Source organism: Arachis ipaensis, chromosome B3, assembly GCF_059453495.1.
Source record: "Arachis ipaensis isolate K30076 ecotype BB chromosome B3, ASM5945349v1, whole genome shotgun sequence".
Classification (NCBI taxonomy): Eukaryota; Viridiplantae; Streptophyta; class Magnoliopsida; order Fabales; family Fabaceae; genus Arachis; species Arachis ipaensis.
Genome location: NC_142438.1, coordinates 99,498,698 through 99,570,786, shown reverse-complemented (window position 1 = coordinate 99,570,786; position 72,089 = coordinate 99,498,698). Strand labels below are relative to the sequence as shown.

Sequence of the window (72,089 nt, the reverse complement as noted above, 5' to 3'; positions counted from 1 at the left end):
AGGGGGCTAACGTTGGCGCAAACGTTGGCCCTTCTCCCTTTGTAATTCATGTGCCAACGTTAGCCTCCAAGTTAGGGGGCTAACGTTGGCGCAAACGTTGGTGCCCAGGGGAGATCTTCTCAAGTTCCAACGTTAGCCTCCAAGTTAGGGGGCTAACGTTGGGGCTAACGTTGGCCCTTCTCCCTTTATAATTCATGTGCCAACGTTAGCCTCCAAGTTAGGGGGCTAACGTTGGCGCAAACGTGGGATGGCCAGGGAGGAAATTTCAAGTTCCAACGTTAGCCTCCAAGTTAGGGGGCTAACGTTAGGGCTAACTTCTTGCTTCCTGGTTCAATTTCACTTATTCCATTATCCTCTCTTCACTCCTAGCCATTCCTCTTTGCTTCAACCTTTCTCCAAGCTTTCTTCACCTATCATTAATCAACCAAACTCATCAAAGCTATGCTCAAAATCATGAGATATTCAATCTTTCATAATATGCAACAAATATAGCATAAAACCTCATGAAATGGCATGAATTCATATATGGTTGGTTCAATCAAGGGAAACATGAAAATCTACTCAATTAGCTTGCTTGTAGCTCAAGAAAGTGCATAATTCTAATGAAAACAAAAGAAAAAGACTAGTTAAAATAGGCTAGGATGACTTGTCATCACAACACCAAACTTAAAGCTTGCTTGTCCCCAAGCAAGAAAAGATTTATTAAGAAGAAAGAATGAAATGGAAGAGGATGTTCATGCTAGCAGAGTATTATTGATAGTTCATGGGGTTTTGTGTGGATATGCAAATACTCACTTCTTATTGACTCTTAGGCCTAGAAAGTCTCTTTCAAGTTTCAAGTGACATACTGTTATGACCTCTCATTATTCCTTTATCCTTGGCTATTACTTTGTTCATAAGCTTTATTTGAGTGTCATGTGTAGCAAGTTCATTTTCTTTTCTTTATACTTGACACATTATTCACCATAGACACTTGGCTCACATTCCTTCTTAAAACATTGATGCCCAGCACCTCTTTGGGCTACTAAATGCCTTGTAGTTAGGTTGCTCTTGATAGTGGACTTTCAGCTGATGATCCCGGGTTAGTTAACCCAAGTCACCAAGTGTTGAGGCACTCCTAAGAGCTTACTAATCCAAGCAGATCCTAGTACAAAGACATCACAGGCATATATTTTAAGGTTCAAGCTATTGGTGTCCAGCTTTGTTTCTTTTTGTTTTTCTTTTGTTTTGCCACTTTTTGGCTATCTTTGTTCTTTCCTTCTTTTTGTTTTTCTTTCTAACCAAGGAATTTAATTCAATTGAGATTCATAGACAGTAGGCCACTCTTTACTTAGAAGGAGATATCCTAGCTCTTTATTCACTAAAAGTGAGCTATTATACAATCACACACATACCACCACTTACTTTTATTCTACTTCTATCTAGCAGAAACCATTTTACTTCACATTCAAACTGTTCTTTTATTGAATTTTAAAGATGCAGGGGACAACACATGCTTCTTGTCAAGTGAAAGTGAATACACAAGCATACACATAGACTAGTTTACTTGTTCTAAGGGAAGTTTGAATCTGTTTGAACTAAATGAACACTTTATCAAGACATCAATCAAAAATATTTCCCAACAGTAAAGGTTAAGTATAGATACAACCTATTGGTTTTCATTTCTTTTGTTCTCCTTTCTGTTGTGCCCCTTTTTGAGTCTTTATACATGGGACCTTCAATTGGTGGTTAGTTCCCACTTAATTCCTTGCTACTTCTTCTGATTCAACAGATTAACTCTGGGCAAACTTTTGTGTCCTTGCTAAAGGTTAAGATATTGGGACTAAACAAAAATAGTTAAGTTGTTGAATAATCTGTTTGATTGCTTGGAACTAGCAATGTGCAGGAAGTTAGAATGAAGTTTTGGTGGAACACCAAACTTAGCATCTTGCATTCTCCCTTCAATTGTTTTTGGTGTGCAACACCAAACTTAGCTTCTTGCAATACATAGCAATTATCCAACACTCTTATTGAAAAAGTTATGAAAAGAAAACTACCTCCGATTGGGTTGCCTCCCAACAAGCGCTCTTTTATTGTCACTAGCTTGACATCTTTCAATTCTTTTTAAGAGGGCTGGAGGTGTTGAACCTCTTTTTCCTTATCCAATTGTCCTCCCAAATACAGCTTTGCTCTGTGACCATTTGTTGTGAATTGATTCTTTGTTGCCTCATCTAGCAGTTCAATACTCCCATAGGGAAAAACCTTTGTCACCAAGTATGGGCCAGTCCATTTAGACTTCAGTTTGCCAGGGAAAATTTTAAGCCTCGAATTATACAGGAGCACTTGCTGTCCTGGCTTGAATTCCTTCTTTGTGATCTTTTTGTCATGCCACTTCTTAGCTTTCTCCTTGTATATCTTTGCACTTTCATAAGCCTCTAGTCTAAATTCATCCAACTCATTTAGTTGTAACAACCTTTTTTCTCCTGCAGCTTGGGGATCAAGGTTGAGGAGTTTAGTGGCCCAAAAAGCTCTGTGTTCAAGCTCTACAGGGAGGTGGCAGGATTTGCCATACAATAGCTGAAAGGGTGACTTGCCAATAGGAGTTTTAAAAGCTGTCCTATAAGCCCACAATGCATCCTCTAGCTTTCTAGCCCAATCTTTTCTTGTGATTCCCACTGTTTTCTCTAGGATCTTCTTTAATTCTCTATTTGCAAGTTCAGCTTGGCCGTTAGTCTGAGGATGGTAAGGTGTGGCTACTTTGTGAATTACTCCATATTTGTGAACGAGTTTCTCCATTTGTTTGTTGCAAAAGTGACTACCACCATCACTAATAAGACCCTTGGGCACTCCATACCTAGTGAAGATGTGCTTTTTAAGGAATTGGAGGACGATCTGTGCATCACAGGTGGTTGTGGCTATGGCTTCCACCCACTTTGAGACATATTCCACTGCTACCAGGATGTATCTAAAAGAATAGGAAGGAGGAAAAGGCCCCATGAAATCAATTCCCCATAGATCGAACAATTCTAATTCTAAGATAAAGTTTTGAGGCATCTCATTCCTTCTTGTTAATCCTCCTGCTTTCTGGCATTCATTACATTGGTGTACATATTCTCTGGCATCCTTGAAGATAGTCGGCCAATAGAAGCCACTCTGCAGTATTTTTGCGGCTGTTTTTTCTGGGCCAAAGTGTCCTGATCACTCCATCAGAGCATCTCTTGAATAAGAAGGGTTCATCCCATGAAAATTTCCTTGCTTCATTGATCAACTTCTTCACTTGTTGCTTAGAGAATTCTTGCGGTATCTTCCTTCCCACTTTGTAATTTGCTATGTCAGCAAACCAAGGTGCTTGCTGGATCTGCAGAAGGTGCTCATCTGGGAAGCTTTCATTTATGGGCTGGGATGCTTTTTGACTTGTTTCATGTGGTAGCCTTGACAGATGATCAGCGACCTGATTTTCAGTGCCCTTCCTATCTCTTATCTCAATGTCAAATTCTTGTAGGAGCAGTATCCACCTGATGAGTCTTGGTTTAGCATCCTGCTTTGACATCAAATACTTAAGTGCAGCATGATCAGTGTAAACCACAACTTTTGATCCTATCAGATATGATCTAAACTTATCAAATGCATAGACTACAGCTAGCAACTCTTTTTCTGTTGTAGTGTAATTTCTTTGGGCCTCATTCAACACTTTACTTGCATAATATATGACATGATGCAAATTCCCCTTCTTTTGCCCAAGTACAGCACCAATTGCAATGTCACTTGCATCACACATGAGTTCAAAAGGTAATTCCCAATCTGGAGGTGTGATGATTGGTGCTGTTGTGAGTTTATTTTTTAAAGTTTCAAATGCATGCTGACAGTCTTCATCAAAAACAAAAGGGTTATCAAGCATTAACAGATTACTTAAAGGTTTGGCTATTTTTGAAAAGTCCTTGATAAACCTTCTGTAAAATCCCGCATGCCCCAAGAAACTTCTAACAGATTTCACATTAATTGGTGGAGGGAGTTTTTCTATAATCTCAACCTTTGCCTTATCAACCTCTATCCCTTTTCTTGAAACTTTATGGCCAAGAACAATCCCTTCGGGTACCATGAAATGGCATTTCTCCCAGTTTAAAACCAAATTAGTTTCTTGGCACCGTTTCAAGACAAGAGTTAAATGGTTTAGGCAAGCATTGAAATTATCACCAAAAACAGAGAAGTCATCCATGAAAACTTCTAAAAATTTTTCGACCATATCAGAAAAAATGGAGAGCATACACCTTTGAAATGTGGCAGGGGCGTTGCAGAGCCCAAAAGGCATCCTCCTATATGCAAAAATTCCAAATGGACATGTAAAGGCAGTTTTCTCTTGGTCCTTGGGGTCCACTACGATTTGATTATACCCAGAATATCCGTCCAAAAAGCAGTAATAGGCATGACCGGCTAACCTTTCCAGCATCTGATCAATGAATGGGAGAGGAAAATAATCCTTCCTGGTGGCATCATTCAATCTTCTATAGTCTATGCACATCCTCCACCCAGTCACTGTTCTAGTAGGGATCAACTCATTCTTCTCATTAGTGATGACCGTCATCCCTCCCTTCTTTGGCACAACTTGAACCGGACTTACCCATGGGCTGTCAGATATTGGGAAGATTATCCCTGCATTCCACAACTTCATTACTTCCTTCTGGACAACTTCCTTCATTGTAGGATTTAGCCTTCTTTGCGGTTGAACCACTGGTTTGGAATTATCTTCCAAGAGGATCTTATGCATACATACTGCAGGGCTGATTCCCTTCAGGTCATCAATGGTCCATCCTAAAGCATCCTTATGAGCTTTGAGTACGTCAAGAAGTTCTCCTTCTTCCTTCTTTGTCAGGGATGAATTAATGATTACTGGGAAGCTCTCTGATGTGCCAAGGAATGCATATTTGAGATGGGTGGGTAAAGGTTTTAGTTCTTGTTTTCGCACATCTTTATTGCTATCTTGTCTTTCATCTTGCTCAGTGAAGGTCTCAGCCACTTGTTCCTCTGTTGCCCCTTGATTTCCTTCTTGCTCTTGAAAATTTTCTTTCACTGTTTCTTCCACCAAACTGTCTATCATATCCACTCTTACGTAATCCTCTTGCTCAGGAGCGTTTTGCATTGATTTGAACACATTTATGATCATTTGTTCATTATGGACCCTGAAGGTCATTTCTCCTTTTTCTACATCAATGATGGCCCTTGCTGTGTGTAGAAATGGCCTTCCCAGAATGATTGAGTAGTTTCCTTCTTCTTCAGTGTCCAAAATTACAAAGTCTGCTGGGAAAATAAACTCCCCAACCTTCACCAACAGATTCTCCACAATTCCATTGGGTGTCTTGATTGATCTGTCAGCCATGACTAGTGACATCCTGGTGGGTTTAAGTTCTTCTATGGCAAGTTTTCTCATCATTGAGAGAGGCATTAAATTGATGCTGGCACCCAGGTCACAGAGAGCCTTGTTGAGAATTATCTTGCCAATAGTGCATGAGACTACAAAGCTTCCCGGATCCTTAAGTTTTGGTGGAATACCCCGTTGAATCACAGCACTGCATTCCTCGGTGAGTAATATGGTTTCCCTTTCAAGCCAACTTCTTTTCTTGTTGATAAGATCCTTCAGAAATTTGGAATATAGAGGCATTTGCTCAAGTGCTTCAGCCAAGGGAATATTGATTTCCAACTTCTTAAAAATCTCGAGGAATTTGTGAAAATGCTGGTCTTTAACCTCTTTGTTAAACCTCTGGGGATATGGCAGTGGAGGTGTGATGCTTTTTCCTATTTGCTGCTGCCCCTGAGCTACTTCCTTTGAGCTATGTGGCTGGTTGTCCTTCTCTTTGAGTTTCTCAGTGTCTTTGTTTGGCATCACAACTTGCTCTTTAGCCTCATCTACCTTTGTTTGGTGCTCATCCTCCATTGGTTCTTTGGTGTTCTCTGCTTGCTTCCTTGTAGTGTCATTGTTTCTTATCAATATTCTCCCGCTCCTTAATTGTATTGCCTTGCATTCTTCCTTGGGATTTGGAATTGTGTCACTGGGCAGTGAGTTTGAGGGTCTCTCAATAGATACTTGCTTGGAGAGTTGCCCCATCTGTCTCTCTATGCTCTTCAGGGAGGCTTCCTGATTCTTGGCTACCATTTCCTGGTGTTTCAGCATTTTGTCTATCATGGCCTCCAAGTGAGTGATTCTTTGGGCTTCAGGTGATATTTGAGGTGGGTTATGAGATGTGGGTGGTGGATGGTAGGCATTTTAGTTGGTGGGTTGGTTATTAGATTGGTATTGGTTGAGGTTGGGGTAGTTGTTTTGAGGTTTCTTGTAGGGGTTTTGGTTAGCCTGCTGCTGGTTGTGATTTTGGTTGCTTCTTGGGTTGTGTTGGTTTGAGTTCCTCTGCCATGATTGTTGGTTTTGGGTATGGTTATCTCCCCATCTGAGGTTTGGGTGGTTCTTCCAGGATGGATTGTATGTATCACTATACACTTCATTTGGTCCTTGGTTGTGCATATACTGTACTTGCTCTTGTTGTTGTTCTTCTTGAGTTTCTTCACTCTCTCCCCATGTGGTTGATGATTGGCTAGTGTTGACTGCTGCAACTTGGAGACTATCAATTCTCTTGGCCATTTGCTCAAATTGTTGCTGAATTTGCTGCTGCATCATCTTGTTTTGAGCTAGGATTGAATCCACTCCTTCTAGCTCCATTACTCCTCTCCTTTGTGATGGTTGGCGGCTTCTTTGATGAGCAAAGAAATATTGGTTGTTGGACACCATATCAATGAGTTCTTGAGCCTCTTCTGCAGTTTTCATGAGTTGCAAGGAACCTCCAACTGAATGATCCAAAGCTTCCTGAGATTTCAGTGTTAAGCCTTCATAGAAGTTTTGAAGCTTCTCCCACTCATTAAACATAGCAGGGGGACATTTCCTGATCAGAGCCTTGTACCTCTCCCATGCCTCATAGATGGGTTCGGCCTCCATTTGTGTAAATGTTTGTACCTCAGCCTTTAACCTTATAATCCTCTGAGGTGGATAGAATTTTGCAAGGAACTTAGTTACCAAATCATCCCAGTTGTTAATGCTGTCCCTTGGAAACGATTCCAACCATTGAGTGGCCTTGTCCCTGAGAGAAAATGGGAATAGCATCAGTTTGTAACTGTCAGGGGGCACTCCATTAGTTTTGACAGTGTTGCATATCCTCAAGAAAGTGGATAAATGTTGATGTGGGTCCTCAAGTGGTCCTCCACCAAAAGAGCAATTGTTCTGAACCAAAGTGATGAGTTGTGGCTTGAGTTCAAAATTGTTAGCATTGACATTTGGAGCCAAGATGCTGCTCCCACAATGTCTAGGATTTGCAAAGGTGTAGGAAGCCAAAACTCTCCTCTGGGGTGGGTTGCCATTGTTGTTGTCTTCTCCACCTGGTGGATTGGTTAAATGTTCCTCCATCTCTTGGAATTCTTCGTCTGATTCCTCTTTTCCAACAATGTTTTTCCCTCTTTCAGCTCTTCTTAACCTCCTGAGAGTTCTTTCGTCTTGTTCATGAAAATGGGGTATGGTTCTTCTTGTACCTGACATACAAGCAGAACATGAGAAATGCACAGAATCAGTGGCACTTCAGTCTATTGCTAGAATGAAGTTCCAGTTAGCTTAAGCAAAAATTCAAACAGTTAGTGGGTTAGTCAAAATTAGAGAAAAATAAAGAAAAAGTGCTTGATCTAGATCACCACCTCACTTAATCATTGTCAATCTAATCAATCCCCGGAAACGGCGCCAAAAACTTGATGAGATATTTTGGAGGAAAAATAAATCTCTCCCAAAACACACAAATCTAACCGGCAAGTGTACCGGGTCGTATCAAGTAATAAAAACTCACGGGAGTGAGGTCGATCCCATAGGGATTGAAGGATTGAGCAATTTTAGCTTAGTAGTTGATTTAGTCAAGCGAATCAAGATTTGGTTGATGGTTTTGTGACTTGCAGAATTAAATTGCATTGAAGTAAAGAGAACAAGAAATAAATTGCTGAAACTTAAAGAACAAGAAATTAAATGGCCGAAACTTAAAGTGCAAGAAATGTAAATTGAGGAATCTTAAAGTGCAAGGAATGTAAATTGCTTGAAATGTAAAGGGGATTGGGATGTGGATTTGCAGAAATTAAACAAGGAAAAATTAAATTGCATCAAACAGAAGAAGGAAAGGGAATTGGGATTGGATCGGATCTTATAACAGAAAAGTAAATGATCATAGAAAGGAAAGAAACAGAATGTAAATTGGGGATTTGGATCTCAGGATCCAGAGACTAGAAAACCAAGTCTAGATCTCAATGCCTTCCTAGATCCAACAAGAACAATTGCAGAGAAAATGTAAATTGCAGAGAAGAGAGATGAAGAGCAATTAACCGGAAATGAAATTCAATTAACAGTAAAGAAACAGAGAGATCCAAGATTGAGATTGAAACAGAATTTCTTCAATTCTCCAATCCAAGATCCAAGACAAATGTAAAATGAAATTGAAAGCAATGGAAACAAAGAAATTAAAGTTCAAAAGCTTCTCCGAAAACTATTATGAAAATTCCAAAAGGAAAACTCCCCGAAGAACTTGAATTCTATCCTATTTATACACTTTCTTCAAATGATCTTCAAGCCTTGAGTTGGGCCTTTGCTCTTGGTGGAATTGGGTTGAAAGAGGCCTTGGTTGATTGCTCTTGAAGTTTGAAGAAGAACCAAAGTGAACCAATTGAACCGGTTTTGAGGTTAGCCAAAGTTGGACCAAAAGTTTGAGCCAAAGTTAGGGGTCTAACTTTGGCTCCAACTTTTCATAGCAGCAAACATAATTTACTGGTATGCACGTTGGTGCCAACGTTAGGGGTCTAACTTTGACCCTAACGTTGGCCTTGTTTAGTGCTAGTGGCGCCAACGTTAGCCTCCAAGTTAGGGGGCTAACGTTGGCGCAAACGTTGGTGCCCAGGGGAGATCTTCTCAAGTTCCAACGTTAGCCTCCAAGTTAGGGGGATAACGTTGGGGCTAACGTTGGCCCTTCTCCCTTTGTAATTCATGTGCCAACGTTAGCCTCCAAGTTAGGGGGCTAACGTTGGCGCAAACGTGGGATGGCCAGGGAGGAAATTTCAAGTTCCAACGTTAGCCTCCAAGTTAGGGGGCTAACGTTGGGGCTAACTTCTTGCTTCCTGGTTCAATTTCACTTATTCCATTATCCTCTCTTCACTCCTAGCCATTCCTCTTTGCTTCAACCTTTCTCCAAGCTTTCTTCACCTATCATTAATCAACCAAACTCATCAAAGCTATGCTCAAAATCATGAGATATTCAATCTTTCATAATATGCAACAAATATAGCATAAAACCTCATGAAATGGCATGAATTCATATATGGTTGGTTCAATCAAGGGAAACATGAAAATCTACTCAATTAGCTTGCTTGTAGCTCAAGAAAGTGCATAATTCTAATGAAAACAAAAGAAAAAGACTAGTTAAAATAGGCTAGGATGACTTGTCATCACCAGGGGAACGCTCAGTTGAAACAATGAGCACAGCGTTCACTCCCTCAGCGTGCATCTCTCGTGCACTCATTCTTCACTAGCGGTCCCTTAGTGAGCGCCACGTTGGTTCTTCAAGCGCTGCCCCTTTGGTGCGCATTTTTCTCTTCCTAGCGCTCTCTTAGTGAGCACCGAGTTACAATATTGAGCGCTCCTAGTATGTACGGATGGCACAAGGCTTGCCTCCCAAGCTGAAATTCCCGAGCGTGGCACTCACTTTCCAAGCTTCCCTTTCAATTAACGTTTCCATGCTTTAACGTAGTGCTCTCTTGCTTAATGAACGCTTGCTCTCTTGCTTGGTTCATGAATTTGATGGCGTTACTAATGTATTGCATGCTTTAATTAGCAATTCATGGTAATGCATGCATAAGATATTAATACTAATGTATCATGTTACTAATGCCAAGGCTTCATAGTCATAGGCCACGCTTTTAAAAGCGTGGCCTAAGGTTCCAAAGCGTGCTCAAATTTTAAAAATGTGCCCCAAAATTCTTCTTTTCTTTTTTGAGCTGATTTATTGCTATTTTGCTTCTTTTTCCACTTATTTCCTTCAAAATTTATAAAATTAAAAGATCAAAGAAATATACCATTTTAAGCACAAAAGCATTCAATATTTAAGCGCTAATCATCAATTTCTTGTATGAAAAAGCATAGAAAAACATGACATGATGACATGTCATCAGGCATAATGCAATTAATCAAAGTAAACAAACACATAGAAAATGCATATGATAAATGCCTATTCTATTGGCTGTGATATCACTTGTCGGTTCAACTACCAACCCGACACATCCACTTGGGATGTCACCTTTCTGCCACGCCCCTGGGATATAGTGCCTGATTCACTTTTGTACACCCCTGGAATATAGTGCCCGACTCACTTTTATGCGCTCCCTGAGATATAGTGCGCGGCTCACTTTTCTGCGCTCTCTGGGATATAGTGCACGACCCACTCTTTCAGGGTATAATGTCCAAGCTCACACTTATGACATGAAAGGTTATGTGAGTGGGAGACTGTCTTAGTCCTCACATTTGAACGTAGGCGGGAGACTGCCATAGCCCTTACACCAGCACCGCAACCTTGACAAGCAGGATCCAACCATCATCCTTGCCCGAGGTGCATAGCGACTTACCAATCATGATATATCAATAATGAATTGCTCAATCTCAACGATCACTTTTTATCTTTAACAGATTCATCAATCTCAATCTTTCATAATTCATCATTTGTATTTATTTCTCAATTACCATCAATATCACACTCTGTCAATCCACTCTAGTTAACCCATCCAAAGAACTTTCTAAACTTAGGTCACCGTCTTTAAACTTATAACAAAATAAAATTCATTTTTATTTACTCACTACTCTATCGCTCATCCCAAAGCCTAAACACTAGTTAGGGGACCTTCAACAAGTGTTACGGGAGTTTGGAAGACTAGAGAAATAGTTGAAAACACTAAAATACAATTTTAGCAAAACAGGGTGGTCATGCATACGCATTCCACCCTTTGCGTACGCATGATGTAAAATTTTCACGTCGCGTACGCGAGCCACCTCCGCATACGCGACCATTTAGGGCAGAAAGGTATGCTCGCGTACGCGTGCCACCTGCCGTGTATCCGAGATTTCAAAAATCGTCATTTTCACGTACACATGCCCTCCGTGTACCCGAGAGTATTGGGCAGAGCCATGGACTTGTGTACGCATGACATCCCCCGCGTACGCACGAATGCGAATTTTTCCAAAAAGCTTATAAGTGCAGGAAATTCAATTTTTACACAAAACTTCAAATGCGCATAACTTTTTCATTAAAAAATATTTTCCATTCGTTGTTCAAACGTTATAAACTACACGGATCCAATTTTCATTTAAGAAGTTTCACAAAATTTGGGGGTTTGAAAATCAAGTTATGACCCATCAAAGTTAGTTAAAAATAAGTTTTTACCAAAATTTACCAAAGCCTCTAGTTTTTAAAACTTTCAACCAATTTCAGTATGTACCATACCAATCTCAATACTAACACTCCTACAAATATCAAAACCTCAATCATTCCAACACTTAAATAATTCAATTTATCTATCTATCAATCCATTAAGTCCACAATTTCCAAATCCAACAACATTTTCCTATATTAAATGCCACACTCATAAATATCATCAATCATCATCAAAATTCCTAGTCATCATCATTTCATAGCATCATACTAAAGTTCAATCATACAACTCATATCCACTCTCCAATCAATCCAACACACACATACATTTCACAACAACACTTAATAATTTTCAATCATCAATTTACATCATTCAAACTTCATTCAATTACTCACATATCACATTCAATCATTCCATTTCATCAACTTACCCGGTCATGGCCTCCGGCTCAATCTTTCTTATCAATCAAATTCATACAATTCGACCTCAAATCTTCATTCACCATGCTCATACCACATCCTCATACAATTAATCACATATTCAATCATTCAATCCTATCTTAAGCCAACTAACCTAAGTTTCACATAACATTACATATTACCTAAAGAAAATCGAAACCATACCTTGGCCGATTTCTTCCAAGCTTCCAATTAAGCCACCAAACCAAATCAACAATTTCAAGCACCAAAGCTCACTTCCAAGAAATCCAATTAGCCAAATCAACTCCAATCAACATGAATTTCAAGCTAGTTTCACACAATTACCTAAAATCAACACTAGAGTTCATAGAATTAGACAAACCACAAGGGTTTAGAGTTACCTTACCTTTTCCACTGAAACTTGAGTTGAAACCTACTATTCTCCCAAGCTAGATTACACCTAAACAACCAAACCATGAAAATTTCAATACCCAAAAGCCAATTTTGAATTTGACATAGGACAAAAAGCTGGAGCAAGAAATTTGAGTTTCTTACCACTTTGTTTGGATAGACTTAAAGAACTCAGTGAGACGAACGCATGATCACAAACAGTGTGGCGATCAGAATTTCGGATCAAAAGTTATGATCCAAGGAAGAAGATGATGAATAGTGATAATAAGGTTTCTCTTCCTCTCTTCCAATCTCAGTGTCTCTCACTCTCTTTTCTGAATAAGGAGGCTGAATGCCTCTTATTTGGGTATATATATATATATGGTGGGTTTGGGCCCAACTTTGTCCCGGTTGGATTTTCGTTCGTTTGGCTCAACTTCGGGCCAAAACCTTTAAAATAAGTGCCCGATTTTCTATTCCAAATATTTTTATCTTCACAAAATATGAAATTCAATTTTTCTAAATTTATTTACTCATAATTTAATTTTTCTCACTCACAGTGCCGGACAATTTAAGCCAGTACGTGCCCTTTCGCGATAAAAATAAGATTTTTACGCTAAATTTTATTTTCTTCTTTAAATTTTCTAATTTAACATTTCTTATCATTTTCAACTTATTTCAGACAATTTAATTATTTTTTATTCTATTTTAATTAAATAGTTTATTAAATTTTTGGTTCTTACAAGGACTAAAAGGAGATTTAGGTGACAAGAGAGATGGTGTTATATTGGAGATGTTGCAAAGATGGTAGAAAAAACCTGAAAGAAAAGAATAGTAAAGTCCCCTATGTTTGTGCTTCACTCAAAACTTAAAAAATATAGACACCGAATAGTGGAGTGGCAAAAACAGGGAGTCAATAATACAAAAATCAAAATGAAAGACCTTAGAGGTAAGTTCAAAGAAGAGAAGAATAAAAATAATGAGGTAGATTGGATCTTAATTCGAACATTAGAAAAGGAATTGGAGCAGGCATATTTAGGTGAGGAGAGATATTGAAAAGAGAAGTCACGATCACAATGGCTAAAATGGGGAGGGATAGGAATTCAAGATATTTTCACTCAAGAACCCAAGCCAGAAATAGACAGAACAAGCTGCAGAAGTTAGAGAATGGTCAAGGGAAGGTGAGGTCAGATGCGAAAGGAATAGCAAATATTGCACAATAGTATTTTTAGAGCCTATTCACGTCTTCTAATCCTAGAGATCCGACAACAAAAATTGAAGCAATTCCTCAGAAAATAACGCAGAGTACAAACTGGATTCTGGTGAGACCAATTAGTCAGAAGTTAAAAGAGCAATTTATTCTATCAATCCCTTCTCTACACCAGTGGATGACAATTTTACTGCTAAATTTTTTCAGCATTTCTGGAGGATAATTAAGGATGATACCATTCGAGCAGCTGCAAGCTTTTTCAATGGAGGAAGAATATTAAAGTCCTTCAACCATACTCATATTTGTTTGATCCCTAAGATAAACAGTGCCTCTACTATGTCTCAAATTAGACGAATAAGTCTAAGTTTTGTTTTCTATAAAATAATTTCTAAGATACTGATTCACCGTATGCAATTAATTATTAATAAAGTGATAAGTGATAATCAAAGTGCTTTCATTAGAGGACGATTGATTAGTGACAATGTGTTAAATTTCTCACGAGTATATGCATTTTTTGAAGAATAACAGGTTTGGAGAGGGGATATGGCCTTAAAACTCAACATGAGTAAGGCGTATAATAGAGTGAAGTGGAGTTTTGTAGAGAATGATGAAACAAATAGGCTTCTGTGATAGATGGATTAGATGGCTGAAGGAGTGTGTTACTATTGTATCCTATTCTATTACTGTGAATAGTCAACCTCAGAGCTTTTTTAGGCGTACAAGGGGGCTTCGACAAGGAAACCCCTTCCCCTTATCTTTTTCTGATTTGTGCAGAAGGAGTTTCTCATATGCTCCACAGAAGTGAACAGGATCATGAGATTAACGGGTTTAAATTGAATAGTAGATGTCCTACAATTAGCCGCCTATTTTTTGTGGATGATTCTATCTTGTTTTGCAAAGCTACAAGGCAAGAGTGCGGGACGTTAATGAAAATTATTCGAGTTTATAGTAAGATAAATGGTCAAGAAGTGAATTTGAACAAGTCATCAATTTTCTTTAGCAATAATACCCCTTAAGAAGAACGGACAGCCTTATCTACTATCCTATAGGTCTCACACATTGGCTCATATGACAAGTATTTAGAGCTACTATTAGTGGTGCATAAATAAAAAAATTGAGATATTTAGCTACATCAAGGACAAAAAAATTACAACATTAGAAGAAAAGTTCACTTTTAACAAGTAGAAGAGAGGTGCTTATAAAGTCAATTGGATCTGCAATTCTAATCTATACACTTACTTATTTCAAATTATTCGACACTCTCATTGATAATTTTCGGAGGAGTATAATACAGTTTTGGTGGAGTCACAAAAAGAATAAGAACAAGATGTAGTAGATTAAATAAAATATATTGTATAAAGATAAAAGTTAAAGTAGTATGAATTTTAAGGATTTAAAAGGCCTTTAATCTAACAATACTAAAAAAACAGGGATGAAAATAAAAATAAGTATTTTCACTTTTCTTCACCTAACTTCTTGTTTTGTTCATTTCTTGAAATAGATCACCTAATTCACTTCATACATCGCACTCACTCATCTCCAACGCTCATTGAAACCCAAATTCAGCTTCAAAATTTAAATCAAAATAATTGTTCAAATTAAATTATATAAATCAAGTAATTCCCCTTCTCCCTAACAACTTTTTGGGACAGACGGATATCTTCCTTTTGTTCAGAAGCAAAACCACTAATTAAAAGATGGTGTACAAGTTACCAAAAAAAAAGATCGTGTACAAAGTGTATGAATGGAGTCATAATAGTCGGTTCAAGATAATAAAAATCAAATCATTTGATAGTGCCTAATTGACGGTAATTACAAAGTGTCGGTAGAGTCTCCAACGAAAAGAAAAATATTAAATATGTTAAAAAATATTTTGTACAAAATTTATACATTTATGTTTAAAAATATTAAAAACCAATACTCTTAGATAAAAAAAAAGTTAGTATTCCAATAAGAAATAAAAAATTAATTACCAAGTACATATTTTTGTAACAAATATCCTTTAAAAAATCCAATAAATAAATATCTTCCTACCTAAACTATTAAGTTGTGTTTGAAAAAACATTGAGACTGAAAAATTAAAAAAAAATTTAAATATTTATATTATATTTGATATAAAATATATTAAATTATATTTTAATATTATATTTAATTTCAAATAAATATAAAAATAACATAAATTAGAATTTAAAAAATTAAATAATAATATTTTTAAAAAATATATTATTAAAATTTTAATTTTCATCTAAAAATTTCAATCTCATATTTTTACTTTCTAAAAATACCGAAACACTGAAATTTTATATCCCAAAATTAAACTTTTAATTCCAGCCGATAACTACCAAAAACAATACTAAATTTCATTCCCAGATTTTGAAAACAAAGCCTACCTCATAACGTCTATTGTTGGGAAAAGAATTGGGGGTAATCTGTAGAGACAGTGCTGCAGCAATCCGTTGCAGTTGCAGATTGTTTGTTTCCTTGTAACAAAAATTAGATACAATTGCAGTAGAATGAAATCCGAGCTTCAAAAAAGCCAAACTCATGTTTCATCCTGAATATTTCAACTTTATGTTTTACTAGAGATGCGAAACTCGTCTCGGAAGTTGAATAACTTTGAAAGCAGATACATGAACTAAGAGCCCTGTAGACTGTAGTGGAAGGAAAAACCAAAGGAGGAACAACGGAATTTCTAGTTCCAGTTATCCAGTCTTCCACTGATCAGACACACATTCTAACTATACGAAGCTGCAACATGATGGGCAATCACTCACCCTCATCATGTAAGGTTTCACTCACCCTCATCATGTAGGTTTCAACCTTATATATATATTCTCTTAATTTGTTGATAACAGTATACACCATGAAATTAAAACGGAGAAAAATTGGACAATCATGCATAGCAGGCTCTATACAAAAGCAGTAGAAGAAAACATACATACATAGGAGGGAATATCCAGGTGTCGTCTACTATTTATTTATATAGGATCTAAGATCTTGCTTTTATGTTTGGACTTTTGTCAGTCCATAACATCTAGAACTAAATATGTATTGAGTATTGTTGATGATGTATTGTCTTGTTGTGTTGGTGTGTGTGATTTGGTATTGTCCATCCTTATTCCTTAGTCAGTTAAAGCCTTGAAAGCGTCGTTGAAAGTGTGTTGTTCTGCAAAGATATCGAGCAGAGAGAGTGCCTCGGGAACACTGAGTTCAAGACGGAATTTAGGGCCATCATAGTGGTGAAGGATAGGCCTAAAGGAATCCTCCTCAAGTGGTTCACATGTTTTCCTTGTTATGACCCGAACCTGAGCCGGGAAACGGGATTCACCGGGGCACTTCTTGTCCTCCCAAGCACTTGCATCTATGTTTGACCCTCCAAAACTAGCAGCCTGTAACCACCCCAATTAACTTCCATCATTCATTATTATTATTCTCCAAAACCCAAAATCAAAAGTTATCAAGAAAATAAACGGAACATACCTCAAAGATGCCGTGCAGTTGGTGGGTGGAATAGTTGTAAAGGAAAAGGGGCAGCCCTGGAGTGATTGCCCGCACTGAATCCCTGTACCGTGGAGGCAGACCTAACAAATACACACAACCACATTTACCATACAATTCAAACACACCTTGGTATAAACTACTAGTCACAATTACTGTTAAGCAAAATAAAACATTAAAACTAGACATACCAAATAGCTGTCTTTTGAGATTCTCTGCCATGGTATCATTGTTGCAAACGAAGATGTATCCCCCAATGGTTTCATTCCTTGGTAGAGCCTCCGATGGCGGCAGCGTCTTGAACCTCTTGTCGGCACCGGCCTTCGCCTCCTTGTTATCATTATCCCCTCCTTGCTTGTTCTTATTATTATTATTGTTGTTGTTCTTCTTGGAACTTTTCGGTGGGTGAAATACCACCTCATCTTCTCCCTTATTACCCTTCAGTCCTTTGAGATTAATATTCATGTTGTTGTTGTGGTTGATACTGCTGTTGAAGTTTCCATAGGAAGGTTTGGAATAAATCCCTTTGTTGAAGCCACCGTTGACCATGCCCATGCCAACACCACCGACAAGGTCAAGGTTGGTGGTGGTGGTGGTGGTGTTGTAAGGCATGGTGAAGAGAGATCCATTGATGGTGTTGTTGTTGATCTGCTTCCAGCCATCGTTGAAATCAGAGAGAGGTGCTTTTGACTTGTTGAGAAGCGGTGATGGTGAAGGTGACGGTGATGAGTTGATTTCACCGCCGACTTTGATGTCGAAGTTCCTCCTTTCATCAGGCCTCTTTGAACTGTAATTGTTGCTCCAAATGGAATCGTTCAGAGACAGGTTCGCCAGATTTGAAGCCTGCACACGAAGTTGGTCACTGAATTGCCAAAATGACGACTCTTGATTGTTCTCCATCTTCACAAATCCAACGCAGATTCCTTCAAATCTGAGTGCACTTTTGAGTATATGTTAGGAATGAATATATAGATAAATAAATTGTTGCTGCTATGCAGAGCAGGGAGAGAGAGAAAGAGAAGAAAAAGTAGCAGTAGGTGTGCAGAGAGATCTGCAGGACAGTAATGGATTGGAATAAGAGATACAGGAAAGACACTTGTTAAGTATATAACGCGGCCAAGTGTGTGTGTGTGTTTTTTTTTTAACCACGAGATAAGAAAAAGGAAATGAAATGAAACTTCGTGGAAAGTTATTAAGGCCAAGGGACAACGAGGGGGTTGCGTGTTTAATTCTCAATTGTTGAAATGAGATTTGTCTTTGCTTTTGTCAGTTTCTATTTTTCCTTATATTTATTAGTAGTAATTTAATTAGTTGGGAAAGTGATTAGTGAGTGATGATGATGATAAAACGCGTAGAGGTGATGAGGTGGCAGAGAGAGAATGGAAAGGGGGCAGTTGGGGTTTTCATCGTGTACAACATTCTAGAAGGTGGCACACCTTCCAGATTGAGTTGTTACTCTACCCTTAGCTTGAGTTCACACCAACAATTTTGAATACTTCTTTTTTTTCTTTTTTAATTTTACAACTACTACTTCGCATATAAGAAAAGTATGAAATCAAACCAATTAAAATACAACATTCAACAACGTTACATAGGCGATGTTAAAAACAAGGTCAATACTATTTATTGAAGATCATGTTGTGGTTTTATTTATAATTTATAATCTCTTGTGATTGCTCCTTTCCTTAGGTGCTAAGATAAGGAAGGATTTGAGTTGGACGCGTAAGCGAAGGTAACACTGTGGAGCGTGTGAGTGCGAGTGTGACAGTGTTGAATTGAATAAGTAAGAAGCAATATAGGGTTGGATGTGGTCCGTCTCCTACGGCCACGTCCTACATATTACATGTTCAATGCACCTATATTAACGCCACGAGGCCATTTCCCCCTTATGCCACACATATCTAAAATTTTTAGGAGTAAAGACTCAATTCTGTCTTGGTCCATTTTTAAGAAGGACAAAGCGATTTCTGTTCAAAAAAAATGAACACTTTCATTCTCAATCTTTTTATTTTGGAACAATACAGTTTTTTTATTAAAAAATTTATTAAATAATAATAAAAATTAATTTGTAGAGAGTTTTATTTGTATTTTGTGTGGGTTTTAAATCTCCACAAAAAATTTTTCAACAATATAACCAATTACTACTACTACTATCATTATCTTTTTCATCCTCATTATTATCACTCCTATCTCTATTATTTTTATTGTGTAACTATATTTTATCATCATTATCTCTTCTACCTTTATCATCACCAATACCAATATTATCAACATTAAAATTCTATTCTTTCATTTTTTATTCGATGTTATTTTTTTTCTTTAAAAAGTATTGTATTATAACTACTTTTTTTTGTGGCATCATTTTTATCAATGGTTTTTCTTCACTTAACCACCATTGATGAAGGAATTTTTTAAAAACAAAGTTATTAATAGTTTGTGGAGGTTTAAAATCCCCCACAAAATACAAATAAAATCCCACAAAATTAATTTTTATTATTATTTAATGAATTTTTTAACAGACGAACCGTATTGTTCCAAAATAAAAATGTTGAGAGTGGAAGTGTCCCTTTTTTTGGACAAAAATCGCTTTATCCTTCGTGAAAATAGATAAGGACCGGATTGGATATTTACTCTTTTTTGAGTAATGCGCACCTTTTTCTTTTTAATTTGTTAAAAACATATTTGATGTAGATAACAAAATTTTAAAATAAAGTTAAAATAAAATAAATTTAATAATATTTTTAAAATTTTTTAGCAAATTAATAAAATGTTTTACTTAAAAAATTAATTTTCTATTTTAATTTTGTTAGACTAATACTTATTTTATTTCACAAATTTTTTTAATTAAAAAAATTATTTTTGTATTGGAATATAACTAATGGTGCATTCCAAAATTAATGTTTGGTTAGAATTGTTAAACAGAGGTAAACTTTAATGATTATAAAGTTAGTTTAAATTTTTGGTGGTTAGTTTTGTCTGCGTTCAGATCTTTTATAATTAGAAATGGTTATTTATTTATTTTAAAAAAATTTAAAATTAATTTAATAATAATTTTATAAAAATAACTTTAACATAAATAAATTAGACATAATTATAGTCACCAAAAAATAAACATAATTATCATGAATTATTATTGGATTAATTTTAAATATTTACAAAATTTAGCTGTTAGAAGTATATTTGATATAAATAAAAAAATTTTGGCAAAATAAAGTTTAGAGATTGTTCCTGTTTGGAACTGAGCTCCGAGGTATAGATCGGATGCAGCTGGAAGAGTGCTGGCAACGTCCTACTCCTGTGTACTGCACCACAGGTTTTTTCCTTGCCCGAGCAATGTGGAGAACCTGCAAAAAGGACTCTGATACTTAAGTCAGTTCGTGATCAAGAAATAACAATAATAGTGCTTTACCGAGCTTTATTTTTTGTGGTTTTGTGTGTTTTATATACTGTGTGTGTTAGGTCATTCGTGTATTGTTATTTATGCTTGAAAAAGGTGCTTGTTGAAATCGCAGGATTCTTGGGATGTGATTCGAGGTATACAGCAGATTACTCTTGTTTGGCACAACTGACTTTGACCTAGTAGTTCTGAGGTATAAAATCGGATCTATTTTTTTGGGTACGGATCACAACCCCCAAGCTTGACTTGCTAATGTCGGTAGCAAGTTGAGCTTTTGTCTGAATATCCGACGTTATACCTGTTTTGCTTGTATTTGAGCCCCCAAGCTAAATGTGGTACCGAACCGTTGTTTTTTGTTGCTTTACAGCTAGTTTTGCATTTATTGCCTTTGGAAACCACAAAGGCATGTTCGCAATAAATAGTAGTGGTGTATTACTTCGAGGTAATCATGGTCGTTAGCTTCTTGGTAACTTGAACAATTTTTTTAATCTGACAGCCAGGTCTGATCTACCAATTTGATTGTTTTACCTAAAACTCCTTCAGTTCACTTGCGTTGGGGAGTTTTACTAAGTCGAAAAGGATGGCAGCAAAAGGTTAGTTTTTTTTCACTACTTTCTTGTTTTCTATTTTGCTGGGTTTTAACTATGAAAAAACCAGACAACAAAGTTGTAGAGGTTAAGGACGATTTGTATGAATGGGTGCATGCGGATGTTAAATGTCGCGCTTCCCTTTTACAGAATCTTAAGAGCTTGTCTGTGCTTGATGCTGTGAACTAGGTTCATGGTGGCTTTGGTATTGGCATCGAGTTGCTTTCCTGCAACGGAGAGGAGAGGATTTGTGAAAAAAGGAGGGATTGGGCTTACTTTTATGTATATACTTGCTTGTTTTCTAAACGGAATGTGAAGCTCCCTTTCACAGAGTTTGAGTACATGATTTTGACACAGTTGAACTGTGCCCCCTCTCAACTCCATCCTAACTCCTGGGCTTTTCTACGTGCCTTTGAGTCTTTGATGGGGTTTCTAGAGTACGCCACCTCTTTGAATATTTTCTTCTCACTCTTTTCAGGCGAAGGGGGTTCGTAAGGGTCTCTGGATAAACTTGTGTAGTTATCCAGTGTGCTCCCTCTTTGTCTTTAAATATTCTTTCAAAAGTTTCAAAGAAATGTTTGCTAAGGTTCGGTCTCGTGAGACTGAGTACCCTTTTTTCCTGGATGATGAGTTGGGTGAGAAATTTCCTCTTTACTAGTGTCCTGAACCTATGTAGGTTTTGGATGCTTCAGAGAGGTCTGAGGAGGAGGATTTGGTTTTGGAATATCTTATTGAATGTTTTTCTTCAGGGAAAATTTTGTCTATTGCTGAAATTTTAAAATTTGAAAATGACATTGATGGTTTGAATAACTATGTTAGTAAGGGTTTTGGAAATTTTGTTTTGTCTGTTGACTTGTTTCCTGTGCTAATATTTCTGTTGTGCCTTATTCGTTCTAGGAGGAAGGGTTCCGAGCTTATCCTCGGCGAAGATGAGGTCGTTTATGGAGAAGAAAAAAGAGGGAAAAGAGGTTTCAGTGAGTAAGGTGGTGAAGGAGACCATTGCTGATGCCACACAGTCTAGTGCGTATCCTCGACGTGGAAAAAAGAAAAAGTCCCGAACCTGAAGGCTTAGTCGAGGTTCTCTCTGGCGTCAATTTGGTTTTCAGTTCTGAGGTTTAGGAGTGGGGTGAAGAAACAGATGTGTTTGTATGGATTTGTGCCTGGTGGCAATGCGGAATCCGTTTGGAGTTATCGGTTTCCTTTTGCCGCCTTGGCGGATAGGGTTGCATAGAGCTCTCATGATGTTTAGCTACTGAGGGATGTTAGTAAAGAAACTATTGGACAATATGCGCAAGTAAGATCTGCTTTCTTTTTCTTGTCTTTCTCCCTTGTCTAAGGTTATTGATTAAACTTGAATTGTTTATAGGTTATGGCTACCAGTTGCTTTGTGTTGGTCACAGCACAGAGTTACTGCGGGTTGAAGAGAGGAAGGAAGCAGATAAGGTTGAAAAAGGGTAGTCATCGATTTGACTAAAAGGATAAAGGACATGGAGGTCGAGGTTGGTATTCTGCAAGACCAAAGCCAGCTGAAGGAAGTCGACGTGGAAAAAGGCAAGTCAGCATATCCCATCTGAGAACTTGAAAAGGAAGGTTTAGAATTGTTTGCTGCAGGGTTTGATCGTGCTATAAGTCAAGCTGGTGTTTTTTCTCCTGATCTCGATGTCAGTCGCTTTAATGTTACCAAAATCGTTGTGGATGGTCAATTAGTTGATGACGAACCTGGGGGGAGGTCCAGGATGAGACTACAGATGCAGTTGATAAATGAATTTGACTATTTTTTGTATTTTGTTTGGGATTGACAGTTAGACTTTAGCTTTGCTTATTTGAACTCTTTCTGTTTTGTAAAAATGATGATAACCTTGTATTTCATTGCAACGTGTTTTGTTGCTATTGTGGTCGTATTAGTACTATTTGGTACATATAATATCGTTTAGATAAAATGCATGATTTGATAAACTGAATAATACTTGATATATTTGAAGTGGTCAACCTTGTTAAAACCTCCCCGATTAAAACCCTTTTTGGGAAAAATCTCGGTGGTAGGAAAAAGAGTACCTCCCAATCTTCAAATTGATACAAATGGTCAAGTATGATATAAACGTAATGATGAAATATTCCATGTATTTGATAAGTCGATCCCTTCTAAAGTTTGTAGGGAATATGCTCCTCGACCATGAACCTGTGAAATTCGGAAAGGACCTTCCCAATTTGCGGCAAGCTTGCCCTGTCCTGGGGATTTTCGGACGTCTTCAAAACGTCTGAGGATGAGGTCTCCTTGTTATAGTGGCCGAGGTTTGACCTTCTTATTGTATTTGCGTTGAACTATGAGCTGCATTGCTTCTTGCCGTATCCTTGCGTTTTGTCGTTCTTCTTCTATTGTATCCAACTCGGTGTTCCTCGTTTGATTATTTGCTTCCTCGTCAAAATGATCGGTTCTGATTAATCTTTGGGCTATTTCTACCGGGATCATGGCATCGGCTCCAAATATCAATTTTAAAGGTGTTTCCTTGGTCAAGCTTTCTGGGGTGGTGTTGTATTCCCAGAGTATCTCTGGTATTAACTCGGCCCACTGACCTTTGATTAAAGTTAACTTTTTTCTTAATGCCAGCAAAATGATCTTATTAGCCGCTTTAGCGAGCCCGTTTGTTTGAGGGTGCTCGACCGATAAAAAATGATGTTTTATGTTTAAGTTTTGTAAAAAAGATGCTATTTTTTTATCAGTAAACTGTCTACCATTATTAGTAATAATGTCCATAGGTAATCCATATCGGCATATAATAAATTTTTAAATGAAACTTTGTACCTTGTCTACCGTTATTTTGGCGAGTGGTTGAGCCTCTATCCACTTTGTAAAGTAGTCAATTGCCACAAGTAGAAATACCTGGCCTTGTGATACAGGAAAAGGACCGAGGATATCCAGACCCTATCTGTGGAATGGCCATCTGACCTCTAATGTGTGTAACATCTCAGCTGGATTGTGTATTACTGGTGCGCACTTTTCGCAGTTGTCACACTGTTGGACTTTTAAAATGCAATCTTTCTTTAAGGAAGGCCAATAACACCATGCTCTTAGTAACTTTGTTGCTATGCTTCGGCCTCCTATATATGTGCCACAAATGCCTTCTTGTGCTTCTGACATTGCTAAAGCGGCCTCCTCGTCCCCCAAGCATTTCAGCAGAGGTCGGAAAAACCCGTCGTCTGTAAAGGTTGTCTCCAATGATGGTGAAAAAACTTGCTTGTTTCTTGAAGACTTTTGAATTTTCCACTGTTGTTGGTATTGTTCCATTTTTCAGATAGTTGACATATGAAGTTCTCCAATCTTCTACCTGTGATAAACTTAAAACAAGGTTGTTGCATATACTAGGTTGTTCTAAGATTATTTGTGATAAATTTAATGGTTTTTCTATCCTTCTTGATGTAGCTAGTTTAGATAATATATCAACCCTATTATTTTCATTCCGATGGGCATGTGTTATTTGGAAATTTTGAAATTGCTGAACTAAATGCATTACTTATGTTAAATATTATTCTAACAAAGGCTCGCGTACTTGAAATAGGTCATTTACCTACTAAACTACAAGCAGGGAGTCACAATAGACTTTGATGTGTTAAATTCCACTTTCTTTGGCCAGGCGTAAGCCAGCCAGAAGTGCCTCGTTCTCATATTGGTTATTACTGACTGGGAACATGTATTTTATTGATTGCTCGATAGAGATCGTTTCTTTGTCTTTGAGCACGATTCTAGCTCTCCCGTCGTCCTCGTTAGAGACACCGTCCATGTACAATTCCCATTCTGGATAAGTTTTGTCTATTTGAAGTGAATTCTGCTATGAAGTCGGCGAGTACTTGGGATTTAAGTGAAAACCCCAAGCTTTGTAGTTGATGTCATATTATGATAGCTCAACCGACCATTTTATTAATCTTCCTACCAGATCTGGTCGTGCAAAGACTTGCCGCAATAGATGATTAGTTTGGACTATGATCTCGTAGCTCTGAAAGTAGTGTCGTAGGCGCCGTGCTGTAACTACCAAAGCATAGGCTATTTCTTCAATAGTTGGATACCGAGTTTCTGCATTCTGTAAGATTTTACTAATAAAGTAGACTGGGTGCTGCTTCCGACCTATTTTTGTTACAAGGACAGATGAAATTGAGTTAGTAGAAATTGAAAGATATAAATAAAGTGGGTTACCATGTGTTGGCTTTTTCAATATCGGAGGTGATGATAGTATTTTCTTGAACTCAGTAAAGGCTGCTTCGCACTTGTCCAACCATACAAATTTGTTAGACTTCCGTAGTGTTTTGAAGAAGTGGCTTGATCTTGTTGCCATCATTGGTAGAAATCTTGACAAGGCCGCCAGCCTTCCTATCAATTGCTGTACTTCTTTGATCATTGCTAGCGACTTCATCTGTATGCTGCATTGCATTTTTCGGGGTTTTTCTCGATTCCTCTGTGGGTTAACATGAATCCAGGAACTTTTCCTTTGTACTCCGAAAGCGCATGTTTCAGGAATTAGGCGCATGTTATACCTTCTCAACTGCTCGAACACCTCCTTAAGATCAGACATATGATCTTCTTCATTTTCTGTCTTAACGACCATATCGTCTACGTACACCTCCATATTCCTCCCGATCTGCTTCTGAGAAACCTTGTCCATCAACCGTTGGTAGGTGGCACCTGCGTTTTTGAGGCCGAAGGGCATGACTTTGTAATAGAAATTTTCATGTTCGATTATAAAGGCTATTTTGTCCTCATCTAAAGGACGCATGAGTATCTAGTTATATCCTGAATAGGTATCCATGAAACTTAATATTTTGTAACCAAAAGTGCTGTCGACAAGTTTATCAATGCAAGGCAATGGATAAGAGTCTTTTGGACCGGCCTTGTTTAGATCGGTGAAGTCAACACACATTCACCATTTCCCCAAAAATTTTTTTACCATTACCACATTTTCTAACCAGGATGTGAAGCGAATTTCTCAAATGAACCCCGTGCTTAGTAGTTTTTGTGTTTCTTTAATGGTTGCGTCTGTTTCTGCCTATCCTAAATGTCTCTTCTTTTGCTTTACTGGGCGGGCCTTTGGATCTAAAGCAAGTTTGTGGCTTATGACTTCTGAGTCTATCCCCGAAATTGTTAGCTGGGGTCCAAGTGAACAGGTCAGCATTTACTTTAAGTAAATCAGTGATTTGCTTCACGTATCCTGCAGATAAGGCAGAACCAATGTTAGTGTTTTGATTTTCATTGTTAGAGATGCTTACCTTACGCAGATAATCAATTGGAATAGGTCATTGTTCTTAATTAGTCCGAGGTTCTAGCTTGGCTAATTCTGGTATATCGTTGGTACTATAGACCGAATTTATTCTTGGTGTCAGTGGTTGTCACATTTTAAGCCCTGCATTGTAACATTACCTTGCTTTCTTTCTGTTTAAATGTACCGTCACTATGGTTCCATCCTGTAAGCAAAACTTGATGCACAAGTGAATTGTGGAGACTATTGCTCCAAAGGCATTTAAAGATGGTCTTCCTAGTATAATATTATAAAGGCTAAAGCAATCGACAATTAAGTACTAGATATCTAAAGTTTTTGAATGAGGATACTCCCCTAAGGTCGTTCTCACCCAAACATAACCTGTTACGGGGAATCTTTCCCTGGAAAACCCGACCAACTCATCGGAGGATGGTTATAACACCTTGTTATTTAATTGCATCTTTTTGAAGGTGGATCAGAACATGACGTCGGCACCAATATGGTCGCAAAATAGGGTTAGGGTTAGGGTTAGGGTTAGGGTTAGGGTTAGGGTTAGGGTTGACTAAGCAAGCAATGGTTGACTAGCTATTCTAGTTGGACAAATTGAAATGGGAGTTTTGAAGATCAAATAGCATAGAAGACAATAAAGTAAGAAAGCAAATAATAAACAGTTGAGAAAACGGTATGAGAATGGAGTTAAGACTTTAGAGATGTTTAAATGTCCGGATAAATATTCAATGTCAACTACCTTGATCATGCAATGATTATGTTTATAGCAAACCCCAAGTGATTAAATTCCTATTCTTAAGCAATCCAATCTCCTCTAATATAACTGACTGTCAATCCTTTAATCACTCAATTATATCAGAAGGTTAAGTCCAATTTCCGATTTATAAGCCATACAACCCTAAGAATTCCTAAGCAAAATGTAGTTATATGTCACATACCACATTAAGTCCAGATAATTAGAAGTTATGAGGAGTTGGTTTTAAGCTGTAATTCTAATGATATAACTTTTTCAAGTCTCAAATATAATTCAAGTAGAATTAGAGTTATTTTTCAATAATCACTAATCCCTAGGATGAAGAACGAAACCAATCCTTAAACAATAATCAAAGTATTAATCAAGAGTATAAGAACAAATATTTATTAATCCATTTAAGTAAACAGAGCTCCTAACCTTAACAATGGAGGTTTAGTTGCTCATTGTAACATCCCAATTTTTTTTTGAAATATTTTACATTTACCCTCTAATTTTATCAAAATACCTAAACTATTCCTTACCCCTTTTTTTTTAAATCCTAACCCTAATTTCACTAACACTTACCTCACCATTCACTTTCCCACACACTCTGAATAATGAAACAAAAAGAAAACACAGAAGAGAGAATGAATGAGAAGGAGAAAGCAGAAGAAGGGGAAAAGGAGAGGACGACGTGGGCTAGGAGAGCGAGGGAGAAAGGGAACAAAGACACGATGAACAGAGGAGAGGAAAGGAGGCCACGATGAAAGCCTTTGTCACAATCGAAGGAGATATTGCATTTCTACCTAGAGCTATCGCTGCTGTCGTGATTAAGGAGCCGAAGGAGAGAGAAGGAGCTCGTAGAGAGAGAAACGCAGCAGGGGAGGAGCCATTTCTCTGCTACTGCTGCTTCCATCGCTGTTGAGGCCGTCTCTATTGGGGTCGTCGTCATTGCTGAATGAAGAGAGAGAGATTGAGCTGGACAGAGAAGGGAGGAAGAGAGAGAGTCGCGATGAAGGAGCCATTTACCATCATCGCAGCTGTTGTTGCCATCAACGGAGCTTGCCGTCGGGGGGCGTCACCTTCATCGCTGCTCATGAACTATCTTAGTCGCTGTTTTGGTCTTGCTCAGCCCCACACTCCCTTCATTCTCATCTCTAAGAGGTTCGGTCTCTTCCATCCCTTGGAACCAAGTTGTGAGTAGGCTTTACATTTATAATCGTTAATTTTTTTGGTTTATGCTATTCTGAGTTTTTAATTATATTTATAACACTGTTGTTGAAGAACTTTGATTTGATTAGAATAATTGATTATTATAGTTGAATAAATATTTTTATGAAGCTTATACCTTAAAAATTTTACATGAGACTATATATATGTTTGATGAAGCTTTATATTATTTTAGAACATTTGATTTTACTCGAATACATACTTTTGAAGCATTGAAGTATTTGTTAGTACTCACTGACTTTGAAATTTGAAATGTGTTTGAAATTACTTATGATTGAAGAAGGTCTGATTAGAAAAGATTTCCTATGAGAAAGTATTATTTGATTTGATTCAATACCGTATATATTTGAAAGATCGAAGATTTATTATATTTGAAATTATATGTTTTGAATTGGTTTGGGAGGCTTGTATTAGAAAACCATAGTTAATGGCAGTTATGATGTTAATTTAGATGCATCTAACTCAGACTCCAGCTAGCAGGGGTGTTGCTAGCCTAACGTGTAGGCCACACGTTAGATTTGTTATTCTGTTAGGACACACAAGAAGAAAGGGCTACCCATAGAGGTGGAGCCGCCTAAGTGTGGACTTTTGATTTAATTTCTGTATGAGAACTCCCTTATTAATTCACTTATTATGATCAATTACTATTTTCTAATTAAAAATTACTTTAATAATAATATTTATATGGTCTCATGTGGATTATAAATGTATTGTCTAGTCAATGAGTTACAAAACTCATTCTGTTTTTACCTAAAAATATTTTTCAGGAATAAATACTTAAATATGTAAGCCCTTCTATTCGAGAATTATGATCTGCAATAAGTATCTGTTCCTTGTTGCCTAGACGTTGTATGATCCATATGTCACAGGCAGGATCCAACCATTCTTAATTATTTTAATTTTTGTTAAAAATGTATAACTGTTTATTTTAGAATTTGTAAATTATTCAAAATCTTTGTAACTTTCTTATTTAATTTATATTTGCATTTGATAGGCTTGCTAGGGGACTGTTTCTCTGAGCACCAGTCATGGTTCATTTTGGACCGTGACACTCATGGAGTGAAAAACCCTAGTAGAGAAAAGTGTAGAAAGTGCCGAACAAAAATTAGGAGAAGAGAAGTCCCCCGCGTGGGCAGATCTCAATCTTATTTATAGTCCTAATAAAAATAGATTTAAAACTTAAATAAAACCTTGAGAGATCTTTTTTAATAGTTGATGAGCGGATATTTTATACGCTTTTTCACATCATTTTCATATAGTTTTTGTTTAGTTTTATTGAGTTTTTATAGGTTTTAGTGTTAAAATCACATTTTTAGATTCTAATATGAGTTTTTGTGTTTTTGGATAATTTCAGGTATTTTCTGCCTGAAATTGAGGAGCTGGAGCAGAAGTCTTATTCAGAGACAGAGAAAGCACTGCAGATGCTGTCCAAATCTGACCTGCCTGCATTCGGAAGAGCTTTTCTGGAGCTATAGAAGTCCAAATGGAGCTATCTAAAAAGCTATGGAAAGATGACTTCCAGAAATATATAATAGTCCATACTTTGCTACAGATTAGAAGGCCCAAAACTGGCGTTCAACACCAGCCATCTGACCAGTTCTGGCGTACAACGCTAGAAAGGGATTCCAAGCTGGAGTCCAACGCCCAAAAAGGTGCCAAGATGGAGTTCAATGCCCAAGGAAGCCTAAGCACGTGGATTTCATCAAAGCTCAGTACAAACACTCACCAAGTGGGCCCCAAAAGTGGATTTTAGCACTAAATAGCATAGTTGTCAGAACCGAATCGGTGATCAAACCGGTCAGACTACGGGGTCACTGGGTCATTGGTTCAACCAGTGGGTCACTGGTTGAACCGGTTGACTCGGTCCTATATAAATAAAAATAAAAAATAATTAAAAAATATAAAATTAAAATTTAAAATACATATTTTTACTAGCATTTTAAAAATTTCAAGCTATTTTAAAATAATATGGAACAAGAACAATAAATATTTTATTATTTTTACTCTATTATAGATATTTTTATTTTGTTTCTTATATTAAAATAAATATTATTTTTAATTTTCAATAATTTATTAATTAATTTATATTTATAAAAAAGTCTAGGGGGCCAGCAACTTTGTTAAATTCTAGCTAGCATGTAACCAGCAAAGAAAAGTGAGCCATTGGATGAAATCTTACACCAATCTCACACCGTTAAAACCATCTTGATGGCTATTTGATGGCTACAAATCACAAAAATTGCTGGCCCCCTAGCATTCTTCTATATTTATTATACTATTATATACTATAAGTATTTATTAAAAAATAATATTAATAGATATTATATAATTATAAAAAAAATAAGTGAGTTTATAATTGTTGTTAAATAAAAATATAATTAATTTAAGAATGAGTGAGTTTATAACTAAAATTAAAATAAATTAAATAAAAATAAATTATTTGATGAAACTCATGAAAGATATTTATATCTATTTAAATTTGCATATATATTAGTAAACACAACAGCAGCCTAGTGGCTGCACAAGGTGCTTTCATTTATGAGGGTGAGGGTTCGAACCCTTCCTCAAGAATTTTGATTAAATTGTCAATACCAAGCGGTTCATTCGGACCGATCTTCACCGGGTTCGGCTGGTTTTCAACGGTTCATTTTGGGTTTGACCGGTTCATACCGGTTTTTTTTGTACGGTCCAAATGCCGGACCAGACTGATATAGGGTCCGGTTTTGATAACACTGCTAAATAGACTGTTCTACCCTTACTAGTCATCTCTTTAGTATTTAAGTGATTATGTTTATGTAATTCGCACCTTTTATCATCTTTTTAGACACCTTTTACCATCATACACCATAAATGTTTTTACCATTGTTTTCACATCAGTATGAGTTTCTAAACCTCCTAGGTTGAGGGGAGGAGCCCTGCTGAGTCCTATGAATTAATAAAAGTATTACTATTTCTCTTCGATCTGTGCTTGGTTAATTTTAAGATGTATATTCGTTGTTCATCAATATGAATGCATTGAACCGGCATAAGGTTATCACATTCTACATGGATTCAGAGTGCGTCTTTCATCGGACAATGATGAACCACCAGCTTAAATACACGTCTCTCAGACGGCTAATCCACGACTTCGTTGGGGACTTCTCGAGACATTAGTTCAGCCAATTTTCGGGGAGATTAGGGTCTCTGTGGTAGAGGCTAGAACCCAAAGATGCAGCATTCTCTGATCCAGAAGATCCGACCTTGTCTGTGGCATTTTGAGTAGGACCATAAAGGAGAATGGACTGTATGCGCTTCACCCTCAAGTAGAGATGGATCCACACTAAACCTGGGGTTAAGATTCAGAGGAGTATTGGTAGCTGCTCAAACCAGTGTCAATCACACAGAGCCTGCCATTGAAGAAATCACTCACAAGCAAAGAGAGCAGTAGTACCAGAGTTAATTCAAAAAGACAAAGCAACTCCAACTCTCAACTCTATTCCTATCATTTATTCCAATTAGAATAAAAAGTACTTATACAAAGTTCCAAACATAAACCTTTTGATTCCGCCTGACTAAGACCTGCAAGATAACCATAGCTTGCTTCAAGCCACAATTCTCGTGGGATCGACCCTGACTCACTCAGGTATTACTTGGACGACCCAGTGCACTTGCTGGTACTGCTGTACAGAAGGGTGGGGTTTGCGTACACACACCAAGTTTTTGGCGCCGTTGTTGGGAATTATTGAGTTTGGACAAACTGTCGAATTGTCTTGCTCCCTAGATCAGGTAATTTTTATTTTTGTCTAAGTCTTTTGTTTTTGTTTTCTTTTTCTTAATTTTCGAAAATTTTAAAATTCTTTTTCAAAAATATTTTTCTTTTCTTTGTTCAATTTTTGTTCTTGGTATTGAGTCCTGCATGTTCACGCTTTTCAATTTCAAAAATTTTAAAACTTCTTTCTACACTCTTTTTTAAACTATTTGTCTTTTCTCTGTTTGAGTCTTTTATTTTTATTTTTATTTTACTCTTCTTCAAATTTTCGAAAACCATAAACACTTTTTCAAAAATATTTTTATTTTTCTTGTTTAATCTTTGTTCTTAGTTTGAGTCTTTTTGTTTTGTTCTTGTTGAGTTTTTCGTCCCTTTTAAGTTTTTCTTTCAAAAAAAAAATTTCAAAAATATTTTTCTTTGGTTAAATCTTATTTCAATTTTCAAGTTTGGTATTTTCTTGTTTATTTTCTAGTGTTTTTCGAAAATTTTGTTTTGGTTTTCAAACAAATTTTAAGTTTGGTGTTCTTCTTCTGTTCTTGTGTTCTTTGAGTCTTTAAATTTTGTTCTTCATGATCTTGTGAGTCTTCAAGGTGTTCTTGAGTCTTGTATGTGTCTTGATCTTAAAATTTTTAAGTTTGGTGTCCCTTGGTATTTGCCTCCAAAAATTTTCAAAAAACAAGGGTGCTAGATCTAAAAAATTTTAATTCTTGTGTCTTTTTTGTGTTTTTCTCTTTCATCATAAAATTCAAAAAAATCAAAAAAATATCTCTTCTAACTAATTTTAACCATAATTTTCGAAATTAACAATAAAAATTCAGATTTCAATTTTTAAAATTTTATCTTATCATATCTTAGTTGTCAAGTTTTTAAAAATCAAATTTTTTTAAAATTAAAAATCATATCTTTCTCAAAAATCTTATCTTTTTCAAAACTTATTATATCTTTTTCAAAATTTAAAAATCTTATCTTATCTTTTTCAAAAACTTTTTAATTTCTTATCTTATCTCATTTTTAAAATTCAAATATTTTCTCATCTTATCTTTTATTTTTTATTTTTATTTTTATCTTTTCTCAATTAATATCTTATCTTCTCTCTCATCTTTTTCAAAACCACCTAACTAACTTTTTGCTCTCTTAATTTTCGAAAATCATATCTCTATCTTCTCTCTCTTCTATTTCAAAATTTTCTAACTAACTATTTCCTTCCTTAATTTTTGAAAATAATATCTTCTTTTCTCTCTCTCTCTCTCTCTCTCTCTCTCTCTCTCTCTCTCTCTTATTTTTCAAAACCACATAACTAACTCTCATCTCTCACAATTTTCGAAAATTTCTCTCTCTTCTCTCTCTTCTATTTTTCAAAATTTACATTTAAATTTTAAATTCTTTTTAAATTATTAACATAGTTTTCGAAAACTTAATTTAATTAATTAATAAAATAAAAAAATATTTTAATTATTATTTACTTTGTCTATTTATACTTCTTATCTTCTTATCTCTATTCTTTGAACTCTACTTCCTTCTCTTGGTTTACCTCAACTTCTTTATCTTCTTTCCTTTCTTCTTCACATCTCCTCTGAAGCTCTTTTGATCCAAGTAGTACAAAAATCTTTCTTGTAATTTCTTTTTTATCTTTTATTCTATCTTCTTTTATTTACTCTTATCTACTATTTCCAAGGTATTTTTCTACTGCTTTTATTTATTTTTGTTTTTATTTTTTATCTTTTTCTCCTTTCTCTACTTCTGACTTTAAAGAGGAGCTTCTTGTCTATTGGCATAGTCTCTCTTTTTGTTTATGACCAGGAATAAGGATAAAGAACCCCTCTTGACTCCTGATCCTGAACCTGAAAAGACTCTAAGGAGGCGTTTACAACAAGTTAAAGCACAACACTCCGGAAGAGACCTTTCAGAAAGTTTTGAACAAGAAACAAAGGACATGGCCGAACCACAAGAGGAGCCTAGAAAGGTCCTTGGTGACTTTACTATGCCTACCTCTGACTTTTATGGTAGAAGCATTGCTATACCTGCCATTGGAGCTAACAATTTTGAACTTAAGCCTCAGTTAGTCTCTCTTCTGCAGTAGAACTGCAAGTTCCATGGACTTCCACTGGAAGATTCACATCAGTTCTTAGGCAGAATTCTTACAGATCTGTGATACTGTAAAGACTAATGGAGTTAATCCTGAAGTCTATAAGTTGATGCTCTTTCCCTTTGCCTTAAGAGACAGAGCTAAGTTCTGGTTGAATGCCCAACCTAGAGAGAGTCTTGACAGTTGGGAAAAGCTTGTAAATACTTTTCTGGCTAAGTTCTTTTTGTCCTCAAAGGATGAGCAAGATTAGAGTGGAAGTTCAAACCTTCAGACAAAGAAAAGGTGAATCCCTCTATGAAGCTTGGGAAAGATACAAGCAACTGATTAGGAGATGTCCTCCTGATATGCTCTCAGAGTGGTCCACCGTAGGCATGTTCTATGATGGTTGATAAACCACTATTTTATGGTTTATCTTGTGCTCAATTGAGTGGTTTTTATCAACTCTTTACCCACTTATTCATACTATTTGCATGGTTTTACATTTGCCTTCCTAATTATGTGCTTTGATTGAAAACATGCTTCTTTGGCCTTAAGTTCCCTATGTTTAATCCTCTCTTATCACCATTAGATACCTTGATATGTGTGTTAAGTGTTTTCAGAGATTACAGGACAGGAATGGCTTTGAGGATGGAAAGGAAGCATGCAAAAGTGGAAGGAATACAAGAAACTGAAGGAACTGCTAAAGCTGTCCAGCCTGACCTCTCTGCACTCAAACAGTCATAACTTGAGCTACAGAGGTCAAAATGATGCGGTTCTAGTTGCGTTGGAAAACTAACGTTCGGGGCTTCGATTTGATATATAATATGCCATAGTTGCCCTGAAGCTAGGCGACGCGACCACGTGCTCCATGCGGCCGCGTCGCAGTGACGAAAAATCAGCATGTTTAAATTCGCAACCAGCGAATTCTGGGCTGTTTCCGACCCAGTTTGCGGCCCAGAAAATACAGATTAGAGGCTATAAAGTGGGAGAATGCATCCATACATAATCAAGCTTTCATATTCACAATTTTAGGATTTAGATGTAGTTTTAGAGAGAGAGGTTCTCTCCTCTCTCTTAGGATTAGGATTTAGGATTTCTCTTAGTTTTAGGAGTACCTCTCAATCCCAGGTTCAATGTTCTTCAATTTATATTTCTCTTCTACTTTTAGATACTCTAATACTTTCATTTTTTAATTACTTATATGTTGCCTATTTGATTCATAAATCTTTCATGTTAGATTGGATTGCTTTTATTAATATAATTTGAGGTATTTCAGACTTATGATTGCTCTCTTTAATTTATTAATGCTCTTTGTTTATCCAAATTATTCGAGTAGACTTTTTTTCCTTTTGGCTTTGGTTGAGTCATTGGAGACACTTGAGTTATCAAACTCATTGTTGATTGAAAATTGGATTTCTTCATTTCATTAATTCAAGTTCCAATAACTCTAGCCTTTCCCAAGGAAAGACTAGGACCTGAGGAATAAAAATTAATTCATCCACTTAACTTACCTTCATAGTTAGAGGTTAACAAAGTGAGAGAAAAATCCAATTCTCATTACAATTGATAAGGATAACCAGGATAGGACTTCCAGTTCTCATACCTTGCCAAGAGTTTATTTTACAGTTATTTATTTATTTTTATTGCTTTGAAAATATACCTGTGCCCATTGCCTAAACTCCAGAACCCCAATTTACAAACTCATAACTAATAATAAGAACATACCTCCCTACAATTCCTTGAGAAGACGACCCGAGGTTTAAATACTCGGTTATCAATTTTAAAGGGTTTTGTTACTTGTGACAACCAAAACGTTTGTATGAAAGGACTTTTGAAGGTTTAGAAACTATACTTGCAACGAGGATTTATCCGCAAATTTCTAGACCACACAAAAGTTCTCTCATCAAAATGGCGCCGTTGCTGGGGATTTGCAAACGTATGCCTTATTATTGGTTATTGTAAATATTTACTTTTTGCTTGTTTATTTGTTTTTATTTTTGCTTTTTTCATAAATTAAAAGGTTATTGGTTTTTATTTAATTATTAAAAATTTTTCAAAAAAAAATTTTTCTTGGTGTTTATCTTGATCTTCAAGTTGTTCTTCGTGTTCATCTTGACCTTCAAGTTGTTCTTAGTTGTTTTCTTCGTTTTGATCTAAAAATTTTTAAGTTTGGTATCTTTTTATTGTTTTTCTCTTTCTTTATTAAATTAAAAAATTCAAAATTTAAATAACCTTTTAATTTAAATTTGTTTTTATTTTCGTTTTTAATTTTTATTTGCTACTATGAACTCTCACCCTTTTGGCTATGAGTCTGGTTACAATTATGTTACAGGAAGAGGAAATTACAAGGAGAACAGGCATCAAGGTTGGAACAATCAAAGATGGGAGGAGCCACAAGGATTTGATAAACCCTCCTGGCAACAACCACCTCCAATGGACTATCAACAACCACCACCATATGCCTATGAACCCTTTCCTCAACATGAATTTGGACCACCATACTCACAAGCCCCTTTCCACCATTCACCATACCAACCACCCTATGAACCAAATGAACCATACATAGATCCACCCCAACCTCCATTAGATAACAATACACTCATCTCTAACATCATTGGTCTCACCTCTACACTCCAAAATCTTATATCCCGCATGAACCAACCCTCTACCTCCAATATTCAACCCTCAAGCTCTAGTGCACTTCCTTTTCAACCACATAATGATCTTTTCATCCCATCACCACCCTCCATGGAAGAGCACCCACATCCATCAATCCAAGAGCAAGATGATCCCAATTATGCTATTGATATAGAACAGGAAAGAAGGAATCATCTTCGCGAATCCATACTTCATAAAGAGCTAGAGGAGGCCCTATGGGTAAAGGTAGGAGAGACCCTTGAAGATGAAGGAGTAGTTGAAAGGAGTTGTCATGGAAAGAAAATCATCGAGGATGAGTATGATTTTATACTTAAACAACTGGACAAAGCAGCAATTATTAAAAAGGAAGAAGTGGTTGCAAACTTAAGAGATGATGTACCTCCATTGGAAAGTCCAGTCACAGAGCCTCCTTCCACGGTGTTTGATGTTGATGTTGATATTGAGGAGAGCGTACAACCTCCAAGGCAGATCATGGTTGAAGACTTTGTAGAGGTTGATCAAGAGATGGAGATTCAAGAAGAAGAAGCACAACCCTATGCCCTTGGTAAGTAATGAAGAAGAGATTGAATTGGAAGAAAGCTACCAAGAGGAAGAGGTTGAAATTAAAGAAGTTTGCAAAGAGGTAGAAATTGTCAAAGAGCACAAGGGAGTGGAGCTTGAAATCACCTTGCCAAAGTTATTGGAGACCCCTCCCCCTAAGTTGCCATCATCCTTCACAACATTCAAGTGGATAAAATTCATATCCCTTAGCTTTCTAATCCCACTTGAATATGGGCTACTGGAGATGGATGGTCAACTTAGAGCTCTTTGTGGCATTAAGAGTAAGAGGAAGATGGTCAGTGGTAAGAATTGTCCTGCAAGGTTCATTATGGTTGGAAGCTTTAAGTTTAAACGCAAAGGTTGGTGTAAAGCTCAACTAAATGGGTCTAGGAAGTTGGTTGGCCGCTTTAGTGAGAATTCAGATTGCTTGCCACCCGGATGGAATCATGATGATCAACAAGAAGACGGGTGCAATAGCAAGGTTTGGGATCCTGGAATCTGTCCTGACATCCAACACCCCGGGAGCCTAAGAATCTGTTTGAAGCTGCTCAAAGGCTTTACGTGCCTAGTTTGGGATCCCGGAGGCCATTGGAATCACAAACATTGGTGGAGATTCCTGGATGAATACAAGCACAAGCCACCATAATAAGAAACTCACCAAATGTCCAACTTAAGGACTCTAACTAAAAGTGCTAGGTGGGAGACAACCCACCATGGTATGATCGTTCTTTTTTTTCATTTTTATTTAGTTTTAATTGTTTTCGAGTTTTATTTTATTTTATTATATTGAACCTGGAGTTTTTGCATCACATTCATATTAACACTGCATTCTGCATTTTTTTCAGATTAAAAAAAAAGAGAAGCACGCACGCGACGCGGCAGCGTCGCTGACGCGTCCGCGTCATGTGGGAAAAATGGCTCCCACGCGACCGCGTCACCCACGCGGCCGCGTGACCTGGAAATCGACGTAAGAAAGGGTGCATGGCCGAAAGTTGTGATGGAGTTGGGCTGGACTCGTGCTAGAAGCCCAAGTCCTCCCACGCGAATGCGTCACCCACGCGTCTGCGTCATATTGGAAATATGGCCACTCACGCGATCGCATGCCCCACGCAATCGCATCACCCAACATTTGGCGCAATAAGAGTTTGAACAGAGAGTTGTGCGAGCACGAGGCTGCCCTCGTGCCAATAGCGTAAACTGTGTCACGCGACTATGTGACCGACGCGACCGCGTCAATCCATATAAGTGCAAGTCATGCGACCGCGTGCCCCACGCGTCCGCGTCGTTTGCGCCGCACAGCTTATCCTAATTTACCAAATACCTTATCTTTTCTTCCCCAATCCTAATTTTTCCTCCCTCCTTTCTTACTTACTTCTTCTTTCTTTCTTTCTCTTCTCATTCTTCTTATCTTTCATTTTATTTTATTTTCTTTAATTTATTTGCATACTTTCATTCATTACATATTTTTATTTTTCTTTTCTAAATTTATTATTTTACCATTGGTGTTCAAATGTTCTTATTCAACTGTTATATCTTTTCTGGTATTATTTTGGTGCTTTATGACTTGTTTTATTCTGATTGGGTAATATTATTTAAATCAATGCTAATTTTTATATTATTGATATTCCTTTTGCATTGACATGAACTTACATTGTCTTTCATTACCCATTCTCTTCCCCATTGTTGCAAATTTTGTACCATTGGTATGCCATGGCTTCTATTGTTTTCTCACGTACATGTTGAAGCTTCCATGTAAATGAGACCCTTATCATTAGGCATTAACACCCATATTTTATTTATTTTCTATCTTTTGGGTTACTTTTCTTCTTTTTCTCTTCTTTCAGGCTGGCCACCAAAGACGGAAAAAGGGAGAAAATTCTAAAAGGGGAGACAAACAAGTCCATCTGCACAATCCTTGAAGAAAAGCATCAGTTGAAGCCACCCTTTCACTTGCACATCTCAGCATGCACCGAGGACGGTGCATTCTTTAAGTGTGGGGAGGTCGATACCGATCTCCATGGGTTAGTATTTTCTTATCAACACCAATATTTTAATTTCTTTGTTAAATTGCTGTATTTGCATATTTAATTACATATTTGTTTGATTTTATGCATTTAGTTACTACTTGGTTAAAGTAATAAATTTCTTTTTAGGACTCTATTTTTGAAAATTTCACTAATTTAAATTGAAAAATTTTTATGTTAAAATTTGTCAGAAGTTGTATTTGGAACATGGTTTTTGAGCCAGAGAACACACAGCCTGTGAGATTTTGAGCTTACTTACATGGTTACATTATTTAACCATAAATTTTTATTCTTGTGTGTTTTCTTCTCTATAATTGCAATCTTTGCTTTGTTCCATTCTATATGTCCAATGTTTAATGTGTTACATGCTTGCATATGATTGAGGCCATTGTTTGATTTCAGCTCACTTATCCCAAATAAGCCTACCCTTTAAATCACCCTTGTCAGCCACTTTGAGCCTTGAAAACCCCATTTATTCTATATTTTACCACATCACTAGCCTTAAGCAGAAAAACAAATTAAAAATCCCAATTGAATCTTTGGTTAGCTTAAGATAGAGATTGTGCATCAACTAAGTGTGGGAAAATTGTGGGAACATGGGTTAATAAGGGAATGTATCATGTTTCTAATTTATTTAAATATTGAGAATTTGGGAACCTACTCATGTAAAACCAGAAAAAAATAAAAAAAATAAAAAAATCTATGTGCATTGATAAGTTATGTTTGCTTTTATAATTCAAAAAAAATTCAAAAAAAATTTAATAAATAAATAAGGGGACAAAATTACCCCAATAATTAAGTTTAATAAAAGATCAATGCACATGTGATAAAAATTAAAGAAAATTTGGTACATGAGTATGAGAATTATACAAAAGTGGGAATTATGGGTAGCTAGACATGAATTTAAAAGTATATAGAGTATATGTATATTAGGTAAGAGCTTAGGTTAGTTAAAGATTCATATTATAGCTCACTTGGCCATACATGTACCCTTACCTTTACCTCAGCCCCATTACAACCCTAAAAAGACCTTATGATGTTTGCATTGATATGCTAAATATTTGTTGATTGGTTAGATGAAGAACAAAGTTTAGAAAGCATGACTAGAGAAGAGTAGAGTGATTAACCCTAGACACTTGAGAGTTAGAGTGATATACACTATCAGTGAGGGTTCAATGCTTAATTCTATGTTCCTTGCTTTCATGAGCTATCTTCTTACAAGTTTACTTGCTTTTTATTGTATGATTTAAATTAGTGAAATCTGATTCATATTTGTCTTGGAGAACTTATTTACTTTTAACCAAGTAGATAAAAACATTTTGCATGTAGTTGCATTCATATAGATAGGTTGCATTTCATATATTTTACCATTCCTCTTCATCTTTATAGCTTCTCTTGAGCTTAGCATAAGGACATGCTAGTGTTTAAGTGTGGGGAGGTTGATAAAACACTATTTTATAGTTTATCTTGTGCTCAATTAAGTGGTTTTTATCAACTCTTTACCCACTTATTTATACTATTTGCATGGTTTTATATTTGCCTTCCTAATTATGTGCTTTGATTGAAAACATGCTTCTTTGGCCTTAAGTTCCCTATGTTTAATCCTCTCTTATCACCATTAGATGCCTTGATATGTGTGTTAAGTGTTTTCAGAGATTACAGGACAGGAATAGCTTAGAGGATGGAAAGGAAGCATGCAAAAGTGGAAGGAATACAAGAAATTGAAGGAACTGCTAAAGCTGTCCAACCTGACCTCTCTGCACTCAAATAGTCATAACTTGAGCTACAGAGGTCCAAATGATGCGGTTCTAGTTGCGTTGGAAAGCTAACTTCCGGAGCTTCGATTTGATATATAACATGTCCTAGTTTCCTTAACACTAGGTGACGCGACCGCGTGCTCCATGCGGCCGCGTCGCAGTGACGAAAAATTAGCGTGTTTGAATTCGCAACCAGCGAATTCTGGGCTGTTTCCGACCCAGTTTGCAGCCCAGAAAACACAGATTAGAGGCTATAAAGTGGGAGAATGCATTCACACATAATCAAACTTTTATATTCACAATTTTAGGATTTAGATGTAGTTTTAGAGAGAGAGGTTCTCTCCTCTCTCTTAGGATTAGGATTTAGGATTTCTCTTAGTTTTATGAGTACCTCTCAATCCCAGGTTCAATGTTCTTCAATTTATATTTCTCTTCTACTTTTAGATACTCTAATACTTTCATTTATTAATTACTTATGTTGCCCATTTGATTCATAAATCTTTCATGTTAGATTGGATTGCTTTTATTAATATAATTTGAGGTATTTCAGACTTATCATTGCTCTCTTTAATTTATTAATGCTCTTTGTTTATCCAAATTATTCAAGTAGACTTTTTTTCCCTTTTGGCTTTGGTTGAGTCATTGGAGACACTTGAGTTATCAAACTCATTGTTGATTGAAAATTGGATTTCTTCATTTCATTAATTCAAGTTTCAATAACTCTAGCCTTTCCTAAGGAAAGACTAGGACCTGAGGAATAAAAATTAATTCATCCACTTAACTTACCTTCATAGTTAGAGGTTAACAAAGTGGGAGAAAAATCTAATTCTCATTACAATTGATAAGGATAACCAGGATAGGACTTTCAGTTCTCATACCTTGCCAAGAGTTTATTTTACAGTTATTTATTTATTTTTATTGCTTTGAAAATATACCTGTGCCCATTGCCCAAACCCCAGAACCCCAATTTACAAACTCATAACCAATAATAAGAACATACCTCCCTGCAATTCCTTAAGAAGACAACCCGAGGTTTAAATACTCGGTTATCAATTTTAAAGGGGTTTGTTACTTGTGACAACCAAAACATTTGTATGAAAGGACTTTTGAAGGTTTAGAAACTATACTTGCAACGAGGATTTATCCGCAAATTTTTAGACCACGCAAAAGTTCTCTCATCAATGGTTTGTCTGAGGTGTCCAAAATCTCATTGGATAGCTCTGCAGGTAGATCTCTTCACTTGAAGAAAATGCCTGCAGAAGCAAGAGAGCTCATTGAGATGGTTGCAAAAAACCAATTCATGTACACCTCTGAGAGGAATCCTGTAAAACATGGAACCTCTCAGAAGAAAGGAGTTCATAAAGTTGAGACTCTGAATGCCATTCTGGCTCAGAATAAGATCCTGACCCAACAGGTCAACATGATCTCTTAACATCTCACTGGGATGCAAACTGCACCTGGCAATAATCAGGAAGCTTCTTTTGAAGATGAAGCTTATGATCCTGATCAACCCACCATGGAGGAGGTGAATTACATGGGAGAACCCTATGGAAACACTTACAACCCTTCATGGAGGAATTATCCTAACCTTTCATGGAAAGATCAACAGAAACCTCAGCAAGATTTCAATAACAACCAAGGTGGTAAGAACCAAAATAGGTTCAATAACAGACCACCATTCCTATCTTCTCAAGGAAATATGGAGACCTCTAAGTAGAGCCTTTCTAACTTAGCCACTCTAGTCTCCATCTTTACTAAGACCAGTCATAGTTTCATTAATGAAACAAGGTCCTCCATTAAAAATTTGGAGGTACAAGTTGGTCAACTGAGTAAGAGGATCCCTGAAATCCCTCTAGAAACTTTTCTCAGTAATACTGAGGTTAATCCTAGAGAAGAGTGCAAAGCCATAACCATGGAGGTTGAGGCCGAATTGGAGTAGAATGGGAAGGCGTTGAACGCCAGTGAGGAATCCCTCACTAGGCGTTTAACGTCCATCCTGGCAGAAAAGATGGCGTTGAACGCCAGCCAGGGAGCACTAGCTGGGCGTTCAACGCCTAAATAGGAAGGCTTTTTGGCGTTGAACACCAGTAAGAAACCCCTCACTGGGCGTTCAATGCCCAACCAGGCAGCCATGCTGGCGCTGAATGCCAGTGAGGAACCCCTCACTGCGCATTCAACGCCCACCAGCCCAGGGAAGCTGGCATTGAATGCCAGCAAGGACATCTCTGCTGGGCGTTCAATGCCCAGAATGCTAGAGGGACTGGTGTTTAACGCCAGTCAGGGTGGATAACAAGGGCATTCAATGCCCATTAAGCTGACAGAGCTGGCGTTGAACGCCAGCACAAGCACTCCCTTTGAGTGCCTGAATCCCACTCAAGAACCCTTTAGCCCAGAACCAAAGGAAACCATAAAAACAATTGAGGTTCCTTTGAATGCACTTCTACAGTGCATGAGTTCTGATGATCACTCATCCTCAAGTGAGGATGAAGACACTATGGAATAGCAAGTTGCTCATTTATTAGGAGCTCTAATGAAGCTAAATATCAAGCTATTTGGTACAAAGCCTCTGGAAGAAGAACCTCCACTGCTTACCAAGGAACTCCATGCTTTGGTTCAGCAAGAGCTACCTCAAAAGCTTCCAGACCCTGGACGCTTTCTGATTCCTTGCACCATAGGCACTATGACCTTTGAAAATGTTCTATGTGACCTAGGGTCAAGCATCAACCTCATGCCACTCTCTGTAATGAAGAAGCTGGAAATCTTGAGGTACAAGTTGTACATGTCTCTTTAGAGATGGCAGACAAGACCATGAAGAAGCCATATAGCTTAGTAGAGGATGTCTTGGTTAAGGTTGAAAACCACAACATCCCTTCAAACTTTATTGTCTTGGACATAGGAGAGGATGAGGATGACTGTGTCATCCTTGGAAGAACTTTCCTAGCCACAGTTGATGCTATCATTGATGTGGCTAAGGGAGAACTAACCCTAAAGTTAGGGGAGGATCACATCTTATTCAAGATGCCTCATCCTAATTCTTCCTTTAAGAGAGAGATAAAAGTGCAACACCTAGTGTGCCAATCATCTCTTTCTGTGCAGAGCTTTACAGAGTCCCCAGACAAGCTCAACAAGCTCTAAGCACAAAGGTACTAAGAAAAAAGTACCTAAAGGCTGGAGGAACAAGAAAGTTCCTACTGAAGGCCTCTCACCAGGCATGAGAGTAGAATCCAGTCTTACCACATACAGTGAGTTGTGTCCTATCTCTAGAGCATGTAGAGCTCATTCATGAGAGGACAGGAAGAAAATTCACTGTCAAGGTGAAAATCTGAGCCCATACTCTCCTCCATAAAAGAGCTAAAGGTCAAGCTAGTTACTTTAAAAGAGCGCTTGTTGGGAGGCAACCCAACTTTACTCAACTGCATTTATTTTTCATTTTTCTTTCAGTTTTTAGAGTCATAATCATGTGTATCAGTCAAGCGACATAATTCACAGTAGTAAAAACAGAACACTCTGGAAAGAGTGTCAAAGTTGAACGCTAATGAGGAAGTCCTCACTGGGCGTTCAACGCCCCAAGAGGGAAGCATTGCTGGCGTTGAACGCCAGCCAGGGAGCAGCTCCTGGGTGTTCAAATGCCAGTGCAGAGAAGCAGAGAATCTGGAATTCCCTAGCCTCTTAGAAATTGTGGGTCCCACAGAATCTTCACCTACCCTACCTTCCCCACTTAAACCCACCTACTTTTCCACTTTCCTATACACATTTGATGACAAGTCATCTTATGCTAGTTTTACAAGCATTTCTCATTAGTTTCATTAGGTTTTATGCACTTTCTTGCACAATAAGTAAGTGATTGGAGTGGATTTTCATGATCATTTTGAATCAATTAAACATCATTTATTTTACACAAAATCATAAGGTTTATGATAGAATTAATTGATTTTATGAATGATACAAAGATCTTTTGATTTTGGTGAGACTTTGATTGGTTGTTTGGTTGCTTGTAGGTGAAGAAATGAGGAAGAAAGGGAAGAACTAGGAAAGTGTTACAATACTGAATGTAGCGTTCACTCTCTCACCTTTTTTGTGGATTCAAGCTTTCAAGCCAAATCTTTCGTGCTGTCCGATACAACAAGGCAGCACTCAACAAAGGCCAGCGTTCAAAATAAGTGAACGTAGCGTTCACTTTTTCCACATTTTTCGTGGATTTCAGCTTGGGAAGAAAGGCGTGCATCAAAGCTCACTAAGGAGCATTCAAGGAAGGCAACGTAGCACTCAACCAAGGGAGTGCTAGACAGCCCTCAACAAGGGAGGCACGCACCAAGGAAGGGTAGTGTTCAAAAATTAGAGCGTAGCGTTCTCTTTTGCAACATTTTCGTGCTTCTCAAGCCTTGGGGAGGAAGGCTCAACAAAAGGGTAGCGTTCAAAGAGTGAACGTTCCGTTCACTAAAGCAATGCTAGAGGAACAAGGCGCACAAAATTGGCACACCTAGGAGAATGAACGCAGCGTTCATTTTGGTCACGGAGCGCTCCACTGGGAGTAAACCAAATGCTCCCTGACCCATGCCACCAAGTGCTAAGTTGGATCCATTTCTTCACAAACCCAAAAGGCCCATTCCAAAAAGCTTTGAAGACAAAAATAGAAAGTGTATAAATAAGAGCAAGTTTGATTTGAAGGGGAACCTTTTGCTCATTTTTAGTTTTCTCACTTTTGAATTTTCATTTGTTTTGAATTTGGGGTAATTGGGATTAGATCTAGTTTTCTTTCTGTTTGTTCTTGCTTCTGCAACTTCTACTTTCTGTTTTGGGTTTTTTTGAATTGAGATTGAAGAATTCCATTGAAATCATTCATCTGAGAATCATCTTCTACTTTTCTTTTGATAATTCTGAGAATTGGAAGTTGGATCGGAATTTCCTTTTCTGTTTTTATTTTTATTTCTTCTGCAATTTCTTTTCTGTGTTGTCAAGGGAGTAATTGAGATCTAGATCTGCTTTCTGTTCTCATTACTCTTCTTCAATTGTCAATTTCTCTTTGAGAATTTCACAATTGAGCTAAGTTTTCTTACTGTTTGTTTCTTCAAGCAATTTTCCATTTCTGTTTTGCTACTGAGATCCTAATCTGATTCTCTTCATCTCATAGCTCTCTGATTTAATTTAATTTACATTTTCTAGTTCAATTTGAATCCGAACACCCAAATCCTTTTCATTCTTCAAGTAATTTACATTTCCCAGCAATTTAGATTCAGCAATTTAAGTTTCTTACACTTTAAGTTTCAGTCATTTACCTTTCTTACAATTTTTAGCTCTTTTACTTTTTTGCACTTTAAGTTTCTGCAATTTACTTCTTCTGCACTTTAAGATTCAGTCAATTCACCCTCTCCCTTTTATTTAATTGCAATTTAGCTTCTGTTAATCAAGTTTCACTCAAATCATCAAATATTCACTTAACTAAATTCATCACCTAACTAAAATTGCTCAATCCATCAATCCATGTGGGATTGACCTCATTCTTGTGAGTTATTACTACTTGATGCGACTCGGTACACTTGTCGGTGAGTTTTGTGTGGAATCGCTTTTCCCTCATCAAGTTTTTGGCACCGTTGCCGCGTATTGATTTAGATTGACAATGATTAAGTAGGGTGATAATCTAGATTAAGCATTTTCTTTTTATTTTTACTAAGCACACTAACTATTTGAGTTTTTGTTTAAGCTAACATTAACATCACTCTAGCAGTAGAGTAAATTGTCTCTGGTTTCTGGTTTTGTGTGTATGACAGAAGCAAGGAGAGAGGTCTCCACCTCTTGTCACCTTAACGAGAGAACTCTGCGAAGACTAAGGAGAAAAGCAAGAGGAAAGGGGATCATTGGTGAAGAGGAATCAGAGGAGGAGAACCAAGAGATGGAAGGGAATGGCCCTAATCTACTAGATGAAGTGGCCAACAATGGCCAGCCTTAAAGGAGGGTTCTAGCCTCCTACACTTTCCCTAATCCAAAGCACCGTGGGAGTAGCATACTCACTCCAAATGTAAATGCAAAAAACTTTGAATTGAAGCCTTAACTCATCACTTTGGTGCAGAACAACTATTCTTATGGAGGAGGTTCCTTGGAAGATCCAAAGCAGCACCTATCCACCTTTCTAAGGATATGTGACACAGTAAAGACCAATGGTGTGCATCTAGACATATATAAGTTGTTGCTATTTCCATTCTCATTAAGGGACAAAGCTGCTCAATGGTTGGAGGTATTTCCAAGAGAAAGCATCAACAGCTGGGAGGATCTAGTGAACAAGTTCCTAGCCAAGTTCTATCCTCCCCAAAGGGTCATCAGACTGAAGACGGAGGTCCAAACATTCACTCAGATGGATGGAAAGTCATTGTATGATGCCTGGGTGAGATACAAAGCCTTAATCAGGAAGTGTCCACCAGAGATGTTCAATGAATGGGATAAACTTCAAAAATTTCTATGAAAGATTAACACTGAGAGCTTAAGAAGCCCTTGATTATTCAGCAGGAGGTTCATTACAACTCATGAAGATAGCTGAGGAAGCTCAAAATTTGATAGACACTGTAACAAACAACCAATACTTCTATGGTCATCAAAGGCAACGCCAACCAGCTTAAAGGAAGGGTATATTGGAGCTGGAAGGTGTGGATATCATTTTAGCTCAAAACAAAGTGATGCATCAACAGATCCAGTAGCAAATGGAGATGATGGCCAAGAGGATTGATGGTCTTCAAGTTGCAGTAGTTAACACTCCAAATCAACCATTAGCTGGATGGGGGCAGAATGAAGAAAGCTATGAAGAGTAATAACCTGAGCAAGTCCAATACATGCACAACCAAGGAGTTGGACAAAATGAGTTCTATGGAGATACCTATAACCCATCCTGGAGGAACCATCCCAATTTGAGCTGGGGAGACAATCACAATCAAAACCAGCAGCCTTGGCAGAGAAACTCAAACTAAAACAATCTCAGAAACACAAACCATTAAAACACTAACCAAAACCAATACAGAAAACCACAAAATAATCAACCTCAACCCAACTACTATCCATTCTCAACATCCCATAATCAACCACAACCGCCCCAAGAATCTCAAAGGATCTCCAACTTGGAGATAATTATAGAAAAGATGATGAAACATCAAGAGCTAACCAGCAAGAACCATGAAGCTTCACTGAAGAACTTGGAAAGGCAAATTGGATAATTATCCAAGCAAACAGTGGCTGAAAGAGCACCCAATACATTACCAAGTGACACTATTCCCAATCCCAAGGAAGAATGCAAAGCAATCCAGTTAAGAAGTGGAAGAACCTTGGTAAATAATAAAGAAGCCACCAAGAAGCCAACAGAAGATGATAAGGCCAACAGCAAGGAAGAAGTGACAATTAATGGAAAGAACCAGGAAGAACTCAAGAGAAAGGATGAGGAATCTCAAGCTTTAAAGAAGGGAAAGCAAATCATGGGGGAGCAATCACAAGAACAGAGGAAAATGGAGAAGCCATACACTCCTTCCATTTCATATCCTCAAAGGTTCAACAAGGAGCTAAAGGATCAACAGTTCCTAAAGTTTTTAGAAGTTTTTAAGAAGCTAGAGATCAACATTCCACTTGCTGAAGCTCTAGAAAAAATGCCTCTGTATGCAAAATTTCTAAAAGAGCTTATCAACAAGAAGAGGAGCTGGAATAAAAAAGAAACGGTGATCTTGACCCAAGAATGCAGTGCTGTCATCCAAAGAGGTCTTCCACCAAAGCTCAAAGATCCAGGAAGCTTCATCCTATCTTGCACTATAGACAACAGAACATTGGACAAAGCTCTCTATGACTTAGGAGCCAGCATCAATTTAATGCCCCTCTCACTAATGAAGAAGCTTGCAATAGAGGAAGTTAAGCCTACCCGGATGTCACTTCAAATGGCTGACAGATCACTCAAGATACCAAATGAAGTTGTAGAAAATTTATTGGTAAAGATTGGAGAATTCATTTTTTCTGCTGACTTTGTTATCTTGGACATGGAAGAAAAGGGACACAGTTCAATCATATTGGGACGGCCTTTCTTAGAAACAGCAAGCCATCATTGATGTGGAAAAAGGTGAGATGACCCTCAGGGTGCATAAAGAAAAAATGATCATCAATGTCTTCAAGGCCATGCAGTATCTTCTAGAGAAGGAAAAGAACATGAGAGTGGAAATGATAGAAGAAGTGGAGGAGGAGCTACTAGAAGATGACAACCAGGAGGAACAAGAAGGGGAAACAGGAGAGGAACAAAATTTCAGAGAAGAAGAAGTAGTAGAAATCTCCTCTAAAGGCGAGGCAGAGGAGAAGTCAAAACAAGAGTTAAAGCCTCTTCCTCCTCATCTCAAGTATGTATTTCTTGGAGAAGCAGAGGCCCTGCCAGTGATTATAAATTCCTCCTTGAACATAGAAGAGGAAACAAAGCTGATTGAAGTATTGAAAGCCCACAAGACAGCCTTGGGTTGGACGATTGATGATATCAAGGACATAACCCCTGCCATCTGTATGCACAAAATACTATTGGAGGAAGATTCAAGGCTTGTAGTTCAACCCCAAAAAAGGCTTAACCCAACCATGAAGGAGGTGGTTCAAAAAGATGTGATGAAGCTATGGAATGTTAAAATCATATACCCAATCTCTGACAGCTCTTGGGTGAGCCTAGTACAAGTAGTGCCAAAGAAAGGTGGCATGACTGTCATCTTCAATGAGAAGAATGAACTAATCCCCACAAGGACAGTGACTGGGTGGAGGATGTGCATAGATTATAGAAGACCGAATGATGCTACAAGGAAAGATCACTTTCCTCTCCTATTCATTGACCAGATGCTGGAAAGATTGGCTGGACATGCATACTATTGCTTCCTGGACGGGTATTCTGGATACAATCAAATAGTGGTGGATCCCAAAGATCAAGAAAAAACTTCCTTCACCTGTCCATTTGGAGTCTTTGCTTACAGAAGGATATCCTTTGGGCTATGCAATGCCCCTGCAACTTTTCAAAGGTGTATGCTTTCTATATTTTTGACATGGTGGAAAAATTTTTAGAAGTCTTCATGGATGATTTTTCTGTCTTTAACAATTCATTTAACACCTTCTTGCATAATTTAACTCTTGTTTTGAAAAGATGTCAAGAAACTAATCTGGTATTGAATGGGGAGAAATGCCATTTCATGGTTCCTGAAGGATAGTTCTTGGGTATAAGGTTTCAAGCAAAGGTATAGAAGTTAATAAAGCAAAAATAGAAATCATTAAAAAGCTTCCTATACCTGTTAATGTGAAAGAAGTAAGGAGTTTTCTTGGACATGCTGGTTTTTACAGGAGGTTCATCAAAGATTTTTCAAAAATAGCAAAACTACTGAATAATTTGCTAATGATTGATAATCCTTTCATCTTTGATGACAATTGCAAGCATGCCTTTGAAACTTTAAAGAGAAAACTCATTACAGCACCAATCATCACACTCCCAGATTGGAAATTATATTTTGAACTTATGTGTGATGCAAGTGACTTTGAAATTGGTGCTGTATTGGGACAAAAGAAAGACAAGATGTATCATGTTATATACTATGCTAGCAAGGTGTTGAATGAAGCACAGAAAAATTATACCACCACAGAGAAAGAGCTCTTGGCAATTGTATATGCATTTGATAAATTTAGACAATACTTGATTAGTTCAAAGGTCATAGTATATACTGATCATACTGCTCTCAAGTATCTCATGTCTAAACAGGATTCAAAGCCAAGACTTATCAGGTGGATGTTGTTGCTACAAGAATTTGACATTGAAGTGAAAGATAGGAAAGGGAATGAGAACCAAGTGGCAAACCATTTGTCAAGACTATCACAAGAAGCTAACCAAGCTCCACATTCAGTGAACGAAAGCTTTCCAGATGAACACCTTTTGCAAATCCAACAAGCTCCCTGGTTTACAGACATTGCAAACTACAAGGTTGGGAGGAAGATTCCTCAAGAATTCACCAAACAACAAGTGAAGAAGCTGCTCAATGAAGCCAAGAAATTTTTATGGGATGAATCATTCTTATTCAAGAGGTGTCCAGATGGAATGATTAAGAAACATGTTCCTGAGAGTGAGATGAGAGATATATTATGGCATTGTCATGGTTCAGCTTATGGTAGACATTTTGGGCCAGAAAGAACAGCAGCCAAAGTACTTCAAAGCGGATTTTATTGGCCAACTATATTCAAGGATGCTAGAGAGTTTGCTCATCAATGCAATGAGTGCCAAAGAGCTGGAGGATTAACAAGAAGGAATGAGATACCTTAGAACTACATCTTGGAGGTAGAACTCTTGGAGGATTAACAATGGGCCCTTTTCCACCTTCATATTCTTTCAAATACATACTTGTGGCAGTAGAGTATGTCTCAAAGTGGGTGGAAGCCATGGCAACGACTACATGTGATGCACAAATTGTCCTTCAATTCCTTAAGAAGCACATTTTTACTAGATATGGAGTGCCTAAGGGTCTTGTCAGTGATGGTGGTAGTCATTTTTGCAACAAATAGATGGAGAAACTACTTCACAAATATGGGGTGATGCATAAATTAGATACACCATATCACCCACAGACCAATGGCCAAGCAGAGCTTGCAAATAGGGAGTTGAAGAGGATTTTGAAGAAAACAGTGGGGAACACAAGAAAGGATTGGGTCAGAAAATTAGAAGATGCTCTCTGGGCATATAGAATAGTATTCAAAACTCCTATTGAAAAGTCTCCTTTTCAGTTATTATATGGCAAGTCTTGTCACCTCCCTGTAGAGCTTGAGCATAAAGCCTTCTGGGCCACTAAACTCCTCAACCTTGATTCTCAAGCAGCAGGAGAGAAGAGGCTATTGCAATTAAATGAGTTGGATGAGTTTAGACTGGAAGCCTATGAAAATGCTAAGATATACAAGGAAAAAGCTAAGAGATGGCATGACAAAAGAATCTTAAAGAAGGAGTTCAAACCAGGACAGCAAGTACTCTTGTATAACTCCAGGCTCAAAATTTTCCCTGGCAAACTCAAGTCCAAATGGAATGGCCCTTACTTGGTGACAAAGGTTCTCCCTTATGGAAGCCTTGAACTCCTAGATGAAGCAACAAAGAGCAATCTCACAGTAAACGGTCACATGGCAAAGCATTATTTGGGAGGCTCTTGAGACAAAGAGAAGGAGATTCAGAAGTTAAGTTGAGTAAGAATGAAAGATGTCAAGCTAGTAACATTAAAAGAGCGCTTGTTGGGAGGCAACCCAACCATGAGGTAGTTTTCTTTTCCTAAGCTATTTCAATAAAAAGGTTAAGTAGACTTATCTGTATTGCAAGGAGCTAAGTTTGGTGTTGCATACCAAAATAATTTAAGGGTGAATGAAGGATGCTAAGTTTGGTGTTCCACCAAAAATCTCATTTAAAAACACATTTCAACTCTTTACATAAATGGTTACTAGCTCCAAGCAATCAGGGAAATCACTGAACCATTGTCTGTCTTCTAGTTTTTAGTTTTATGACTTTCAACAAAAGCACATTGTTTCATGTAACTGATGCATCATAGATACTAGCAAGGGACTAAGTTTAGTGTTCCCTCACCAAAGTAAGTTCAAGAAACTACAATAATTCATGTATGTTAACCATTTGCCTAAGTACTTGGAAAAACAAGCAACTTCCAATAATTATGCAGAAAAGATACTCAGCATCTTAAAAGAATCATCACCAAGGAAAATGCAAAAGTAAAAGATGATCATGACAAAAGGAAAGCTGCAAGACACTCCTAAGAGGTTGTATTGTCACAAAATTCATTTTGCTTTGAAATGTTCTGAATGAGAAGTTGCTGTTTACCTTGATGTTAGTTCAAATAATGCAAACTTTGATGCCTGCACTAGTGTAAATGCTTGTCTTCATCTTCATCTGCCTTAAATTCTGTCTTGTTTCCCTTTTGCATCAATAAGAGAAAATGTTCGAAATAGGAAGTGATTGTTCAATGTGGTAGGAATTAGAATAAAGACTTGTGGTGGTAATTGATTGATTGGATGATAAGCTCAATAATAAAAGCTGCATAATAGAATGTTCTTTGTAGTGTGAACTTAGTTGCTGTTATAAAACCTTTTATTAATGAACATCCCTGGGAAATGAAGAAAAGTAAGAAAGAAAAAGAAAAGAAAATCCAAGGATTGGCATCAAAAATAAAAGAAACAAACAATAAGGCTAGACACCAATGGCTTGGACCTTAGGACATATGCCTGTGGTGCTTCTTGTACTATGATATGCTTGGATAATAAGGTTCTGAGGAGTCTTTTAAAACTTGGTAACTTGGATTAACTAATCCGGAATTACCAATCGAAAGTCCATTATCAAGAGCAACCTAGTTACAAAGTATTTAGTAACCCAAAGGGTGCTGGGCATCAATATTCCTAAGAAGAATTGTGAGCCAAGTGTCTGTAGTGAAGAAGTGTTGAGAAAAAATTCAGCCAAAAGGCTGCTGCAACACTTGACACTGAGCTACCATTGAGAAATAAGCTTTCTAAGCAAAAGAACGAAGGAAAAAAAAAGGGATCAATCAAGGAGCAAGGAATTATAACAGCAACTCTAATGAACCCTCAAAGAAGCATTTCTTATCTATCAGCAAAGAATAAGTGAGCTGCATCTTGTCTGCATAAAATCCCATAGTCTTAATTCAATTACCTGCTAAATAAGGACATATGCTTCTCTATTTCATTTCATTTCTTCTTATGTTTAGTGCTTGCTTGGGGACAAGCAAGGTTTAATTTTGGTGTTGTGATGACAAGTCATCTTATACTAGTTTTACAAGCATTTCTCATTAGTTTCATTAGGTTTTATGCACTTTCTTGCACAATAAGTAAGTGATTGGAGTGGATTTTCATGATCATTTTGAATCAATCAAACATCATTTATTTTACATAAAATCATAAGGTTTATGATAGAATTAATTGATTTTATGAATGATGCAAAGATCTTGTGATTTTGGTGAGACATTGATTGGTTGTTTGGTTTGTAGGTGAAGAAATGAGGAAGAAAGGGAAGAACCAGGAAAGCGTTGCAATAGTGAACGTAGCATTCACTCTCTCACCTTTTTCGTGGATTCAAGCCTTCAAGCCAAAGCTTTCATGCTGTCCGTACAACAATGCAGCACTCAACAAAGGCCAGCGTTCAAAAGAAGTGAACGTAGTGTTCACTTTTTCCACCTTTTTCGTGGATTTCAGCTTGGGAAGAAAGGCGTGCATCAAAGCTCCGTTCAAGGAAGGCAACATTGCACTCAACCAAGGGAGCGCTAGACAGCACTCAACCAAGGGAGGCAGGCACCAAGGAAGGGTAGCGTTTAAAAATTAGAGCGTAGTGTTCTCTTTTGTAACATTTTCGTGCTTCTCAAGCCTTGGGGAGGAAGGCTCAGCAAAAGAGTAGCGTTCAAAGAGTGAACGTGCCGTTCACTAAAGCAACGCTGGAGAAACAAGGCGCACAAAATTGGCACGCTTAGGAGAATGAACGCAGCATTCATTTTGGTCACGGAGCGCTCCACTGGGAGTGAACCAAATGCTCCCTGACCCATGCCACCAAGTGCCAAGTTGGATCCATTTCTTCACAAACCCAAAAGGCCAATTTCAAAAAGCTTTGAAGACAAAAATAGAAAGTGTATAAATAGGAGAAAGTTTGATTTGAAGGGAACATTTTGCTCATTTTTAGTTTTCTCACTTTTGAATTTTCATTTGTTTTGAATTTGGGGGAATTGGGATTAGATCTAGTTTTCTTTCTGTTTGTTCTTGCTTCTGCAACTTTTACTTTCTGTTTTGGGTTTTTTTGAATTGAGATTGAAGAATTCCATTGTAATCATTCATCTGAGAATCATCTTCTACTTTTCTTTTGATAATTCTGAGAATTGGAAGTTGGATCAGAATTTCCTTTTCTGTTTTCATTTTCATTTCTTCTGTAATTTCTTTTCTGTGTTGTCAAGGGAGTAATTGAGATCTAGATCTGCTTTCTGTTCTCATTACTCTTCTTCAATTGTCAATTTCTCTTTGAGAATTTCACAATTGAGCTAAGTTTTCTTACTGTTTGTTTCTTCAAGCAATTTTCCATTTCTGTTTTGCTATTGAGATCCTGATCTGATTCTCTTCATCTCATAGCTCTCTGATTTACTTTAATTTACATTTTCTAGTTCAATTTGAATCCCAACACCCAAATCCCTTTTATTCTTCAAGAAATTTACATTTCCCAGCAATTTAGATTCAGTAATTTAAGTTTATTGCACTTTAAGTTTCAGTCATTTACCTTTCTTGCAATTTAAGTTTCAGCTCTTTTACTTTCTTGTACTTTAAGTTTCTGCAATTTACTTCTTCTGCACTTTAAGATTCAGTCAATTCACCCTCTTTCTTTTATTTACTTGCAATTTAGCTTCTGTTAATCAAGTTTCACTCAAATCATCAAATTTTTGCTTAACTAAATTCATCACCTAACTAAAATTGCTCAATCAAGCAATCCCTGTGGGATCGACCTCACTCTTGTGAGTTATTACTACTTGATGCGACTCGGTACACTTTCTGGTGAGTTTTGTGTGGAATCATTTTTACCTCATTAACACTTTCCCAAAAACCCTAGCCCAATTACATCCATTTCATTTCCTCAAACCATCATAACTCCCAACTACCCCCACCCACTTCAAAATCAAATTTCCCACCCGAACCCACCCTATGGCCGGACCCAAGCCCTACCCATTCCAATAAATATCCGTCTCCATCACCCTTCATACACACACCTCTCATACCTTCTCCACCCCCACAAGGCCGAGCCCTCTCTCTCCCTCTCTCTCTCTCTATTTTCTTCTTCTTCTTCTTTATTTTTGCTCGAGGACAAGCAAAGTTTTAAGTTTGGTGTTGAAAAAGCATAGCTTTTTTTCTTTCCATTACCATTCATGGCACCCAAGGTTGGAGACTCCTCTAAGAATAAGAAAGGAAAGGCAGTAGCTAATTCCTCTGAATCTTGGGAGATGAAGAGATTTATCACCAAAGCTCACCAAGACCACTTCTATAAAGTACTGGCTGAGAAGAAAGTGGTCCCTGAGGTCCCTTTCATGCTCAAGAAGAATGAGTATCCAGAAATCCGAAGAGAGATCCGGAGAAGAGGTTGGAAAGTCCTAACCAATCCCATCCAAGAGGTTGGGATTCTCATGGTACAAGAGTTCTATGCTAATGCATGGGTTACCAAAAATCATGACACTAGTGTGAACCCAAATCCAAGGAATTGGGTCACCATGGTCCGAGGAAGAATCTTAGATTTTAGCTCAAAAAGTGTGAGGTTGGCGTTCAACTTGCCTCTATTGCAAGGAGACCTTCATCCTTACACTAGGAGAGTCAACCATGATCAGAAGTTAGATCAAGTGCTCTCAGATATCTGTGTAGAAGGTAAACAGTGGAAACGGGATTTCCAAGGCAAGCCCATTCAGTTAAGAAGGGTTGACCTAAAGCCCATAGCTAGAGGATGGTTGGAGTTCATCCAAAGATCCATCATCCGGTCAGAAGTGACTGTTGACAGAACAATCATGATTCATTGCATCATGATTGGAACTGAGGTGGAAGTTCATGAGGTGATTCCTCAAGAACAGTACAAGATAGCTGAGAAGCCTTACACTAATGCCAGGTTGGCATTTCCACACCTCATCTATCACCTATACAATTCAGCTGGAATTGTCATAAATAGAGATGTCTCCATTGGGGAGGATAAGCCCATCACTAAGAAGCGAATGGAGCAAACTAGAGAGCATGCACAAGAACCTGTCCATCCGCTTCAGTATGAGATCCCTGAGATTCCTCAAGGGATGTATTTTCCTCTCCAAAAATATTGGGATCAATGGAAAACTTCTCTTGGAGAATTGAGCACTAACATGGAGCAATTGAAGATGGAGCATCAAGGTCATGCCACTACCCTCAATGAAATTAGAGAAGATCAAAGAGCCATAAGGTAAGACCAAAGGACTATGAAGGAAGAGCAACAAAGGCAAAAGGATGACATAGAAGAGATCAAGCAGCACATTGGATCCTCAAGGAGGAGCACCAGACGCCACCCTTAAAGATGGACTCGTTCTCTTTTTATTCCTTTCCTGTTAATTTCTGTTTTCTATCTGTTTATTTATCTATTTTCTTGTCCTAGTTGCATGATCATTTGCATTTGATGTCTTTAATTTGTAAAATGTTTCATATATCTCTCACCTTACTTAAATAAAAAAGTTTTATTAAAAAGAATTGAGAGATTCATGAATTTCAAATTTAAAATAAGATTAGTTTAATTAGTTTGATGTGGTGTCATTTTCTTTTGTTTTCTGAATGTATGATTAAACAGTGCATATTTGAAGTTAAAATTTTAGAATGTTGGCTCTTGAAAGAATAAGGAAAAAGGAAAAATATTATTGATAATCTGAAAAATCTGAAAATTAAATCTTGAAGTAAGAAAAAGCAGTAAAAAGCAAAAGAAAAAGCATGTTGCAAAAGATATATATATATATGCATGCAAGAAAAAAATGGCAAAAAAAATAATAATAATAAAAAGCAGAAAAATCCATTACAGCAAAAAATGCAGAAAAAGGAGGGTGATAAACCCCAATTTTGTAGTTTATCTTGTGCTTAATTTGGGTGGTTTTATTAACTTTTCTAACATTTATTCAATGAAATAGCATGGTTTTGTAATTCTCCCTAAATTTGTGCTTAAGTGTGAAAACATGCTTTTTAGGCCTTAAAATAGCTAAATTTAATTTACTTTAATTCCATTCGATGCCTTGATATGTTTGTTGAGTGATTTCAGGTTCATAAGGCAAGTATTAGATGGAAGAAGTAAGGAGAAAAGCATGCAAAGTGGGAGAACTCATGAAGAAATGAAGGAACCGTAAAGCTGTCAAGCCCGACCTCTTCGCACTCAATCGACCATAACTTGAGCTACAGAGATCCAAATGAGGCGGTTCTAGTTGCATTGGAAAGCTAACATCTGGGGCTTCGAAATAATATAAAATTTGTCATATTTTGCTTCACGTATAGGGGCCCACACGCGCCATGTACGCGTGTGCACCGATGCTGCTCGTGGCCCACTAAAGTGAAATCGCCCCCAGCGATTTCTGAAGCACTTTGGGCCCAACCCAACTTATTTCTAATGCTATTTCATGCAGAATTCAAGCTTGGGCAAAGGGGGAGCAATTGTTTTGAAATTTTTGCATCATGTAGCTTAGTTTCTAGAGAGAGAAGCTCCCTCTTCTCTCTAGAATTAGGGTTCCTAGGATTAATTGCATCATAGATCCATGTTTAATTCCTTGCTTTCATCTTGTTTCTTCTATATTTTCATGCTCTAGTGATGTAATCTTCTTGTTCCCTCTTGTTAATTTTCCTTTTCATGCCTCTTTGTTTAGGATTGATGAACACTTGTTGGATTTGGATTTTCTATTAATGTAATTGATGTTTGATGTCTTTTATTGTGAATTTGAGTTGTTGATCTTGTCTCCTTATAATTTGTAGTTGATAGATTTTACTATTTCTTGTCATTTATTATGATTTCTTTTTATGCCTTCCAAGTGTTTGACAAAATGCTTGGTTGGATGTTAGAGTAGATTTTTAGCATTCTTGGCTTGGAAAGGGTAATTAGGTGATCTTGAGTCATGAAAACCCAACCTATGTTGGTGACTTAGAGTTGTTGGCTAATATTGTTTCCATTGACGCTAATCTTTTGCTAATTTAATTAGTAAGTTGATTAGGACTTTTGGATTGAGATTAGCTAGTCTTGTTAGACTTTCTCTCATGGAAGATAACCTATATCTTCTTCCAATGTTGGAGATGACGTAATAAGATAAATTCTTATTTATATTTGTGACATGATTAATTAGTCTTGTTTGACATTCTCCCTATGCGAAGATGACATGATACCTTCTTCCGTTTGTTGGAGTTGACTAAATAAGATGAATTAATCAATGTATGACTAGGATAGAAAGCCTATGATCTCAATTCTTGCCATGAATGTCTCTCTCTTTATTACTTGCTTTCTCTTATTTACTTGCTTGATTTACTCTTCTTGTCATTTTAATTTTTGTCCATTTACTTCCTTGCCCCTTTACCAATCAAAACCCCCTATACATCCTTCATAGCCAATGAGCATATACTTCATTGTAATTCCTCGTGAGACGATCCGGAGTCCAAATACTCCGGTTAATTTTCATTTGGGGTTTGTACATATGACAACCTAAATTTTTGTATGTGAAGACTCTTTGTTGGTCTAGAACTATACTCGCAACGAGAATTCAATTGAGAAATTCTATATCAACAAAAGTTCACACATCAAAATGGCGCCGTTGCTGGGGAGTTGCAATGGTGTTATATTATTGGCTATTGTATATATTGTGAATAGCTTGATTTTTGGTTTGGTTGTTGGTTTTTGCTAGTTGTAGGACTTAGTTTTCTTTATTTCTTGTTAGCTTTTGTTTTTATTTTCTCTTATCACCATGAATTCTCATCACTTTGGCTATGAGTGTGGTTCAAACTATGTTGTAGGAAATGAAAGCTTTAATGAGGATGTGGATCAAGAATTTGGAAATCAAAGATAGGAGGAGCCTCAAGCCTATGGACAACCTTCTTGGCAACAACCTCCTCCGGTTTCTTATGGGTGCAATTCAAATCTTGATGCATACCAATCTAATGTATGTGATGACCCTTATTGTGATTGTCAACTACAACCACCACATACATATGACCCTTTCCCTCAATATAGCCCTCAACAACCATACTCACAAGCCTCATACCACCATTCACCTCCACATGATCCTAAACCATACCCACCATAGCAACCACCCTATGAATCATACCTAGAGCCACCACCATTCCAACACCAATACTCCCAAGAACCACAAAGTCCACACACACCACCTCAAGAATTTCACCAATATGAACTACCTTCCGACTATAATACCTTTCCCTCAAACAATGAACCCTCTCTTCCACCACAACCCTTCGATGAAGCCTTTATGCTAGAATTAAGGGATCTTGAATCTCATATCTTAAGGCAACACGAGGAGGATGAAAAGAAATTTGAGGAGTTAAGAGCAAAAATGGCTATAATGGTAGAAGTCATTGGCAACATAGTCTCATCCCGCCTAAGCCTATGCGATCAAGGCACACCCATTGTTGAATGTGGAGAAGCAACCAAAGAGCTTAGTGAGGGAGTGAACTTGAAGCCCCATGGTGAGGAAGAGGAGTTCAAGAAAGAAATGCAACAAGAGGAAGATGTAAAGATTATTGAACAAGAGGAAGTAGTAGTTGGAGCCTTAGGATATGTTGAGTACATAGAAGAATCACAAATTGAAGAGCCCTCTTCCATGGAATTTGAAGTTGATGTTGAGGAGGAGAGTCCACAACCTCCAAGACACAATGTGATTGAAGAAGTGAAAGAAGTGTTCCAATCAATAGGCCCTCCTATTTATGATGATTCCGCATCAACATATGATCCTTTTGAGCTTAAAGAATCTTTTCCCAATATGCTCGGAATTGATGATGAGGTAGATTTTACTCAACCTCCTATTTATGATTTAAGTGATGGGGAAGAGCTAGAGGACATTGGTGAAGAAGAACTTGAACTTGAGAAATCTTGGCAAGAGGTAAAGCTTGAAGAACCTTGCCAATTGGTGGAAGCCTTTCAAAAAGGATGGACGGGAGTGGAGCGTATTTTGTCAAGACCGTTGGGAACTCCTCCACCTAGGTTGTCATCTAATCCTTCATTCGAGTGGGTAAAACTTCTAACTCTTAGCTTTATTATCCCACTTGAATATGGTTTGCTTGAGACGGATGGCAAACTTAGGGCGCTTTATGGAATTAAGCATAAGAGGAGGATGTTTAGTGGTTGGCGTTGTAAGCCTAGGCTCATTATGGTTGAAGCTTCAAGGTGCAAAGGTTGGAATAGTGCTCAATTGGATGGGTCTAGGAGGATGGTTTGGTGCTTCCATGAGAATTCATCTCTCTTGCCACCCGGAGGAAATCACCATGATCAACTCAAGGACGGGTGTAAAAACAAAGTGTGGGATCCCGGATCGCACAAGGAAGATCAACTTTGGGAGCCTATGGTTTGTGAAGAACTCCATCAAAGCTTGGAGTTATTAACTTTGAATGATGAAGCACAATGGAAGTCCAAGCATTGGTGGATGTTCAAGGATGGATTCAAGCACAAGCCACCTTGATGAAGAGCTCCCCATAAGTCCAACTTAAGGACAATAAACAAAAGTGCTAGGTGGGAGACAACCCACCATGGTAAACTCTTTCCTTTTTCTCTTTTATATATATTGGTAGAAATATTTTAATTTCATGTTTTGAATTGCTTAGTTGAGTTTATTCGGGAGTCTAGTAGGTTAAATAAGGTTTTATGATGTTTTGGTAGTTGTTTGGAGGTTTGAAATGCTTGGTTTGGTGCAAAAACATAGAAAAATTTTGAAAAAAATAGAGCACCATCCATACGCACGCGCACTCTACGCGTACACGTGCCCAAGTATTTTCGGCCATCCACGCGCACGCGTCATGTACGCGTACGCGTGGATTGAGTTTTTCCACCCCCTCCATACATTCACCTGAGAGTTGTGCCTGAAGTGTGCTAACTTTGTGCCCCAGGGCACGCGAACGCGTACCTTGCGCGTCCAGGTCGACTCTCTGCCTTGCCATGCACGCGTACGCGCACTGCATGCGTACGCGTCGCTTCCATTTTCATCAATCCACGCTTACGCGCACATGACGCACACGTGTGGATTGCCCTGTTTCACTCACCTTCTTTTCTTCTCTTCTTTCCATTTCTTTCCTTCTTCTCTTTTCTCTTCTTTTCTTTCCACCCTTCAAACATCATCCGACACTACCAAACACCATGTAATACCATTTCTTTTAGTTAGTTAGTTAGTTTAATTTTTATTTTCCATTATAAGTGTTGGATTACTAATCTTGTTTACCATTTACTGCTGCTTATTACTAATGGGATGTTAGTTTAACATCATTGTTGTTATTGTCATTGTTGGATTTCTTTGTTGAGGTTGCAATTTATTACTTGGTCTTGAATTTTCATGTTGAACATTTGTGGATACCAAGTACATGTTACGTTGCCTCCATGTATCTTAACTCTTTGAATTGCATGTTTTGGCCACCATGCATTCATCACCCACTGCTAGGCAATTGTATATTATCATTGCATTTTTTTAGGTGATGCTTGTTTATGTTTTACCCTTATTCACATCACTTATTTCATGCATTGAGATTGTAGAATTGTGAAATTAGATCGAAAGCTTACCTAATGACATATTTTTGAGCTTTGTAAAGCTTTGTGGGCCATGCTTGCTATGTGATTGATTTCCACTTCTATCTTCTTTTTTCTAAATTCCATAGCATCCATGTGTTTCACCTCTATGTCACTTAGGTGTTGCAACAACTTCAATATGTGTCATTGATTGTTGTGTGAGTTGTATATACCATTTTGTTCACTAAGTCTACCTACACATCAATCAATGTCCATGCATTATTCAATTTTACAATTGCTTGATTTTTGCTTGAATGCTTTTATGCTTCCTTACTACTTGTTGAGTTGTTTTAGCATATGAGTCTTTTAAAAGTATCTCAAGCACACTAGAATGAGTGAAGTGCATGAAATTGTGACATGATTTTTAAATACTAGGGTGTGAGTTCTAAACCGCATGCAAGTTAGGACCCACACACTTATTTTTCATTAATGTCACACTAATTCACTCACTCAATTCTAGTGATTTACCTCATTCCAACAATCCATGCTTCCTTGCTTGTGCATTTACTTGTCTTATTATCTCCTATTTTCTATGTTCAGGATGAGTCATCATAAGCAAAAATGGAAGCGGGAGAAGAACACGCAGCATCGGTTGACCTACCAACTGAAGGTAGCAACTAGGAAAGTCGTCGTACCCCCTTTGCTCATCTTTGGATGCACCGAGGACGGTGCAAAACTTTTAAGTGTGGGGAGGTCGTCCGACCGCTCGGCATTTTTGGGTGACAAGTTTCTAATTCCAACACTTTTGCATTTCATTTTAGGATTTTTAGTTGCATTTTCTTATTTTGCATATGTATATATTAAGCTTAGTCAAAATCATGATATTTTCCAAGGATTTTATCTATAGGGCACCCCAATTGATTGAAAAAAAAAATTTTAGAACTTGCTTGAATTATATATTTTGTGGAACATGATTTTTGAGCTAAGAACACAAGCATGTGAGATTTGAGCCTAATTATGTGGTTACATCATACATAACCACTTATTTTCATTCTTGTGTGCATTATTCTCTTCCTATGATTGTAATCTTTGATTTGTTTAATTCTATATATCCATTATTTTGTGTATACATGCATTTATATGATTGAGGCCATTGTTCAAATAGCTCACTTACCCAAATAAGCCTACCTTTTATCTCCCATTGATAACCAATTTGAGACTATGCTTAACCCATTTGTTCTTAATTGTAGCACATTACAAGCCTAAGTGAAAAACAATAAATATCCCTTAATTTGGATCTTTGATTAGCTTAGACTAGTGAGAGTGTTTATCATTTGATTTTGGGAGAGTTGGAAATATTGGGTAGAGATAAAAGTATGGTTTTGTATTTGTGTTGAGAATCTTGGGAATTGGGTACATACTCATGTATTAATCATGTGTAAACCATATGCATTGATGTTCTTGTATATATATATTTTAGTTTGAAAAGAAAAAAAAATTAATGAAAATAAAATAAAATAATAATAATAAAAAAATGAAAATAAATAATAGAAATAGAAAAAAAAAAGACAAAGAATTGCAATAAAAAGGGGACAAAATGCCCCAAAGCAAAGTTCAATAAAAGTCAATGCATATGGGTGGTGATCAAAAAGAGAATGCATGAGTGTGTGAAAAAGTGAAGAATGGGTAGTTAGGTTTGTTTAGAATTGTATAGGTTGTCATAGGTTAGGTGGGAAGTTTAAGTTAATCAAAGATTCGAATTTCAAGCTCACTTGACCATATGCATCCTACCTTGACCCTAACCCATTACAACCTAGGGGAAGCCCTCATGATATTTGTATGCATGCATGAATTAATTGTTGATTGTTAGATGAAAAACAAATCTTGGAAAGCATGATTAGGGGAGAATTGAGTAAATCAACCCCATACACTTGAGTGCCTAGAGCGGATACACATCTGGTGAGGGTTCGACTGCTCAATTACATATTTCCACCCATGATCATCTCTTTTCTTGCAAGTTTGTAAAATCTTTTTAATAATTCAATTCAATTGTGGGTTTGATTTGACTGCTATGGCTTTAGCCCTTGTACTTAAATATGTTTTCTTGGAAGTTGACTTGTTTTGACCAAGTGGATGCATTCATATAGATAGATTGCATATAGATAGATTGCATTTAGTTAGTTTGCATTGAATAAATGTTGATACCCCTTTGCTTATTTCTTGATTTTAGCATGAGGACATGCTTAGTTTAAGTGTGGAGAGATTTGATAAACCCCAATTTTGTGGTTTATCTTGTGCTTAATTTGGGTGGTTTTTTATCAACTTTTCTCATATTTATTCAATGAAATAGCATGGTTTTGTAATTCTCCCTAAATTTGTGCTTAAGTGTGAAAACATGCTTTTTAGGCCTTAAAATAGCTAAATTTAATTCACTTTAATTCCATTCGATGCCTTGATATGTTTGTTGAGTGATTTCAGGTTCATAAGGCAAGTATTGGATGGAAGAAGTGAGGAGAAAAGCATGCAAAGTGGGAGAACTCATGAAGAAATGAAGGAACCGTAAAGGTGTCAAGCCCGGCCTCTTCGCACTCAATTGACCATAACTTGAGTTACAGAGGTCCAAATGAGGCGGTTCTAGTTGCGTTGGAAAGATAACATCCGAGGCTTCGAAATGATATAAAATTTGTCATATGTTGCTTTGTGTATAGGGGCACGCACGCGCCATTTATGCGTGCGCGCCGATGCTGCTCGTGGCCCACTAAAGTGAAATCGCCCTCAGCGACTTCTGAAGCACTTTGGGCCCAACCCAACTCATTTCTAATGCTATTTCATGCAGAATTCAAGCTTGGGAAAATGGGGAGCAATTGTTTTGAATTTTTTGCATCATGTAGCTTAGTTTCTAGAGAGAGAAGTTCCCTCTTCTCTCTAGAATTAGGGTTCCTAGGATTAATTGCATCATAGATCCATGTTTAATTCCTTTCTTTCATCTTGTTTCTTCTATATTTTCATGCTCTAGTGATGTAATCTTCTTGTTCCCTCTTGTTAATTTTCTTTTTCATGCCTCTTTGTTTAGGATTGATGAACACTTGTTGGATTTGGATTTTCTATTAATGTAATTGATGTTTGATGTCTTTTATTGTGAATTTGAGTTGTTGATCTTGTCTCCTTACAATTTGTAGTTGATAGATTTTACTATTTCTTGTCATTTATTATGATTTCTTTTTATGCCTTCCAAGTGTTTGACAAAATGCTTGGTTGGATGTTAGAGTAGATTTTGAGCATTCTTGGCTTGGAAAGGGTAATTAGGTGATCTTGAGTCATGAAAACCCAACCTATGTTGGTGACTTAGAGTTGTTGGCTAATATTGTTTCCATTGACGCTAATCTTTTGCTAATTTAATTAGTAAGTTGATTAGGACTTTTGGATTGAGATTAGCTAGTCTTGTTAGACTTTCTCTCATGGAAGATAACCTATATCTTCTTCCAATGTTGGAGATGACGTAATAAGATAAATTCTTGTTTATATTTGTGACTTGATTAATTAGTCTTGTTTGACATCTTCCTATGCGAAGATGACATGATACCTTCTTCCGTTTGTTGGAGTTGACTAAATAAGATGAATTAATCAATGTATGACTAGGATAGAAAGCCTATGATCTCAATTCTTGCCATGAATGTCTCTCTCTCTTTATTACTTGATTTCTCTTATTTACTTGCTTGATTTACTCTTCTTGTCATTTAAATTCTTGTCCATTTACTTCCTTGCCACTTTACCAATCAAACCCCCATATACATCCTTTATAGCTAATGAGCATACACTTCATTGTAATTCCTCGTGATACGATCCGGAGTCCAAATACTCCGGTTAATTTTTATTTGGGATTTGTACATGTGACAACCTAAATTTTTGTATATGAGGACTCTTTGTTGGTCTAGAACTATACTCGCAACGAGAATTCAATTGAAAAATTCTATATCAACAAAAGTTCACACAACAGAAGGCAGATTGAAAAAGTCAGTAACCCTTTAAACCAAAAGGCAAGGGTGAAAGGACCCAAGGCTTTGAGCATTAATGGATAGGAGGGCCCAAAGGATTAAAATCCTTACCTAAGCGGCAAAACCAAGCTATCCCTAACCATGTGCTTGTGGCGTGAAGGTGTCATGTGAAAAGCCTGAGACTGAGCGGTTAAAGTCATGGTCCAAAGCAAAAAGAGTGTGCTTAAGAACTCTGGACACCTCTATCTGGGGACTCTAGCAAAGTTGAGTCACAATCTGAAAAGGTTTACCCAGGTAAAGTGTCTGTGGCATGAATGTATTCGGTGGTAATACTGGAAAACAGAGTGCTTAGGGTCACGGCCAAGACTCAGAAAGCTGTGTTCAAGAATCAAATTAAACTTAACTAGGAGATTCAATAATATCATCTGGATTCTAAGTTCTTAAAGATGCCAACATCTCTGAGTTTCAATGGATAGTGAGATGCCAAAACTATTCAGAAACAAAAAGTTATTAAGTCCCGCTCATCTGATTTTAACTAAGCTTCATTTGAAACTTAGAAATTTATTGTATCTTAATTTTCTTTTCTATCCTATTGTGTTTTTAGTTTCTTGGGGACAAGCAATGGTTTAAGTTTGGTGTTGTGATGAGCGGATATTTTATACGCTTTTTGACATCATTTTCATATAGTTTTTAGTAGTTTTTGTTTAGTTTTTATTGAGTTTTTATAGGTTTTAGTGTTAAAATCACATTTTGAATTCTACTATGAGTTTTTGTATTTTTGGACAATTTCAGGTATTTTCTGGCTGAAATTAAGGAGCTGGAGCAGAAGTCTGATTCAGAGACAGAGAAATCACTGCAGATGCTATCCAGATCTGACCTGCCTGCATTTGGAAAAGCTTTTCTAGAGTTACAGAAATCCAAATGAAGCAATCTCAACGGCTATGGAAATTTGACTTCCAGATCTTTCCAGAAATATATAATAGTCTACATTTTATTACGGATTAGAAGGCTCAAAACTGGTGTTTAACGCTAGCCATCTGACCAGTTCTGGCGTCCAACGCCAGAAAGGGATTCCAAGGTAGAGGCCAACACCCAAAAAGCTACCAGGACTGGAGTTCAACGCCCAAGGAAGCCTAAGCACATGGATTTCATTAAAGCTCGGCCCAAACACTCACCAAGTGGGCCCAGAAGTAGATTTTAGCACTTAATAGACTGTTCTATCCTTACTAGTCATCTTTTTAGTATTTAAGGGATTATGTTCATGTAATTCGCACCTTTTATCAGCTTTTTAGATACCTTTTACCATCATACACCATATATGTTTTTACCATTATTTTCACATCAGTATGAGTTTCTAAACCTCCTAGGTTGAGGGGATGAGCCCTACTGAGTCCTATGAATTAATAAAAGTATTACTGTTTCTCTTCGATCTGTGCTTAGTTAATTCTAAGATGTATATTCGTTCTTCATCAATATGAATACGTTGAACCGGCATAAGGTTATCATATTCTACATGGGTTCAGAGTGCGTCTTTCATCAGATAATGATGAACCACCGGCTTGAATACACGTCCTCAGACGGCTAATCCACGACTTCGTTGGGGACTTCTCAAGACATCAGTTCAGCTGGTTTCTGGGGAGATTAGGGTCTTTATGGTAGAGGCTAGAACCCAAAGATGCAGCATTCTCTGATACGGAAGATCCGACCTTGTCTATGGCATTTTGAGTAGGATCATAAAGGAGAATGGACTGTACGCGCTTCACCCTCAAGTAGAGATGGATCCATACTAAACCTGGAGTTCAGATCCGGAGGAGTATTGGCAGCTGCTCAAACCAGTGTCAATCACACACAGCCTGTCATTGAAGAAATCACTCACAAGCAAAGAGAGCAGTAGTACCAGAGTTAATTCAGAAAGACAAAGCAACTCCAATCATTTATTACAATTAGAATAACATGTACTTATACAAATTTCCAAACATAAACCTTCTGATTCCTCCTGACTAAGACGTGTAAGATAACCATAGCTTGCTTCAAGCCACAATACTCGTGGGATCGACCCTAACTCGCTCAGGTATTAATTGGACGATCCAGTGCACTTGCTGGTACTGCTGTATAGAAGTGTGGGTTTGTGTACACGCACCAATAGTCATGTGATTTACAAAATCAAATATCCACAAGCCTTGTTGATTTGTTGCAATGTGTGGTCCCCATTCTCTAACACGCGTTCGACACTAAATGCTAGGTTCTGGGCGTTTAGCGCCACCTAGGTAGCAAGGAATGTATGCAATATATGGGCTTGGATGCTAAACGCTGGTGGTTGGGCGTTTAGCGCTAGGTCTCCTGAGTTGAATGGTGAGTTACGAAACTTTTGGCGTGACGGAGGAAAAATGTCGTTAAAGATTTTCATAAAAAATATCGCATTGCAAGTATAGTTCTAAACCAACAAATTATCCTCGGTCAACGTTTAATTTGTTTGTCACTTAAGCAAACCCAATAAAATTAACCGAAGTATTTAAACCTCGGGTCGTCTCTCAAGGAATTGCAGGGAAGTGTGTTTGTTATTGGTTATGATGTACTTCTTTTTGGGGTTTTGAAATAAGAAACAAAAAAGTAAAATGACAAGAAAATAAACTAATAACTAAGAAAGCTCTTAGCAAGGAAAGAGAATTAGAAGTCCTATCCTCATTATTGTCGTCAATTGTGATGGTAAATGTATATTGCCTTCACTTAGTTAACCTCTAACCAATGAAGGAAAGTCAAGTGCATACAATCAACTTGAGTTCACAAGTCCTAGTCAACTCATAGTGAGAGACTAGATTTAGTGAAGTTCAAGCTAACCGGCAATTTTTAATTACCAATCAATAAGAGACTTTGATAATTTAAGAGTCTCCAAATCATCAACCCAAGCCAAAAACACAAAAATCTATTTTAAAATCCAACCAAGCATTTTATCAAACACTTAGAAGGCCTAAATAAAAGAATAGATAAGTAACAAGAAATAGTAAAATCTAAGATTAACAAATGCAAGGAATCAATAACCAACAATTAAAGAAAGAAGCAGTAAACATGAAATACCTCAAATTTGCATTAAAAGGAAATTGAATCTAACTAGAAGAGTTCATAAACTAAATTGGAAAAATAAAAAAATCAACAAGAGAAGATAAACTAAGATACTAGAACAATAAATTGTAGAAGAAAGCTAAATTAAAGCAAGATAAAATTCTGGAGCTAAGAAGAAATAAGACTAAAAACCCTAAAACCTAGAGAGAGGAGAGAGCCTCTCTCTAGAAACCTACATCTAAAACTTAAAATGTGAATGAATGAATGATGATTGATTGAATGATCCTTCCAACTCCACTCTGCAGCCTCTTGTCTTCATTTTTGGGCCTGAAACTAGGTCAAAAAGCAGCCTAAAAATCGCCCCAGCGAATTCACTTTACTGAGACACGTGACGCTCGTCACACGTACGTGTCGCTTGGACTCTGCACTAGCCATGCGTAGGTGTCAGCCACGCGTGCGCGTCATTGGACTATGGCTTGATCACGCGTACGCGTCATCCTTCCGTACGCGTCGACATCAGCTTCTAAAATTTTCAATTCTTTGTGTTCCTTCCAATTTTGCATGCTTCCTTTCCATCCTTTATGCCATTCCTGCCCTATAAAACCTGAAATCACTTAACGCACATATCACGGCATCGAATGGTAATAAAAGAGGATTAAAAATTAGTAATTTAAAGGCCCAGAAATCATGTTTTCAATTATAGCACAAAATTAGGAAGGAAACTTAAAAACATGCAATTTACGCGAATAAGTGTGAGAATAATTGACAAAATTCACTCAATTCAATCCAAAATATACCATAAAATAGTGGTTTATCAGGGCGCTAAACGCCACAACCTGGCGTTTAGCGCCAGGCATCCAGAGGGGAATACGTCCAATTAAGCTCTTGAGGTCGTGTGTACGTGCAACACATGCGTATGCACAATCTCCCCTTTTTGCTTCAATGATGCATACGCATGGATGATGTGTACGCATGGTCCTCTTTTGCTTCTTAATGCCATTTTCACCAATTCTTCACCAGAATACTACTTGAAATCAATCGAAAGCCAGAAAACTCAAAGTAGTATCCAATGGAGGCTAATCCACTAAAATCCTTTAACAAATCAACAGAAAACGAATATAAATCACGTAGAAAAGATACAAATGATGCTCACGCATCACAATACCAAACTTAAAGCATTGCTTGTCCTTAAGCAACTTAAACAATGAAAACTAAGAATAGGTTTGGTAAAAAGTAAGAGTTCTATTGAAGCTCATGCTTATCCTAAGAGTGTTGTTTAACAATATCATAATCATGAGTGCATCCTTATTCTTCAGTGTTCCTTGAAGGTTTGGAATGTCAACACCTCAAAGGAACTAAAATCCAGATGATGTTATGAAACCTCACTCCCATTAAGTCCTGATTGATCCTTGAATTACTTTTCTTGAACTTAGAGAGAACTTGTTATGTTGACAACCCTAAATTTCCCGTCTCAAGGTAACTCTTGATAGTGAGCTTTCAATCGGTAATCCCAAACCAGTTGGCCCAAGTTACAGGGTGATAAAGTACCTGCGGATCTAGTGACTTAAGTCTCTCCTTGACACGGTCGCACCACAAGCATATAGCCAAGATTTTGAACCCAAACATCGATGCCCAAAGCCTCTTTGGACTACTAAATATTTTGCCTCAAGGTGGCTTGTGTAACGGGTTTTCAATCAGCAATCCCAGATCAGTTGGTCCAAGTTGTCGGGTGATAAGGCATCCCTCGAATCTAATCACCCAAGCCACCCTTGGGCAATAAACACCACAGGCACATATTTGGATCTCAACCATTAATGCTCAGAGCTTTGCAACTTAGTATTCTCTTTTTTATTTTTGATCTTTTTATCATAATTTTGTTTCTTTTTCTTGTTTTTCTTCTCAATTTGTCCAATGATCAACCTCTTTCTCACTTATAGAGGTTTTATAATAATTCTCTAAATTCTTGTTCCTCAAGAGTCAATATTCCTCTTGTTCAAGGAACTTTACACTTTATTCTCTTAGTGCACTCATAATCATAACATATATACCACCACAAACAATAGAACAAGACAATAATAAAATAAACTCAATTTTTAATTAAAAACACCAATTCTTTTTCTTTTTAATCACTACTTGAGGATAATATATAAGACACCATTTGAAATTAAAAATATAAACTAAAAACGAACTAAAAACTAAAGGAAATAGAAAATAAAAGCCATGCATTAACAATAAAACTAGAGAACAGGAAACAGGAGATAACATAACGAAACAGAAACAGAAATAGAATGAAAAAATTCAACCACCTCGATCATGTTGGTGGCCATTTTCCTCCTCTGGCTGCGCTCCATATGGTCTTCTCAGATGCCCTATGTCTTGCCTCACTTGGTGAAGCTCGTGGCGCTGACTCTCTTGCTCAGCCATAATCTGATGGAAGAGAACGCGGTGGCTATCCTGAGCGACCCTCATCTACTCGAGGGATGAAGGCAGCTACTACCAGTACTTCTGAGGTGGAAAGTAATACTCTTGAGGCACAAAAGGTGGTGGAGGCGCTTGTTGAGCCTCTTCCTCGGCTTGTCCTCTCGGAACCCTTGCATATTCTCGTGTATGCTCCATGGTCTTTTTTGAGATGGGCCGCTCAATAGGAATAGGAAGTCATTATCAACATGGACCCCAGCAGCATCACAAAACTGGTAAATGAGATGATGAAAGGCCAACTTAACATGTGTGTTGGCATTGGAGGCAATATGATAAATCTGTTGTGGAGTAAGTTCGATGCTTAAGTCAGTAAGAGTTTAAACAAATTTTGGTGAAAATTGGAT

The 72,089-nt window shown here is 37.3% G+C and overlaps 3 protein-coding genes across 3 annotated transcripts; 1 reads left to right on the top strand and 2 right to left on the bottom strand.

Annotated features, from left to right (window-relative positions):
* Nucleotides 1-16,288: 16,288 nt before the first annotated feature.
* Nucleotides 16,289-18,605, bottom strand: LOC107630682 (DCD domain-containing protein NRP-B). Its single transcript, XM_016333886.3, has 3 exons — nucleotides 17,169-18,605; nucleotides 16,960-17,060; nucleotides 16,289-16,868 (listed from the first exon to the last, which is right to left on the bottom strand). Exons 1-3 carry the CDS (start codon nucleotides 17,875-17,877, stop codon nucleotides 16,602-16,604), a joined length of 1,077 nt encoding a protein of 358 aa, XP_016189372.1. The 5' UTR covers nucleotides 17,878-18,605; the 3' UTR covers nucleotides 16,289-16,601.
* Nucleotides 18,606-23,239: 4,634 nt separating this feature from the next.
* On the bottom strand, nucleotides 23,240-23,716 carry LOC148571753 (uncharacterized). The gene has a single exon (XM_088507317.1). It carries the CDS (start codon nucleotides 23,714-23,716, stop codon nucleotides 23,240-23,242), a length of 477 nt encoding a protein of 158 aa, XP_088363443.1.
* A 24,709-nt stretch (nucleotides 23,717-48,425) lies between these two features.
* Nucleotides 48,426-49,043, top strand: LOC107633379 (uncharacterized). Its single transcript, XM_016337014.1, has 2 exons — nucleotides 48,426-48,601; nucleotides 48,686-49,043. Exons 1-2 carry the CDS (start codon nucleotides 48,426-48,428, stop codon nucleotides 49,041-49,043), a joined length of 534 nt encoding a protein of 177 aa, XP_016192500.1.
* Nucleotides 49,044-72,089: the final 23,046 nt, after the last annotated feature.

Excerpts from the sequence above, each read along its gene's own strand:
- LOC107630682 (XM_016333886.3), bottom strand. The coding sequence starts at position 17,877 with ATGGAGAACAATCAAGAGTCGTCATTTTGGCAATTCAGTGACCAACTT. Across the intron at positions 17,061-17,168 it reads TCTCAAAAGACAGCTATTTG|GTCTGCCTCCACGGTACAGG; the intron begins GTATGTCTAGTT and ends TGTATTTGTTAG. Across the intron at positions 16,869-16,959 it reads AACTGCACGGCATCTTTGAG|GCTGCTAGTTTTGGAGGGTC; the intron begins GTATGTTCCGTT and ends GGGTGGTTACAG.
- LOC148571753 (XM_088507317.1), bottom strand. The coding sequence starts at position 23,716 with ATGGACATTATTACTAATAATGGTAGACAGTTTACTGATAAAAAAATA.
- LOC107633379 (XM_016337014.1), top strand. The coding sequence starts at position 48,426 with ATGGGGGAGCAATCACAAGAACAGAGGAAAATGGAGAAGCCATACACT. Across the intron at positions 48,602-48,685 it reads GCTCTAGAAAAAATGCCTCT|TGCTGTCATCCAAAGAGGTC; the intron begins GTATGCAAAATT and ends CCAAGAATGCAG.